The 60,948-nt window shown below is 40.1% G+C and overlaps 6 protein-coding genes across 6 annotated transcripts; 4 read left to right on the forward strand and 2 right to left on the reverse strand.

Moving 5' to 3' along the window:
* Positions 1–2,161: 2,161 nt before the first annotated feature.
* On the forward strand, positions 2,162–9,362 carry LOC135933017 (sodium-dependent neutral amino acid transporter B(0)AT1-like). The gene is made up of 12 exons (XM_065470866.1): positions 2,162–2,360; positions 4,674–4,814; positions 4,907–5,044; positions 5,136–5,317; positions 6,501–6,611; positions 6,693–6,805; positions 6,948–7,076; positions 7,688–7,844; positions 7,943–8,147; positions 8,278–8,437; positions 8,751–8,913; positions 9,165–9,362. Exons 1-12 carry the CDS (start codon positions 2,162–2,164, stop codon positions 9,360–9,362), a joined length of 1,896 nt encoding a protein of 631 aa, XP_065326938.1.
* A 9,837-nt stretch (positions 9,363–19,199) lies between these two features.
* On the forward strand, positions 19,200–25,498 carry LOC135933026 (sodium-dependent neutral amino acid transporter B(0)AT1-like). Its single transcript, XM_065470885.1, has 12 exons — positions 19,200–19,395; positions 21,058–21,198; positions 21,332–21,469; positions 21,548–21,729; positions 21,820–21,930; positions 22,029–22,141; positions 22,439–22,567; positions 23,082–23,238; positions 23,312–23,516; positions 23,603–23,762; positions 24,460–24,622; positions 25,328–25,498. Exons 1-12 carry the CDS (start codon positions 19,200–19,202, stop codon positions 25,496–25,498), a joined length of 1,866 nt encoding a protein of 621 aa, XP_065326957.1.
* Positions 25,499–27,614: 2,116 nt separating this feature from the next.
* slc6a18 (solute carrier family 6 member 18) lies at positions 27,615–33,136 on the forward strand. The gene is made up of 12 exons (XM_065469827.1): positions 27,615–27,750; positions 28,449–28,589; positions 28,887–29,024; positions 30,112–30,293; positions 30,469–30,579; positions 30,656–30,768; positions 30,853–30,981; positions 31,073–31,229; positions 31,357–31,561; positions 31,651–31,810; positions 31,900–32,062; positions 32,918–33,136. The coding sequence occupies exons 1-12, from the start codon at positions 27,615–27,617 to the stop codon at positions 33,134–33,136; spliced, it is 1,854 nt and encodes a 617-aa protein (XP_065325899.1).
* A 492-nt stretch (positions 33,137–33,628) lies between these two features.
* On the reverse strand, positions 33,629–47,206 carry tert (telomerase reverse transcriptase). Its single transcript, XM_065469819.1, has 16 exons — positions 46,991–47,206; positions 44,990–46,265; positions 44,715–44,904; positions 44,470–44,623; positions 44,212–44,379; positions 43,914–44,075; positions 42,856–42,957; positions 42,685–42,770; positions 42,487–42,603; positions 42,272–42,343; positions 41,785–41,973; positions 41,426–41,552; positions 39,976–40,037; positions 39,588–39,712; positions 35,311–35,448; positions 33,629–34,119 (listed from the first exon to the last, which is right to left on the reverse strand). The coding sequence occupies exons 1-16, from the start codon at positions 47,204–47,206 to the stop codon at positions 34,016–34,018; spliced, it is 3,288 nt and encodes a 1,095-aa protein (XP_065325891.1). The 3' UTR covers positions 33,629–34,015.
* Positions 47,207–47,876: 670 nt separating this feature from the next.
* rbbp4 (retinoblastoma binding protein 4) lies at positions 47,877–53,887 on the forward strand. Its single transcript, XM_065469839.1, has 12 exons — positions 47,877–48,147; positions 49,396–49,546; positions 49,648–49,793; positions 49,889–50,062; positions 50,310–50,425; positions 51,452–51,612; positions 51,713–51,839; positions 52,027–52,104; positions 52,890–52,966; positions 53,097–53,154; positions 53,238–53,348; positions 53,546–53,887. The coding sequence occupies exons 1-12, from the start codon at positions 48,129–48,131 to the stop codon at positions 53,606–53,608; spliced, it is 1,281 nt and encodes a 426-aa protein (XP_065325911.1). The 5' UTR covers positions 47,877–48,128; the 3' UTR covers positions 53,609–53,887.
* Positions 53,888–55,035: 1,148 nt separating this feature from the next.
* Positions 55,036–58,856, reverse strand: LOC135932381 (uncharacterized). The gene is made up of 6 exons (XM_065469855.1): positions 58,754–58,856; positions 56,189–57,780; positions 55,896–56,110; positions 55,538–55,745; positions 55,344–55,468; positions 55,036–55,271 (listed from the first exon to the last, which is right to left on the reverse strand). The coding sequence occupies exons 2-6, from the start codon at positions 57,722–57,724 to the stop codon at positions 55,223–55,225; spliced, it is 2,133 nt and encodes a 710-aa protein (XP_065325927.1). The 5' UTR covers positions 57,725–57,780; positions 58,754–58,856; the 3' UTR covers positions 55,036–55,222.
* Between the last annotated feature and the right edge of the window lie 2,092 nt (positions 58,857–60,948).

Raw genomic sequence — 60,948 nt, forward strand, 5'->3', positions numbered from 1 at the left:
AGCTCTGCATCTGAAAGGTTGTTCAGCACAGGTGGAAATGTTGTAACTTGTCAAAGGTCCTCCCTTAAGCTCGCATCTGTGAACATGTTAGTGTTTCTGACACAGAATCTTAAAACCTGAAATGTAGAAAACTTCCAGGAGCAGTAGCATAATTTATCTATGTTTTTGTTTGTTTTGTTTTTACTCAAGAGTTTGTGCAATATTATTATTTGACTTATTGATTTTGCACACTGCACTTTTGTTGCAAAGCACCTCTTAAGTTTTGTGGATATACATGGTTATGGATAACCATGTATATAACAGGATAACCACTGTTAAATTTTGTGTGGCTGTAATGCACATTAAAATAAACAGCTGTTTGTTTAAACAAAAAGAAATTGATGGGTTTTTTCCACTAATAAAGTTGTGGAGTTGTATTTTGTTTCGTGTCAATTATATCGTCAGTTATATCGTTATCGCAAATTTTCAAATCTATATCGTGATAAATGTTTTTGGCCATATTGCCCTGCCCTACTCTGTGGGAGTCAGAGTTTGCAGAACTACGAACGCAGCTGGAATCCATAGTTGTGTGTGTTCATGGAGCTTGCATTTTCACCTGCTGGACATCACTACCTGACAAGTTTTACTGTCTTCAGAACATTGCAGAGGCCTTACTGACAGTATTTGGCTCTACATATCTGTGTGAGCAGATTTTCTCTCACATGAAGAGTGTCAACGGGTAGCCGTCTGAATGCTGGACACTCGGAGACCTGTGTCTCTGAGTGGGAGACCAGAGATCACATTAACATGTGTATCTCTGTATTAACAAACATGCCATATTGGCCCAGTTTATTTTTCTTATCATTGTTGTGAGGAGACCATAAATAGCATTTGCATTTTCTGTTGTACAGTTCATTTGCTGTTATGGAGTTCTTGTTATGGATAAAAAGTGTTTTTTTGTTTCAAAATAGCTGATAACTGCAAACATCTGCAAACAAATATAATTCTATATAGTGTGTAACTGTTAATATAGAGCGTTATTAAACTTATTGCTAATGCAATCATATGGCACATTGACTTCTGAGGAGATTTTAGATGGCACTCATCATCAGAAAGGTTGCCGACCCCTGGTTTATGTTGATGTGCTCTGTTTGGTTTGGTTGCATTATGTTCAATCATCTCCCCTTTGGTCTTGTCTGCCCAAACCACAGTGGCCCTCATTTCCTTAGTTGTGACTAATTAGCGTTCACTCAAACAAAATTTAATCCCAGATACAAATTTGTCTTCAGTCACAGTTCTGCACCGGAGATGAATGCTGATTATGGGACATGATACAAACACAAAGGGAAAACGTAACATTCGTAGGGATGATGAAATGAACTTAATATACAAGCAAAGAAATTGGATTTAAAATAGACGCTCATTTAAAAACATAAATGTTAATAATTGCTATGTGTTTCACGATATCTGTCTAACATTTTGTTCAGACATATATACATACATATGCTATCCTTATGTAAGATTATTATTATTATTTTATTATTTTATTATAAGATTATTCTGTTTATCTTATGTTAGCAAAAGAAAACATCTGATAAAGGAGATTAAGCACGGTACTAAAGTCTAAAATGATTAAATACACACAACACAAATTTAAAGACTGCAGCTTTTTGTGCGTTTGTGTGTTTTGCTGATTGCCCATAATTGTGACATGGGTGCCAATCAATATAAGCTGTAGATATTAAAAAACAGTTATAGTCAGTTAAAAATCTTTGTGGTTCAGTTTAGATTGTGGTTCAAGCAATGATTTAGTGTTTCAGTGAGAAGAAACGTGCTACAAAAAGTGATTAAAATAAAACTGATGCTTAAAATAAAAAAGAGTTCTGAACATAGCAACAAGAGAAATGGCCTTTTGCTCCTATTTCTGATCTTTTAAATGTTTCTGTAGACTGTTAACTAATTTGTAATAAAACTAAGAAACTCAACGGCTATAAATGAAGCAGAAAGTACAGAGTGTGCCTGTGTCTGGTTAATCTGCCCAAAACTGCAGATAAAGTAAAAGGTCATAAATCGTTTCACGATTACCTGACAAGCATATGGGGGCGCACACAAATGCACTCCCCCCTGATAAATGCTTCACCAGAAGTAGACACAATGTGCGCTTCAGTACACAGTGGACACCATGAGACTGGTACTTCCTAACCCAGGACTGGATCTCAGAATCCCCAGGCATGAAGATCTGGAGAGGATGGAAAAACAGGAGGCTGCAGACAGACCCAAGTGGGACAACAAAGCTCAGTATATACTCACCTGTGTGGGGTTCTGTATCGGTCTGGGTAATGTTTGGAGATTCCCTTACTTATGTCAGAGTCATGGAGGAGGTAAGCTAAGACAGAAAGGGCAAGATAACATATCGGGTTATTAATCAGACAATTTAGTGATTTTAAAAAATGTGTGTTTGTGGTATACAGGAATTAATTTTAATATTAATATAATAATAATAATAATAATTAATATTCTTAATATGCTTTTCGCTAAAGAATTAAAACTTTAACTGCAACAAAATCACTGGACCTTTGTACCGACACTTAAACGGAGTTAAATTGTCACCAATTCATTAATACAAGAGAGTGCCCTTAGGTTTGCAGTCAAGCTGCACCATATTAATGATTATACACAGAGATGCCCCCTGAGTCCAGCTGGTTAAGTTAAAACACAATCTTAATTATGCAATGAGAGGTGTTGACTTTTATCCAGTTACCTTATTGCGCTCAAATATTTTAAAATATTCTTTTATTTTGTAATTTCATCATTCTTTTTAAATCGTTAACTCGAGCACAGTGTCATGAGCTATAGCAACAAGTGTCCTTTCTGTGCAATAGTGATGGTGTATACTGATTAATACAAAACAGCAATGTGACCTTTCAGGTTGCACTGACACGAAATCTTATTTTTAGCCTACAAAAAAAAAGTGCTAAATATAGCCAAACACATCTATGACTAACCATAGTGATGAACGTTGCCCATCGTATTTGTGCATAAGAGCATATCTAACTTTTATGGCCACACAGTTGTAAATGGCTAACTGCTATTAATAACTTTTATTAGTTTTAAAGCATCATAAATGTGTCGAATTTTGAACATTTTGAAGTTCCTACACGCTTCATCTTGTTTTTTTACGTTATCAGACAGAATCAGACATTTGGACACTTGTCAAAAACATAAAGCATTAAAATGTAGACTAACAGAAAACACTTCATTTAACAAACTCAGAGCCTTGTTCAAAAAACAAAAATAAACCCACACAATCTGATTTTCAGTCCACTTCTTGTGTAATTTGGAATACTTAGCCTTCATGTACATGGATAAACTGAAGGGTTAGACCAGGGGTGGGCAATCTCAGTCCACGAGGGCCGGTGTCCCTGCAGGTTTTAGATGTGTCCTCGAACCAACCAGCTGACTTAAATGGCTAAATTAGCTCCTCAACATGTCCTGAAGTTCTCCAGAGGCCTGGTAACGAACTAATCATGTGATTCAGGTGTGTTGACCCAAGGTGAGATCTAAAACCTGCAGGGACACCGGCCCTTGTGGACTGAGATTGCCCACCCCTGGGTTAGACGTATCTCTGGGGTCCTGTGTCAAGTTCTTGTTGGATCTGTTTTCTATTTATTCAGGACGTGACTTTCAGGTACTGTTCATCAACAAATCATTACTCCTCCACCACTGTGGCAGCTGGTATGAGGTCTTTGGGCTCATATGCTGTGTTAATGGCCAGACATCTGCACTTTGGGTTTTTTTCTGTCCAGCGTACAACGGCCCTCTTTTACTGATATGTCTAATATGACAAAATTACCATCAGATTTATAAAATGCGCAAAGCAGTCTGTTTTGTTCTTACATCATGCGTAAATTGAATCTGAATCATTCTGAACCAAATCCGATTTTTTTCCATTAAATAGACACACTTGCCTCTAGGTGAAGCAAAGAAAGTGGTGATGATGTAGCAAAGGGAGGAGCCTGCATCACCATGCCAAGAAAGCAGAAACTGAAACTATTCAGTCCAAAGAGGAAGCACAGCTTTCCATTGGAGTGATGAGAGCGTCAAAAAAAAAGAAAAAAAAAGAAAAAAAAAAGAGGCTCTGGCTGAAAAAATGAAAGTTCTGAATATAATTTTTCCTGAGACGATCACTGTGGCTCAAGTAAGAAAAAGATTGGACATCAAACCCGATATGTTAAAACACTAATAGACTACAAGAAAAACAAGAAAACACCTCGTGGTCGGTTAGACCGAAATGAGAAACCCACTGTGTTTAAGGAAAAAAAGCAAAGAAATTAGACTTTAAATGATGACATCCAGCAATGATAAGTAATTTTAATAAGACGATTAGTAGTAGTAACAGTATTAGTGGTGGTATTTAAATTTTCTAAGAGAGCCTGGCCGTTGTTTGTTCGCGTGAATGGTTAGAGGCAGTTTAGATTTATTCATATAGCACAGGCTAATTCGGTTAATAAAGCACTGATTTGTGAATAAAACATTCATGTGCATGACTTACACCCATGACAGACGTACACACTGTTATGTCTGTCATGGCATTAGTTGTTCCCCAGAATGCTTTGCTTTAAAACAGTTGTGAGTTACTTTCACCTGTTAACGATATACTAACAATTCTCTCACCTACTTAAATATATTTGCAGGTGCATTTTTGATTCCTTACCTAATTCTGCTGGTGCTAGAAGGAATGCCTCTCTTACTGCTAGAGTTTGCTATTGGGCAGCGCCTTAGAAAAGGCAGTGTGGGAGTGTGGCGGGCCATCAGCCCATATCTGACAGGTGTTGGTAAGTAAAATGGTCCCTGCAAAAAAACCAAAAATACCCTAGTGTATGGTTTTCAGTGATTGTGATGATAGATGATTAATGCTGTCCATCAGGTATTGGCTCCATGTTAGTGTCCTTTATGGTTGCCCTGTACTACAACACCTTAATTGCCTGGATCATGTGGTATTTCTTCAATTCCTTTCAAGACCCATTGCCTTGGACTAATTGTCCTCTCAATGAAAACAGGACAGGTATTTATACACTGATTTTCATCCCCCACACACAAATCATAGCATCTGTTTTGCATCACTGTTTAAGAGTGGATTTTTTTTCCCACTTTAGGATTTATACCAGAATGCCAGCAGAGCTCCACGGTGGACTACTACTTTTACAGAGTCACTCTGAATGCTTCTAACTCAATAGCAGACTCTGGAGGACTCCAGTGGCCCATTATAACATGTCTGTTAGCTGCCTGGACAGTTGTTTGTATCTGCTGCATACGAGGGATCAGTACTTCAGGCAAGGTTTGTAGAACCTTAAATAAAATGATCACTCTTTACTCTGCCAATTTTCCTATTTTATTCATTAACGTGAGTATCCATCCCTCCATCCATCCATCAGTTTTCTTCTGCTTATCTGGGGCCTGGTCGTAGGGACAGTACCCTAAGCAGAAAAGCCCAGATCTCCATGTCCTTAGGCATCTCCTCCTTATCTGGGGAAATGCAACACAATCCTGGTCCAGCCGAGAGATGTAACCTTTCCAACATGTCTTGGGTCTGCCCAAGGGCCTGGGTCCGGAAAGGAATGCCAGGGAAACCTCACCCAGGTGGCCCCTGGAGGCATCCTAGTCAGATGCCCGAACCTCCTCAACTGGCTCCTTTCGATGTGGAGGAGTGGCAGCTCTACTCTGTGCCCGTCTCAAATGACTGAGCTCCTCACATTATCACTAAGGGAGAGAGACCAGTCACCCTTTGGGGAAAGCTCATTTCTCCAGCTTGTACCCACAATCTCGTTCTTTCCGTCATTACCCAGAGCTCGTGACCTTAGGTGAGGGTAGGGGACGTAGATCGACCAGTAAATCGTCAGCTTCGCTTTTACATTCAGCTTTCTCTTCACCACAACAGTCCGGTGCAGCGTCCACATCACTACAGATGCCGTCAGATCCATTTGTTAATCTCTCGCTCCCCTCACTCGTGAACAAGACCCCGAGATACTTAACTTCCTCCACCTGGTGCAGTAATTCGTCCCTGCCTTCACTTTTCCAGCTGAAATCCGTGGCCTCTCATTTCAAGGTGCTGATTCTCATTCCTGCTGCTTCACATTCAGCTGTGAACTGCTCCAGAGTAAGCTGGAGGTCTTCACCTGATGAAGGCAACAGGACCACATCATCGGCAAAAAGCAGTGACGAGATTCTTAGACCACCAAAGTGGAAGACTTCCACCACAAAGCTGATTAATCTAAATGTATTTTTAAAATCTGGAATTTTAAAAAGACATTTAATATGATGCATTGATAGCATTAAGCTTAAAGCCCATCGTTGAAGCTATTTCTGAATGGTGTAAAGTCAACATCCATTACAGTACCGGAATAGGTTTCCACAAAAAAAAGAAAGAAAAAGCATTGTAAATTATGAAATTTTGTATGCTAATTGTTATAGCTACATTTCCATCCCACAAGTTATACCACTCTCATTTCTAATGTCCTCAGGCAGTCTACATCACAGCCATCTTGCCGTACATAGTGCTGGCCATCTTCCTGATCCGAGGACTGACTCTTAAAGGTGCCCTGAATGGAATAAAGTTCCTCTTCACACCAGATGTATGTTTCAAATCTTGATTCTTTTTAAAGTATGAATTTAAAGGTCAGAAATACATGTCAGTGCGTGTCTCCCTCTTGCAGGTGGAAGAGCTGATGAATCCAACTACTTGGTTGGATGCAGGTGCACAGGTCTTTTATGCTTTTGGCTTAGCATGGGGAGGGCTGATTTCCTTCTCAAGCTACAACCCTGTTCAGTAAGGAACTGCACTTTTAGCATTTCGTTCACTTTAATTTAATTTCTTTAAAAAATAGGCAAAATAAGTAATTGAAAAATGTTCCAAAAACCAAAGCCAGGCTGTTGTTTCTTTGTTCTTTTTGCACATTTAATTTCCAAAGCAACAACTGTGTGCAAGACTCTGTGATCCTGTCTGTGGTAACTGGCCTCACCTCAGTCTATGCAGCCACGGTGACCTACTCCATCATTGGCTTCAGGGCCACTGAGAAATATGACACCTGTATCAACGAGTGAGTAAAGCTTATTTTAAGGCTTTTATTTTAATTTTAAGTTTACTACTTTTTGGTAAAAGGCACTAAACTTACTGACCAGGAATTTTAGTGCCTGTCTAGGTACCCCTACCCCTTAACACCATGCTTTCAGCAAATGTAATTTGCATCTTTTGAAAAAATTTTCTCCCAAGTCTTGTAAAAAACAAACATTCTGGCTTTAGCACAACAGAACTATTAGCTTCTTTTCTGCAAAATATTGAGTTAAGGTTGTAAAGGTTTTTTATCCTCTTTGTTGACTTCACAATGTTCAGTTATAGGTACAAAGGTTTTAAAGTCTGTCTAATGAGATCTTCATCATTGCAAGCAGTCTGCCAGTAGACATGACACCAGCTGGTTTGTCAGTCAGCACACAGCACCACAACATCCTTATATATTCACATCAAGCTACGGCAAAAATATGTGTTTAATGTGACTAGAAAATGCTAACATGCTTAACTCAGTTGTGGGGATGGTAAGAATATCTGATGAACACCTGCATTTGTGCATTGCCATTATAAACATATCTAAGCATATCCTTTAAGTAGATAATAGTAACCCCGAATTACTAATCTGATGTAATTTCTCATCAGAAACATCAAGACGTTACTAAATGGATTTGAACTCCCTGAAGACAGCATCACTGCCAGCAACTACAATGCAGCCCTTCATCATCTGAACAGCTCCTATCCGGATACTGTTTTTGGACTGGACATTAAAACTTGTGACATGCAGAAACTCCTCAGTGAGGTGCCTATTTGAATGAAAATCTAATAAGTTCCCATGTTATCATTATTATTATTATTATTATTATTTTATATTCTAATCTGCATTGCATTTGCATTCAGGGAGTGGAGGGAACAGGTCTGGCCTTTATTGTCTTCACAGAGGCCATTACCAAGATGCCGGGTTCCCCAGTCTGGTCTGTCCTGTTTTTTATCATGCTTCTCTGCCTCGGACTCTCAACACTTTTCGGAAACATTGAAGGAGTCGTAGTCCCTTTGAAAGACTTGAATTTATTTCCCCAAAAATGGCCCCATGAAATATTGACTGGTAACTTAGCTTTATTTTATTTTATTTTATCTACAGTTGATGCATTCCTCAGAATTTTACATTTAAATTGAACATTTTTAGAGTTTCTCGCTGGATTTTTAACATAAGATCCATTGTTCTTATATTTTAGGAGCAACATGTTTTGTATCCTTCATCATCTGCCTCCTGTTTGCACAGCCATCAGGAATTTATTGGGTAACTCTCTTTGATAACTTTGCTGGATCTGTTCCACTGCTGACCATTGGATTGTTCGAAATGATAGCTGTTGTTTACATCTATGGCATTGACAGGTTAGTGGTGCTTCCATTAATTTCAGCTGCATATTTGGAAACTCAAGTAAAGTGTCAAGACGAGTAGCTTTACGTTTCACTACTATTAAGCTGTGTAAGCTAGCTCAGCTTTCTGCAAAGCACAAACAACAACGGGGTTAGCTTGGTGCAGGCATTTCAGCACATATCAAGCTAAAACAAACAGTTCAGGTATTAAGGGAAATACCTGAACTTAGACATTAAGATTCTTTGTCCATTTGGAAAAGCAGCATCAAAAAGTGGTAATTTTTGTATAGCATGATGTGAAGCTAACTGAAATTTTCTTGTTTGGCAGGTTCAACGAGGACATAAAGTTCATGGTTGGGCGAAAGCCCTCTATTTTCTGGCAGATTACGTGGCGATTTATCAGTCCTCTGATTGTCCTGGTTATTTTGGTTTTCTACCTGGTGACTCAAGCCCAAAAGCAGCTCAACTATCTAGTTTGGGACATAAATTCTGTAAGTTTGCAACCACCATCCTAGTTACTGAATCAACTTAAGCACCTCCTCTTTGTTTTGCTTTGTATCTTAATGTTCACTGATGCAATTATATGGCATCCCAAATTTTTATATTTATCATCATAAGTAAAGTCAAAAGACAATAAGCAAATTGGCAGCAGTCACACATAGCTTACCAGTTTGAAAAGTTATTGCATAAACTTCCATTCAATAATAGGTTGTTGGATTTTTCTCATTTTTTTTTCTTACAGGAGACATTTCCAGCTTTGACATCAATACCCTACCCCTCATGGATCTATGCTGTTATCTTCCTCTTAGCAGGAGTCCCCAGCCTGGTAGTGCCTATGTACGCGTTATGTCGGCTTATCTTTGTTTGCTACAAGAAGAAAATGTCATCCAGACTAAAAATGAATACATCAGAGAACAAAGCAAAATTCAGGATTATTTAACAGCGTGTCCTATCCAGCATCACGCCAAAACATGTAATAGGCATGTTGGTCCACGGTGTAACGCTTTGCAAGAGTGAAATGGACACACGTGCAGTAATTTGCAGTAATGGCAGAGGGAGGTATTTTATCTCAAGCCACCATGAAAATAATCATGGGAACGCATTTGAACAGACATTACTAACACATTTAAATGTAAACACACATTAGCCACCTAGCCTAATCTGGCTATTAAAGGACCCTGGTATGTACTTCATACCTTCATTGTTCACTAGCGACTTCTGCACGGTGGTCCGGCGTGTCTATTACATTGCTGCTGTGATACCGGGTTGATTATGAAATCTATTAAGTGTTTGGTAACATTTATCAATAATCATTGCCAACAAAAAAACACATTGACAGTGAATTATAGTTTGGTAAATAGATCTCATTAGTCTGTGTAATAGATATTTATTTGATAAATTATATTTTGGAGTGGGCAGCACAGCTGTGAGGTGATTAGCACTGTTGCTTCACAGCCAGAAGCTCCTGAGTTTGACTCCACCGCCTAGCTGGCATGAGACAGAAAAGTGAGACGAGATGCAGAACCTTGAAGCGAGAGAACCAGCGCAGAGAACGGGGGGCTTAAAGTTAATATTTTTATGAGACTGCTTACATGTGACGTGTAGTTGAAAGAAAAAGCACAAAATCTTTTCATTATTTTTGTTTTAATTAAGCACTTTATCTTTCTCCAATGCTCTTCATTTTACCATTGAATGCAAAAGAACATTTTTGTATTATTTTATTATTAGAGAACTCTCCAGTTTATAGTGAAGATGAATAATAAACACTGTTGAATTGTCCTTTCTTTCTTTTACTTGAGAGCCAGTTGTATTGACTGCATTTAGACACTCTTAAAACTATTAGGCTACTTTTTTTGTTTTGTTAAGGATATTCTCAAACTAGACACCTGTAACCATGTTATAGAAGAATAGTTTTTAATCTTGTTGTAGATTTGAGGAAACCTATAGAATTGATGTCTGCATGCACTTAAGCTGTTATGAAAGCCCAACACTAAGAAGCTTTTTTAAGCTGACCCATCTGTATATGTGTGTACACCGTCATGTGAAAAAGAAACAAGCATCACACAGGTCAGAGAAAAACTAGATAGCCTTCAAGGAATTGAAAGGGTATGTAGTAGCCAGGTGCTGCTGATCAAATGCACTTGATTAACTGATCATCAGCAGTCTTGATGCATGCTCAATCATCAAGACTGCTAATTAAACCCCAAAAGGTTGATTCTGTTCATCTGGACGTAACGTTTTCATTGGGAGAAACATTTCGTCACTCATCCAAGTGACTTCTTCAGTCTCAGCTGACTGCAGGTTTCCCCAACATAATAAACAGTATATTTGCATAATGACTGAAACTACCCCACTGAATGAACAATGGACGGTGCGGTCAGTCCCTTAATCATTAATATGTAAATTGTCATGACAACTGATCAACAACCACTGTCCAGGAGACAAGGAGGTCTTAGCTATGAGTTTAATTTCCAAGATCTACATTTTTTGGTTTAAACAAAAAATGTAGATGCATTGACATGCTACCAGCCTTTCTTTGCTTTGTACTATCTCTCCTTTCTTTTATGGAACCCTGTCTTTACTTTTAATGAAGTCATCCAACAGTCTCTTTCTCCTGCAGTGGTACCGCTCCAGACCAAACCATTCCTTGAAATAAAGATATGAGATACCGCTTTTTAAAACTAATGCTAAGACATGCTTTGTGAAGCAAATATTGTTTTTTGGTGATAGGCTAATAATTTTCATTTAAAAAGTGACTAATTGACAGATTCATTTCCTAAAGCACCTAGAAAATAGTAGAACAGACAACAGTTGTTAAGCAAATTCATCCTGAGGTTTGACGGTGCCGTGCACAGAGAAACTGCAACAAACCCAAGAGCTATAGACTCTACAGGCCTCAGTTAGCATGCTAAATCTTACAATTCATGACAGTGAAATTACAAGAAGACTGAACAAATATGGATTACATGTTTTTGAATGAATCACCTTCAATAGACTCATAAATTGTAATCCATATTACATGTTATCAACACCAACAAAGTAAAAAGACTTCTTGGAATAAGTCTTGAATGATATTCCACTTGTGAATAATCTTTCTCTCTGCATGAGGTTTTTGACGTATTAAGGAGAGCTATTGCTGTATATAAATGTGCAAGTTTTAATATTTGATCTGTTTATATGTCTTTTATACTATGTTGCTATATTAATCTTCAAATGTGTCCTATTAAATCAATGGTGCTGTTTTTGCTTTTATTCCTGTGGCTTTGTCTCTTCTGTTTAAAACATTTTTGTAAGCTTTGAATGAAATTTGTGTGAAATTATCACATTGAAAAACTGAATGGCTATAGACAAAAGTCAAAGGTACAAATTGTGTCCCGGTTAAACTGTATAGCAATATTGAAGTAAACTTCAGTATTACCATGTTCTCCTATTTGTATTCACTAATGTCCCAGTTTCACTAATAGTAGATGGGACTTCTGTGCTTCCGTACACTCGTGGACACCGTGAGATGGGCACTTTCTAACCCAGGTTTGGATGTCTGGATCTCGACTCATGAACATTTGGAGAGGATGTTGTACACAGAAGTTATCTTGAACGTCATAGATTTAACAGCAATGTTAATGTTTTTTCACCAACATGAGAATGACGAACTTCCTTATCATTATTCTTTCCAAAAATAATTCCTGGTCTTTGCAACAGCAGCTAAAAGAAAAGATTAATGTGTCATCCATTATTGGGTTCAAGTGACTGCCAGTGAATCTGCTAGCATGTCATATTAATAATTCTTAAGAATGACCTCATAGGCTTTTCTAAAGTCCACAAGCTTGTGGTTTGTTCAGGTGAACTCGGCAAACCTGAGCAATGCTGTCATGTACTTTGTAGAGAGAAGACGCTCTCTCCTGGTAACGTCTCCACACAAGTCATGCTCATTCGGTCTTTTTCTAATTATACTGTCAGGATTTACTTAAAGGGATTTCATCTGCTTTTCAAGCATGCTGCGGATTCACCATGTTTCATTTAGTGGATTTAATTTAATTGTTTAATTTGCACACTATACATTATATAATATTTTGCATAGAAAGGTTAATACTGTATTTCAAAGGTGCAACATCAGCTTTCTTACAAGTTCATTATTCATAGAAAGGATATGGAGATAAGGAAAACACATTGTTATTTTATTGCTGTGTAAAGCTAATTGGTTAGTTTTATAGTATGAGGAAGGCCGATTTGACCATAAAGGTTACTGCTCTTTCATTTTTACATTTATTTTTAACTTTCTTCCTCACATATGTAAACAAGTTGTCATCAAATGGCATTATAAAAAAAAATGGATTACAACATTTTAATACTTCCACTAACACTACCCTCACCAGTTATTCCACTAGCATTTATTTGTTTGCTTGTCATAACCTCGGGTAGTCTACATCACATTCAGTGATGTAGCGCCGTCGAAGAACACGACTGTCGACCTGTGCAGGGCTATGAGACCATCAGCAAGAAGCTTGGTGAGAAGGTGACATCTGTCGGTGCAATCATTCAAAAATGGAAGAAATATAAAATGATTAATCATTTGCCCTCGTTCTGGATCTCCATGCAAGACTTTGTCTGATGGGGTTAGTGTTTTCATGAAGCGTATGAAGCTGTTATGTATCAATGGAGTTATCTATCTTTTAACAGGAATTCTCAATCCTACGGAAAACAAAGTTACACAGAGAAAAAAATAAAACGGGTCTTCTAAAATGTTTAGAGATCCTGCTTTAATGTTGTAGCTTAATGGCAGATTATTAACAGATGGTGTATTATTCCATGCTTTAATCCCATTAAAGTTCATACATTTAGTTGAACCTGGACAGAGTATCATCCTGTACAGTACAACAGTACATTATCTCCACCATATTTGACAGACAATATGGTATTCCTCGAATCGCTTTCTCCATGTTTTTCCTTTCTCATCATTCTAATAGAAGTTAATCTGGGTATTTTCTCTCCAAAGACCTTTTCCTTTTCTTTTTTTCAGAACTGTTTAAGTTCCCATAAATGTTTTTTGAGTGCTTTGCATCTTGTTGTAAACTCGCTGTATTTCCATGAAATTGGTGTCTCTTCATTGTAGACTTTGATAGTGGTACACCTTCCTCCTCAAGAGTGCTCTCGACTTGGTTATATTTTGTGGAGTTGTTTTTCTTAACCATGAAAATAATTCTGTCAACATGCTGAGCAAACCAGTGCTTTCTTTCTTTTTGTACCAGATTGTTAGTTTGGTATTCTCTAATGGAGATAATAAGGAAATTGATTCCAGTGTGCTTCCCAGCTTAAGAAATTAGGAAAAAATCCAGCAAACACACGACACAGAGTCTGAGAAATGCATCTGGCTTTTCTATTGATCCATCTACTGAAGCCTCATCAGATAATGGCTGTCAAAAAGGCATTCTTAAGGAAGGGGAGAAAAGGCTGAGGCTGACTGGTGAATCATATTTGAAATTTTCATGTCACATCGTTCTCATCATGTATGGAGGAGGTCAGGAGAATACTAAATGTCTGCAAGTGTCTGTGAAACACAGCGAAAACTCTGTCATGCATTGGCCTCCACAGAGCCCGGACCTCGTGTGGGATCATGTTGACAGAGAACAAAATAAAATGCAGCCAACATCCAAAAAAGAGCTTTGAGTGTCCTTCAAGAAGCCTTTCTGAAGACTGTTTCTGAAGGACAAAAAAGTTTGCCTAAGAGAGTTCAGGCTATGTCGAATAAACATAGTCATACCAATATTGAGCTGTATTAAATCACTGCACCTATTTCCTATTTTATGGGAAACATGCTATAAACAGTTATAGCAAAATATAACTTTGTAGAGCTCTATCCATAGTTAAGTGTTAAAGGTGTTTTGTGAATAATTCACCCTCCTTAGACTCATAAATTGTAATCCAGCTGTAGTTATTTCTTTATAAGTAATTATTGGAATCATTAAGAAATGTTTTTAATTTGTCCACTAGGGGCCAGTGTTTTATCAGTAGGTTTTAGTGATGTTGTTGTTTACTCAACCATGTAGTAAGAAATTAGTATATTAGAGGGGCAGCTCAAGTTAAGCAGTTTGGATACAAAGTTAGAGAGGCAATGCTGAGATGGTTTGGACACGTGCAGAGGAGGGTTAGTAGAACACCTGCAGCAACAGATCTACAACTTCATATATAGCAGCTTCTCACTAGTTCATTATTGCTTCAGGATTACTTTAGTATTGCCTACTGTATCCATGTGCCATAAAAGTGATGCATCAGTGTCAATAGTTATTCAGTAGGCCTTTACTATCTTTACAGTTATTTCCATAAAGGTAAATCAGAGACAACAGGAATCTTAGAACATGTTTTCATCAGCATATTCAGATCAAACACACTTATATAAGTTTCATGTTTTTATTTTTGTTTTTTGTTTTTAGCAGTGTTAGAATTTAGTTTAACTTAAAGATTTGACTCAGAACCTGGCAGGAAATGCAAGAAATCCCAAACTCAAGCTACATTTATACAGGATATTAAGTGTTTATGTATGTTTTATTTATCTGATAGCTGAAACAGAAACAAAGAGAATTTCCTTTAAAAAATTTAAAAATGAACTAATAAGAAAAAATAGAATAATGTGACGTATGTTGCAGGTGAACTTTGTCTCTTGTTCTTTAGGTTTTTTAGGCACTTGGATAACTGCCAAACTTTTCCTTTAATGATTCACAAAAATAATGATTAAAGCAAGATACATTTCCACGGGACTTACTTGCCCGTAGACTAATGGCCTATATAATCACTGTACCCAAAACAGCATGGTTCAGCTTTGAAGCTTTAAATGGTGCTTAGTGAGTATGATTTGCACTCCAGGTGACACATTTCAACAGAATTGTGTGCTATATAAAGTGCTAATCAATTTTTAGTACATTGTTATGACTTTAAAATGTACAGGAAATTTTTACATACATACAAGGACTTTGCTATAAATGAACAATTAAGCCTTTGGGAAAGTCATCTAAGCATGTCAATTGAACTAATTATTATTTTCATAGAAAAAAAATCAGCAATCGTTTTTTTTGTAAACTAAGAAATTGTTGTTATCTTTTTTGGGGAAACATTATACTTTCTCCAGTTTTGAACAAAGACTTCTATACATAAAATAAGACAGATTAATTTTCCACTTATCATCAGTTGCTTTTGATGTTTTACATTAAAATTGTGATCATCATTCCAATAGAAATTTGTGCAAGTGAACTTGATGTTATCATATCAAGGACAATAAAAGATCAACTGCAGACAGTATAATTAACATTTATGATTTGAACTTTTACAAATGAGAAAGCAAATTCCACAATAATGTGTTTGAACATTACCCTAAACAAATTGTAACTTACAACACTGGTTGTTTCACGTCTTTTTCAAATGAAATGCAGACTTGGTGAAAACTGATACCTCAACAAGAACAGTAGAATAACCCTGGAGGGTAAAGTTTTGTGAATGTGTCTCGTGAAGGCATGCAAATTGGAGATCAGCTGATAGTTAGATTAGTTTTGCCTGAGTGCTGAACGTCAAAACAGCCAACCTTCTGGGCAGGAGCATTTTCAATGACTTTTTAAATGGGGACACTGCACAATGTGTCACTGTGACGCTGAAAAATGAAGCCGTGGCCAGTTGCACTTTTTCCAGACAGTATTGCACTGTGGTTCATAATCTGAGGGTACTTTTCTGTGTTCATACTGCAGTTCCAGTAATTGTGACAAGATCCCAACAACACTGGTTAAAATGAAGCTCCAAACTATGACAGTCTCCACTGTGTTTTATGGTTGTCAACACTCACTGTTGTACCTGTCAATGACCTTCTCCATAAATAATGAAATTATATGAATTGAAAATTTGATTCAATTAAGTTCTTGTATAATTTGGCATACCTCAGACTTTTCTCCCTGTTTGCTTTCTTGGGAAGCAAAACAGTTTTGCTTCTGCTCAGAACTCCCGAGTAATCTGTTTTGTTTTACTTCCTTAAGAACGGTTTCTTGACAGCCACGCTTCCAGTGATTAGGTCTTCGTGTTGCCACTTCCCTACTGTCGTCTTACTATTCTGTATCAAAGAGGCATAGGTTTTAGTTGTTTGTTCATTTTGTAAGAACAAGAAAACATCATCATTATCATCATCATTTATTTATATAGCACTTTAAAAACACACCTGGTAGACCAAAGTGCTGTACAATACAAATATAAATATAGTAATACAATAGGAAAAACCAAACATAGCAATAAAATTAATAAAAATGTCAGTTGCCCCCAGAGTTAAAAGCCAGGGAATAAAAGTAGGTTTTTAATCTGGACTTAAAAACTGGCACTGATGTAACTTGTCTAATATGGAGAGGAAGATTATTCCAAAGCATCAGAGCCGCAATAGAGAACGCTCGGTCTCTATGACGTGCACAATCTCAAGAAACTGCTTTTGGGAAGCCCTGGAATAATTACGGGGTACAATAAGTCCACAAACAGCTGGCTGCTTTATTGGGTACGTCTGTTCAACAGCTTGTTAAGGCAGATATCTAATCAGCCAATCACATGGCAGCATTTCAGTGTACAGTATTTAGGCCAGTAGACGTGGTCAAGATGACCTGCTGAGGTTCAAACTGAGCATCAGAATGGGGGAGAAAGGTCATTTAAGTGACTTTGAACATGGCATAGGTATTTCAGAAACCACCCATCTACTATGAATTTTCCCAAAAAACCATCTCTAAGGTTTACAGAGAATGGTCTGAAAAGAGAAAACATCCAGTGAACTGCAGTTCTCTGAGTGATGCCAGGGGTTAGAAGAGAAGAGACAGACTTCTTCAAGCTAACAGGAAGGTGACAGTAACTCAAACAGCCACTCGTTACAATCAAGGTATGCAAAAGAGGATCTCTGAACACAAAACACATCAAACCTTGAGCAGGTTAGCTACAGCAGTTCAAAGGGTGTCACCAACATTAGACAGCAGCAGATTGTAAAAAAATGATCTGATGGGTCTCACTTTCTGCTGTGATATTTGGAAGATAGGGTCAGAACTGAGTGTGAAATGAACTTCACAGGGTCCTTCTTTTAGAGGTTTCTCAGGTTAAAAATATGTTGGAATGATTATGCCTCTTCTTTTTTAAAAATTACTCAGGATTCTTGAGTAGAAGCCCCTGGTACTTCTATGTTCTTGTGCTTTTTCTTCCTGATGTTGCCATATGCCAGGATTGCCTCATTTATCACATCTGAGGTCTCCTGCTTCTTGTCAGGCACTACTATGTGTGGTTGGTCAGCCAGCAGCTGCTTCTCTGGCTAAAACTCAAATTCCTGTTGCTTTCAAATACTTTTCATTGATTCTCCTATCAGGACTGGGGAATTTCTTGTCCACATGCAGCACAGACGTTCATGTACACTATCCTAGCCACTTGGTTGTGCTTCTCATGTACTCAGTCGAACTTTCTCTTACATCCTGCCACTATATGTTGGACTATCTCAGGGACATCTTTGCACAGCCTGCAGCTTGGGTACCGCTGGCTGCTCTTTGGTTTCGAGATATCTGCCACTTCCTCTATCTGTTGATGGTATGTCTCAAGGAAGGGCTTGGTCTTCCATGATACTTCCTCATCACCATCTGTCTTCAGTTGATTTCTGGGGCCATCTTCCCGATGTATTTGCAGATGCTCTGTGTTTCATTCTGGATTGTGTCTCTAACCCTCACTAATCCTCACCCACTCTCTTCCTATCATTGAGCTGGCTTCTCAGCACATTACCTTCTACAGCTGTTTGGCTGTAGCTGACCTTCATGGGTCTTTATCCTGGCTCACATCAGCCGGAGGGATACGCAGGTACTTGTAGCTGTTCTTTATGTCCACTATCTCCTGTTTTTGAAAACATTCAGCCACATTATCCAGCCCAAATGGCATTCATATGTCCTCGCTCTGGAACCTTTTGAGTTGGAGCAGCAAATCGATGTCTTGCTTGTTCCTGGCATACATCTTAACGTCAGCTTTGTACAGGAGGCAGCTGATGGTCGCTCCACTCCTGAATCAGTATACACTCTTAGTGACAAGCTGGCTTAGGGGGTTGAGGCCTATGCAAAACAGCAATGGGGACACTGCATCACCTTGTTATCTTCTGCAGTTAATGGTGATTTGTACGATTGCCTTGGAGATGGCCATGGAATATCCAAAGATGATGCACTTTTTACTTTTTGTTTGTTTGTTGTTGTTTTGTTTTTTTTACCTTTTAATGTGTTTGAACCTGGTGGCATGATTCTAAGCAGGTGGGTTCTAGGAGTACTCATCTCAGTTTCCACTCTAATTTTTAACTCATTGAATAGCTGCCTTGGTTTTAGAGCCTGTTCCTACCACATGACTCCCTTTGAATTCTTCCACCATTAACTCTGAGCACTCAGTTATTATCGTCACATAATAGGCTGCATATCAAAGTTCCCTGCAAGGTTCATTTACTCCCTTATCAGCTCCTGGAAACAATATGACTTTTCCTGGGTGACTAAGTTGCAAAATGGGATTACAGGTGATCAGTAGATTCAAACACTGTGAGGATTATTGAGAGCTACCATGCCATTGTTTATGATTAATGTTTGATTAAAATTTGTGACTTATACAGTACTGACACAGAGTGCACATTTGCTTATCAGTGAATTGAACCAGATAAGGCAAAAGATCATAAACTTGTTTCAACCCAGGCTTATGCTTATAATAAGCCCTCACTTTGACTTTCCAGAACCATAGGGTAACATCTCTGTTTCACTGGGCAACCATGAGACTGGTTCTTCCCAACCCAGGGCTGGATCTCAGGATCCCAAACTATGAGGACCTGGAAAAGATGGAAAAGGAAGATGGTGACAGACCCAAATGGGATAACAAAGTTCAGTACATTTTAACATGTGTGGGCTTCTGTGTAGGGATTGGAAATGTATGGCGATTCCCTTACTTGTGTCAAACCCACGGAGGAGGTAAGGCCAGAAGAAAACAGTAAAGCATCGCATTATTTCTATCTCCAATTACAGTATTGTCATTTTTTATTGCAGTGTTATAGAGGTTTGTGGGTATGTTGCTGTTTTTGTCTTTTAAACATTTTCCTGAATTAGAAAGAATTACAAAATAGTTTTAAAAGTTACAAAATCTGTGTGTCAAGGAAACTTAGTGGAAGCTTTGGAAATTAATACTTGACATTTGGAAGTGTCTGAATCACAACAAAGCTACATTATTATATTTATTTCAAACATTGCCAATAGAAATAAGCCAGAAACAATTTGATGAATGGGACAAATTGTTGTCAAGTTACATTTGGGAAGGTAAAAGGCCCCGAATTAGATTTAAAACCATACAATTGGCTAAAGGAAAAGGGGGGTGGGGCCTTCCTTGTCTCAAGGATCGTTATTGGGCAGCAAACATAATGTTTGATAAATTAAAGCTACGTTTTAATTGAAGCAAAAATTATATATATAGTGTATTAAAGCTTTTTATTAGAGCTTTATTTTAAGCTGTGACCTTTTCCTTCAAATAAGCAATAATAATAATAATTTTTTAAATTCATGGAAAACAGAAACAAATATTAGCTTTGACTCCACCACTGATCTCCACCATGACACTGACAAAAGCTGTCAGTGTCATGTACTTGCTATGGCAATGCCATCTCAGAAATCAAGAGTTTAATCTATGATAACAGTGTTGTTGCTTGAACATTAAACAACAATTGCCCTTCTGCACATGTACAAAAGTCATGTGTGGTGGTGGCTGTCTAATTAATGCACACTCTAGCATTGTTCAGTAATGAAGAAACACATTCACTTCCCAAAAAAAAAAAAAAAAAAAACCCTGCAAAAGAAAGAGAAAAAAAGGGGGCGGGGTCATTTTTAAAAGGAATTTTAAAATATTCAAATATTAATGTCACTGATCTCCCAGCAAGCCCCTGCCAGTTTTTGTTAAACTGCTGGTTGCAGCTCACCGAATCTACACCGCTGATGAAAATATGAACCGTGCACCCACTCTCTTTGAGATATCTATCTTTGTGTATATATTTTTCATATATTTCATATATATATATATTTCATAGGTGACTATGGGATCTCATAATTATCTGGAATTTTCTGAATGGCTGTTTAGAGCCATTCCATGTATATCACATGTATATCATATCCATGTTCACACATGGAACAGCTGATAAATGGTAAATCGCCTGTATTTGTATAGCGCTTTACTTAGTCCCTAAGGACCCCAAAGCGCTTTACACTACATTCAGTCATCCACACATTGACACACTGGTGATGGCAAGCTACATTGTAGCCACAGCTGCCCTGGGGTGCTCTGACAGAGGCGAAGCTGCTGGACACTGGCTCCACCGGGCCCTCTGACCACCACCAGTAGGCACAGGTGAAGTGTCTTGCCCAAGGACACAACGACCGAGACTGTTGGAGCCGGGGCTCGAACCGGCAACCTTCCGATTACAAGACGAACTGCCAACTCTTGAGCCACGATCGCCCGCATAAACCAGCTCAGTTCAGATTTAATTGCATCTGACTTCCAAACCTTATTCCACTACGAAGTATCTAAGTATGTGAGGTATTGCAAACACCTCTGACTGTCTAATTGTGCTGCTGATCAACATGTTCCAGGTGCCTTTTTGATTCCTTACATCATCCTGCTGGTGCTAGAAGGATTGCCCCTTCTGCTGTTGGAGTTTGGCATTGGCCAGCGACTCAGGAAAGGCAGTGTGGGCGTATGGAGGGCCATCAACCCCTATCTGACTGGTGTTGGTAAGTAACGGCCTCTACAACCACATACCCAAGGAACAAATAGAAGAATTATCGGTACTACAGCAACACAAAGTTGTTAATGAAAGCTTGGTTCTGTGTAAATGTGATGTTTGTTAATGATCCTTTCCTACAGGTATTGCTTCCATGCTGGTCTCTTTATTGATTGGCCTGTACTACAACACCTTAATAGCCTGGATCATGTGGTATCTCTTTAATTCCTTTCAAGGCCCGCTGCCTTGGACCCAGTGTCCTCTCAATGACAACCGAACAGGTAGCTGAAAAGACACAAGCACATACTTAGAATCTGTAAGTCTCCAACATCTAAGTGTTGACTTTTATGCATTTTCAGGCTTTATATCCGAGTGTCAGCAGAGCTCCACAGTGGATTATTACTTTTACAGAGTCACTCTGAATGCTTCTGCCTCAATATCAGACTCTGGAGGACTCCAGTGGCCCATAGTGATCTGTCTGTTAGCTGCCTGGACAGTCATCTGTATCTGCTACATACGGGGGATCAGTACTTCAGGAAAGGTTTACTGAACTTTTTTTCAAAAACAAGTATTGCTGAATCAGTCTTATTGCTGTTATTTGACAATTTTTCATATCTTTTCATGACTTCAGGCAGTGTACGTTACAGCCCTCCTGCCTTACGTAGTGTTGGCCATCTTCCTGATTCGAGGACTGACTCTTAAAGGAGCCATGAACGGAGTGAAGTACCTGTTCACACCAGATGTGTGTATTTCAAAGTTCTATCATAAATATACATCATGTAACATTGTGTAAATATCTTAATACAAAGCTACATTACACTGTGTGTCTCACCCTTGCAGGTGGATGAGCTGATGAACCCAACAACCTGGTTGGATGCAGGTGCCCAGGTCTTTTATGCCTTTAGTTTAGCATGGGGAGGCCTGATCTCCTTCTCAAGCTACAACCCTGTCCAGTAAGACTTATAAAGAAAGGCTTATATTTTCTGATAATCTAGATCAGATCTCTAATCCCCCCCAAAAATGGCAGATTAGCTTGGGTAAAAGACCGAAAGTTGAGGCACACAGCGATGTGTGCTGCTGGTAAAGTTTCTGGGCTGCCTTTCCTCATAACTGCTACCCCTCAAGATTCTCACCATTTAAAGCAATGCATTATCAGGGACTGCAACATCTAGTCCTTTTACTGAATGTATCACTACATGACTGTTACAGTAAGATTCAACTCACTTCTGTTTTTACTTTCTTTCGCCAAGCAACAACTGCATGCAAGATGCGGTGATCCTGACTATTATAACTGGCCTCACCTCAATCTATGCTGCCACAGTCACCTACACCGTCATTGGCTTCAGGGCCACTGACAAATATGACACCTGTATCAGTGAGTGAGTAGAGCTTATTTTAAGGCTTTGAAAAAGTTTGCTACATCATTTAAGTAAATTGCACTAAACTTGCTGACTAGGACTTTAAAAAACTTTGGAAAAATTTGGAACTTTTGAAAAATTATTCTCATTTTTCTTGCAAAAAACAAACATTCGAGCTTTAGCACAACAAAAATTATTAACTGGTATATATGTATATGTATGAAAAATGGACAGCTTGTTTATGAAGAGTTGAGCGTCTTCATCATTGACATCTTGTTGGAAAAAAATGATTAAAAAAAAAAGTGCCACAGCCATCACCATCTGGTGGCTTTTTTATAGAATGCAGCGTTAAGGCCCTTCCATATTGGCTTAATTTTTCTGACCTGGATTTGTCAGTGTTTGTAATATTTAAGATTCCCAAATTAACTTTCTTTTGTTTTTCTTTTTCATCTTTAGTTAAAAATCTAAAAAAGGTTATTTGCATAAATAATGTACACTTCTGTAATTACTATTCTCATCTTTAATGTCTTCTTAGAAACATCAGGACGTTACTAAATGGATTTGAACTCCCTGAAGACAGCATCACTGCCAGCAACTACAATGCAGCCCTTCATCATCTGAACAGCTCCAATCCGGATACTGTTTTTGGACTGGACATTAAAACCTGCGACATGCAGAAACTCCTCAGTGAGGTGCCTATTTTAATGAAAATCTATCAAACTCCCATTTCCCATTTTTATTCTAATCTGCATTGTGTTTGTTCAGGGAGTGGAGGGAACAGGTCTGGCCTTTATTGTCTTCACAGAGGCCATTATCAAAATGCCGGGTTCCCCAGCCTGGTCTGTCCTGTTTTTTATCATGCTTCTCTGCCTCGGACTCTCAACACTTTTTGGCAACATCGAAGGAGTCGTAGTCCCTTTGAAAGACTTGAATTTATTTCCTAAAAAATGGCCCCAAGAGGCACTGACAGGTATTCTGTTTCAAAGACTAAACAATCAACACACTGGCCTGCAACTCCAATGTTAACACAAGCTCCCTTGTTTTCATGTCTTTCAGGAGTAACGTGTCTTGTATCCTTCATCATCTGTCTCCTGTTTGCACAGCAGTCAGGCCTTTATTGGGTAACTCTCTTTGATAACTTTGCTGGATCAATCCCACTGCTGACCATTGGCCTGACAGAGATGATAGCTGTTGTTTACATCTATGGCATTGACAGGTTAGTGCACAAAGTTTATGTTTTTTTTAGATAATATTGTATTATATAAAGCAGCCACACATCTGTAAAATCAGGAACAGAATGTCCTGTAACCTTGTACAATCAGGCTGTCATCAATCTTTATTTGATGCATTTAGCACAGTTGGATAACAATTAAATATTTAAGAGGTGTTATGCTCGTTTCCAGCTCCAACTTTTATTATTTGTAGCTTTGCACAATCCACTGTTTAAAAGCATTTAGCCAATATTTGTCTTTGGTGCAGCCCCACCCTCTTTTTATGCCCTTTAAAACAACTTCCTTCTGACTGACTGCCCCTCCTAAACATAACATTTGAACAACATGTGTGCAGAGCTTCTTTGCTCACAGCCAGAGCCGTGTGCCTGAGATGATAGTTATCCTTTCTCGCTCAACTTTTCATAAGAGCAGAAGCAGGGATCATTTGTACACATGCTGACCTCATCATTTGAAACTTTGTCCATCCACCACTGCAAACTGTAGAGGTCCCTTTAAAGCAATCACTTTGCACATTGCTTCTACAGGTTCTAACTTTACTGTTTACTGATCTTTATATTGGTTCTACTTTAATATGAGTCTATTTACTTTTTGTTCTTTCAGTTCTTTTGTTTTATTTAAATAAAGCTATAATTCCATGAATTAAGTCAAGTTTAATTTCATTAAAATCCTCTTGTGTGACAGGTTCAATGAAGACATCAAGTTCATGATTGGAAAGAAGCCTTGCATCTTCTGGCAGATTTCTCTGAGATTCACCAGCCCTCTCATTCTCCTGGTCATTTTAGTTTTCTACCTGGTGACTCAAGCCCAACAAGAACTCACCTATTTAGTCTGGGACCCCGACTACGTGAGTTCACAAAGACCACTTCTTATAAAAATCTGTGAAATCTGAAAAAAAAAGAAAAAGAAAAAAATTCAACATTATCTCCCAGAAATAGCTGTTTTTGTTTTATGTTATTTTACCAGATTTAATGAAGAAATTTCATTTTTACCTGCATAATATAAAAAAACTCTGGATTTTCATTGTCAGACAACAAGACAGGTTTACAGGTTGTTTTGATGGATTGAAGCGGGGAGTTGACAGCTATTGCAAAGCTGCAATAGCTGCAGACTCCTTCAACTCTCCTGTTGGGTTCAAAATGTTCAGGCAGCCTTGCCCTGTTGATTTCATCAACGGCAGCTGAAACGGAGACTTCACTGGTTCTGGCTGCAAGCTGTTTAATTGGCGTGTCGTTTTGGGGGGTTGAGTCAAACAAATTATATTCCCATCTAGCCTAACTTTATGGCACCAGCTGAGGTTCACAAGCTCATGATGACCAGCTGGAAACCACCTATTTTAATGATATCATGACTATCAAGGTGGCACATGGCTTTTATAAAATTTGCTTTTATTGTAGTACAAAAAAGTTAGCTGATTCTGAGGAATTCAGGTGGGGGAGGGGCCCCTCCTTGAATTTTTATATATATTTGCAATAGTTGCTTGTGTGAAGATTAAAACAGTAATGAAAACATGCCGGCTTGTTTGTTCATTGTGCTGTTTTATGGCTTGCAGGAGGAGTTTCCAACTCTGGCATCAGTACCTTACCCTTCATGGATCAACGTGGTCATCTTTGTTTTGGCAGGAATTCCCAGTCTGGTGGTGCCTGTCTATGCCTTGTGCAGGCTGGTTTTTGTACGCTGCGAGAAAAAGATGAAGCCAGAGAAAGACATTAATCAGATATAAACAATTGCCTAAACAAGTCAGAATACAGTAAGAGGCAAAAATATTTTATTTTGTCTAATAAAGGAAAAGTTATTTAAATTCAGTGTTTTGCTGAAGCATCAGAAGCATCATGTCTCTTTCATCAGAGCACTTTTGTCATGGTGGGGATAAAATGTAACATATTTTGACATATGAGTACATATTTAAGTAAGCTTTGCCGTTAGATTATTGTTGAGTTATTGGAGGATTAGTTCATTTAACTGCTCAGTAGAGGTGTTTGGATGGATGGATGGATGGATGGATGGATGGATGGATGGCGAATGCATTGCAGAAGCATATTCATACCAGCAGGTGGCAGAAACCAGCCATGTGGAACTGTATCAATTTGAAGACAAGGGAATAAAAGATGGTCACCAAATGTTTGAAAAAGACTTGATCCTTATTTTTAAATACTCAGACATCAAAGATCCGATGATTGTAAGATTTATTAACTATAACTGAGAATTATGAACTAAATTTACTGACCTATGAACATGTCTATGGTTGACAGGTGGTGATGTCACTTCTCCCGGGAAAAGAGAAGCAGTTTGGATATATCCACTAATTAACCATAACTTAAATTAGTGAATATATAATAATTAAGGTGTTTCAGGTGCAAACTGCACTTGTTATCAAGCACATTATTATCTTACCGCCACATCATAATTGCACCTCCAGCTCATGGACTAAATATGGCACTACATGTTATGTATTGGACACTCCCCTTTATGATCCAAAGGACCAGCAAATTACTGTAAGTTCACATCGACTGGCTTCAATTTTCCACTCTGCGCTTTGCCTATTAAAAATGTTCTCAGCAATCTATTTTTATGATGACCCCTGATGAAGGCGTGATGTGGAAATGCGCAGGTCAGGCAGTAAAATAGTTCTATGTTCTTTGTTAGTGCTTCAGTTGCTCCTTCAGACTTTATTCTGTCCTCCTTGCACCCTGGAAATAGGCCAGAAACCTCTATTTGGCTCCTACAATAGGGCCGACACATGAATATATATAACACTGATAGGAGCAGTTTAGTAACGCCTAACTTGTTTGACTTTTGACCGGAGCACATGAAGGAAAACCGGCGCAGAGTCAGCCAGTGAAGGAAACTTCACACATAATATCTGAGACACGGTTGGCTGGAAGATTTGTTTTTTATTTTTTGCTCTTTTCAATGCATAAGCGGACATCACTGCTTAATATGACCATAATATAGGAAATGGGATAACTTTGGTGTGCTTGATTAGAAATTAATGTTAGCAATGTCAGAGAGAGCTAGAGACAGCAATCAAGCCTGTATCTAAGAATAAAAATCTGCAACATAAGGATTCATGAAGTGACGACGGAAATGTCAACTGGCCAGGAAAAAGAAAACACTTCACAAAATCATATTTGAGGAAGGAAGAGTGTGGATTTGCAGTTTATATCTCAACCTGAGTTCACAGGTAAAGGTAAGAAATGTGGACACAAATTATTATTGACTTTTATGTGTGAAAAAAAATGCCCTTAATGGTAAAATGTATCAAAAACATAATTTGGTTAGATCGATTTTCATTCCTTCAGATTTAGGTTTGTGTACATCTGTTCTCAAACTAGAGCAAAGAAAAGAGCCGGTAACTTTTTCACTCATTTCGCATGAAGATTATATGCAAGAACAATGTTTGATTAGCTGTTCAGCACAACTCTCCTGATGTCTCTTTCACCCTGTATCTTATTGCTCTGATGTAGGTCAGTGTAGCAGAGAAAAGCATCACCAGGTTATCCATTAATTCAAGTTTCAGCGCACTCCCATTCTACAGGAGGAGGGAGGTAAAACCACTAAATCACCCTGGCAAGTGTTTTCACCAAACTTCCTGCAGGTTGGATGTCTCATAAAGAACAGAATCTGCACCTCTGACTCAGAGACGTGAGGGTCGCACAGAGGATGAAAGAGGAGTGCTGAACATCACGAAGACCGAACCACTCAGGAGTGTAATTCATCTAAAATACGGATCAGGAGGAGAATTCTGGACTAATTTGATCAGACTGCATGCTAAAATTCCATTAGGTGTATTTTTGTAACACAACTGGGATTGCACTGAGTCTTTTTTCCAGTTGAGGATGGGAAAAGACGCTGGGCCGGAGGAGAGACCCAAGTGGGACAACAAGGCTCAGTATCTGCTGACATGTATTGGCTTTGCAGTGGGAATTGGAAATGTGTGGCGATTCCCTTACCTATGCCAAATCTACGGAGGAGGTGAGATGCTGCCTTTGCATTACAGTCTCCCTTTTCTTCACTTTACACCATCGCTCCTACAGTCCTGTTTAATCAATCCAGCGCAGAGATGCTTTAATTTGTTTGCTTTTCCCTTTTGTTTCAGTTTAATTAGGTATTAAAGAACAAACCGGCTCGGTCCCTGAACCTGTCTGGAAATGAATAACTTTATGTATACCTGATTAACCTTGGAAAGCATTACATACTGTTTGTGAGGAATAGATCCACCTTTGTTTGCTTCCTCATACTTACCCAGAGAGATACACCGAGTCCTCATGCCACAGAGTTCTATAGGAGCCTGCTCTGGGTCAGGCTGTGTAAACAGCCAGTCCAGAAAATGTGTGTGGGCTCTATCACCTTCACATATTGACTTCCCAAAACGCTGTTTCTCAAATCTGCTGAGCGTCTGTTTGACTTTGGCTTAGTCTGTTTAATTTAGTCACGTTTTTCTATTCTTACTCTGCCCTCAGATTTGTTTTGTTTGGAGCTCATACGGTGAAGCAGCGAGGTGACACGAGAAGTTAATAATTTTTTAAAATTTATATAAATATAGTGGGTTTTTCTCAAAAAAAGAAGTCAGCCCGATTCCCACCAACCCAGTGTGTTTTCATTAGTAGAGCTTTGCATTGTAATCCTAATAATGCCTAACTGTAAGATAAATATTTACTTCATGTCTTCAGGTGCATTCCTCATCCCTTACCTGATAGCGCTGGTGTTTGAGGGCCTCCCCCTGCTCTTCCTTGAGCTGGCTGTAGGACAGAGGCTCCGGAAGGGCAGCGTGGGTGTTTGGAAGACCATCAATCCCGTAATCGGTGGAGTAGGTGGGTAACCCAAAAAGTATTAGTAAATGTTTTTATGTACTCTACAGTTATACTATTCGAGTGTGTTGCTATAATTTAACGACAAAGTCTAAGATTAGTTAGTCTAAGATTTTGAGTTGTTTTTCAACCCTTTAGAGTCGACCGTATCATATCTCATAAAGTAGAAAGTAAAATAGAATGACCAAAAAATAAATAAATGTTTATTTTGTTGAAATTGACACCAGTCAAAGATTCCTCATTCTTAAATTTAAAAAATAAAATTAATACCTAAAAAAAAAAACCCTTTCTTATGTGCAGGCATCGGCTGTTTGATTGTATCGTTTCTGGTGGGCGTTTTCTACAACACCATTCTGGCCTGGGTGCTGTGGTACTTCTTCCACTCTTTTCAGGAACCCCTGCCGTGGAGCACCTGCCCACTAAATGAAAGCCGCATAGGTGAGACAGGAGCACACCTCGCTATTATTCTTGCTTGATAGATTTATGGCCGTACGCCGTGATTGTGCTGCTGCGCCACTGTTTGCGGATTTAATAACAAAGATAAAGTTAAAGATTATCAGTAAAGATTTATGGCTGCCTGCCAGGCTCTTGGTAGCATTTCAAGAGAGATTCAGTAAAAAAAAAAAAAAATACTGGACTGCTTTATGGCACAAAGTGAACATTGCACCACAACATAAAATAAAAAAAGACCATGCTTGTTTAAAGATTGGTGCAACTAAGACATGAGATGAACAAGTAAATAGCAATGAGGATACAGTGTTGGGACTAATTATTTGACCCTCTGTTGAATTTGTAAGTTTGCTCACTTTTAAAGAAATTAACAGTCTCTCATTTTTATGTTATTTTAATGGAGAGAGACAGAAAAACATCCAAAGAAACAGAAAAAAACCCTACATAAGTTATAAGTTGATTTTGCACGAGTGGAATAAGTATTTGATCCCCGAGTAAATAATGATTTAGAGAAATCCTTGCTGGCAATCACAGCGGTGAGGCGTTTCCTGTAGTTGGTCACCAGGTTTGCAAACTTCTCAGGAGGATTTTAGTTCACTTCTATTTACAGAAACTCTCCAAATCTTTTAGGTTTCGTGGCTGCTGCTTGGCAACTCAAAGCTTCACTCCACAGTTTTTCTATAGGACTGAGGTCTGAAGACTAGCAAGACCACTCCATGACCTTAATGTGCTTCTTCTTTAGCCACTGTTTTGTTGCCATAGAGATCTGTTTTGCGTCATTGCCACACTGGAAGACCCATTTGTGACCAATGTTCAGTGTTCTGGCTGAGGGCGGGAGTCTCTCATCCAAGATATTTCAGTACGTGGGCCCATACATTGGCACCCTTTACAGAAGAATAGTCCCAAAGCATAATGCTTCCAACTCCGTGCTTGAGGCAATTGTAATTTTATACTTGTTCTATTTACAAATAGTTGCACCAGCAGTCGTCATCTTCTCACCAACCTTCTTGTTGATGGTGCTTTGGCCCATTCCAGCCTTATGCAGGTCTACTTTTGCGTATGTGTGTCCATGTAGACTACAATTTGGAGTGTAAGAAAAGCACTCCAGTAAATTACTTCTGGTACCGTGAAACCCTCAACATCACACCTGACATCGAGATCAGCGGCTCCGTGGAGTGGGGGATGGTGATCTGTCTAGCCAGCGCCTGGTGCATCGTCTACATCTGCTTCATCAAAGGCATCGACTCCATGGGAAAGGTCAGTGTAACTGCCAAAAACATTAATATTTAATGATAGGCTGCAGCAAACTGGAGGCCTAACCGTATGCTATCACTATATGTGGTTTCTGTCTTCCAAAACTGTTCTCCCAAGTCATTACATCTATCCTTTCCCCCCAGAAATATGTTATTTTAATGTTTTTATATCTTTTCAGGCTGTGTATGTGACATCTACCTTCCCTTACCTGGTGCTGACTATTTTCCTGATCCGTGCCCTCACTCTGCCTGGAGCTACTGATGGACTGTTGTACCTCTTCACCCCTGACGTGAGTTGGAGTGAAATCTTTAATCTTCAGTCCCACAAATAGCTGATTTCCTAATCAGATGTTATGCTCGTGACAGTGGCAAACCCTGAAGAACCCACGGGTGTGGTTGGACGCCGCCACGCAGATCTTCTTCTCTCTTTCTGTGGCGTTTGGAGGTCTCATATCTTTCTCCAGTTACAATGAAGAGAAGTAAGGACCGACACTTCTTAACCTCCCCTGGTGAACACTGGGTGATTAGTAAGCTCGTCTTTCTCTCACTCTTTGTGTTGTTAGAAACAACTGCGAGAGAGACGCTGTTCTTGTGGGAGTAATAAACAGCGCCACGTCTCTCTACGCCTCCATTCCAGTTTTCTCCATCCTGGGGTTTAAAGCCACGACCGCCTTTAACGCCTGTAAAGACGAGTACGTAAGCATGCCTATTTTAGGTGGGGTTTTGCAACTATGTCTTTGCCTTTAAGATCCTGAGTACTTACTCTTCAAATCTTATCTGCAGGAACATCCTGGCTCTGACCAATCACTTTGAGTTCTCAGACCAGAACATAACCCTGCAGAACTACGATTACTGGTATGAATATCTAAATACGACATATCCAGTGGAATTCAAGAGTCTGTCCCTGAGGGAGTGTGATCTACAAAAATTACTTAAGCAGGTACTCACTCCATCTTATAGTCATTCTTCTATCCTCGAGCCCCCCCATCCACAAACACTGGTCATTTTCAGATATTGCCATTTCAAGTATCCTCATTAGCCTCTTGTTTTTTATCCTCTCCCTTCAGAGTGTTTCAGGTACTGGCCTGGCTTTTATCGTGTTCACTGAAGCGGTGATATCAATGCCGGGCTCGCAGGTATGGGCCGTACTGTTCTTTGTCATGCTCTTTAGTTTAGGTCTCTCCTCCATGTTTGGTAACATAGAGGGTGTCCTCTCGCCCCTCAATGAACTCAAAGTATTGCCCAGGTGGATGCCCAAGGAACTCACATCAGGTACTTGCACATCAGCTTGTGCTTTTTAAGTTAAAACCAATTTCCTTTGAATTCCCTCTTATAAACTTTCCCCTTCTTCACTTCTGCAGCAATCATCTGTTTGATATCCTTCTTGGTGGCACTCCTCTTCACCTTGAGCTCAGGCAACTACTGGGTGGAGGTGTTTAATGGTTACGTGGGATCTGTACCTCTGCTCGTCATTGCTTTATTTGAGATTATTGGAGTTATTTACTTCCGTGGAATGAAAACGTAACTTTTTCTCCTCTTCTTCCTGAACATGACACTGTAAACTTCATTAACAATCATAATTCCTATCCGTTTTACGTCTCCTCTGCCAGTTTCAGTGACGACATCTATATCATGACTGGGAGGAGGCCAAACATCTTTTGGAAGGCGTGCTGGATGGTGATCAGTCCTTTACTGCTCCTGGTGGTGTTTGTTGCCTATGTGATTGTCCAGGCACAGACACGTCCCACCTATCAAGCATGGAACCCAGATTATGTAAGCAGGAAAGCCAAGAATTGAAGAATGAATCTACTCATGATTCAAGATTTTATTAGGTCCAGTTTGTTTGGTCCTCTATTTATCTTCAGAACTGCTCTAATTCCCCATGGCGTAGATTTAATAAGACGCTCAAAACGTTCTTTAGAGATTTTAAGTTCATGCTGACACGACGGCATCGCACAATTGCTGCAGATTTGTTTTTCTGTTCCATCACATCCCAAAGGTACATTATTGGATTGAGATCTTTTAATTGTGGAGACAATTTGAGTACAGTGAACTCATTGTTATGATCAATAAACCACTTTGAAATGATCTGAGCTGTGAGTCATAGCGAGTTATCCTGAAGGAAGATGCTATTAAAAATCAAACTGACTTCTGAAATGAATCCAGCAGCCAGGCTTTTACCTGAGAAGCGACTATGTGTAATGTCTGTTAACAAACAAGCAAGAGTTTAAAAGTGTCTATCAAAACCTACATTTTAACAAATATGTCGATGAATAAATACAGACCGGCGGGTTAAAATGAGAGCTCAGTCCTTTATGGGATTTTATGAGCCCGAAATATCTCTTGGTTGGTTTCGACAACCTTAAGTTAGTCAAGCCAACTTTATTCATAAAGCACTAAAACAGCAACCACTGACCAAAGTGCTGGACACAGCAATAAAAAATAGAATTTAAATAAATAAAGTAAATCAATATAAAAAATGAATTGAATTAGTCAAGCTAAGCTAATTGCCTGCTTGCTGGTTGTTGCTCTCTATTTAACCCAAAGAAAGAAAATTAGCGCATTTTACCAATTTTAAACCATATTTAATAACTAAATAAATAAATGTCCTTCATCTTTCTTTTTTAGGAAAAATTCCCTGAAACTGAACAGAAGCTTTATCCAGACTGGGTCTTTGCCATAATCATCCTCCTCTGTGTGGTGCCTGTGATTTCCATTCCTCTGGTGGCCCTCTACCAGCTGCTTCGTGGCAGATTCAGAAAGTCCTCGGTTGGGATGGAGTTAAATCCCTACGACAACGACGCCTTCGTGACTGACACACAGGAACAGAAGACTCAAAGGGCTTAAGGACTTGTGGAGAGTAAAAATACTGCCATACAGCAAAAATCCAGATGTTTATCACTGCTTTTCATCAAAATTCACTAGATTTTCATATAGATTCTGATGTTTACTTGACATATGAAACCTTACATTACTTCTCTTGAAAATAAAACAGGATTTATTTAACAGTGACATTCTTAATTTTCATTTTACATATTTTTACATCATATCAGTATATCCAATATAACATTATATCCATTACACATCTTTAACTCCAAATATACGAATCTGCACAGTTGAACATAGTAAAAAAACAAAACAAAAAAGGAACACAGAACCCTTCAGGTTTGTTCATTTCTGAACAACTTTAGCATTATCTAAAGAACTGAGCATATGTGATGTAACACAAAAGTAAAAAATCCTTTGACGAATGGCTCACAACTTCTGTGGCGCATGTCCTCACATGTTCTTTATGGAAAACTACTACAAAGTGTAAATCAAAGTCCACAAAGACACACAGCTATGGGATGAGGCCTGCTTTATTACAGTAGCTGCATGACTTTCAATTACCAATCTTGACAGGTTGCTGTTTGATTGTGTGCGTTTATGACTGAGGTTTAGCACTTAAGTGTTTTACAGCACACGACTAAGTACTGTTTTTTTCCAGACATGTTTCCTGACACTCTAGATCCGAAAGATGTCATGTATTGGTTTGGGGGTTTTTTGGTGATATATATTGTTAAAACACTTACAACTTAAGAATTAAACAAAGCAAAAGAAAAAAAAAAGGCTTTTAATATGTTTTTAACAAAAAAGGGGAGGGAATCTAGATTAAATAAATCCATACCTTTAATCTCTGAGTATTGTTCTGCGGTCATGTTGGAAACTGGGACTAGGAATAGTAATTTACGTCTGAATGGCCAAGAAGTCGACTGGAGTCTTGGGGTTAGCGGCCTGCCGCACCCTGGCCAGCCTCAGCTCCCCCAGACGCCGCTCCAGACTGCGCTTTCCTGTAAAAAGATAAAGATAAGAAGATAAGACGCTTTTTCTTTCCTTCTTTGGTGACAAACTGTAAAATCAAATGACAGGTGCCAATAAACTGCAGATTATACATGTAAAATGATACGTGTATATTGGCTAAATTAGTTGCACCTCTTACAAAGTCCACATTTAAAAAGAGTCAGCCTTCCTGGAAAGCTACAGGAAGGACAGTCTTTCGTAATGAAATCGAAACGCTTCATTTTTCCAAACTGTAGTACTTTTATTTTGTTTTTAATTATTCTTGCCTAATTAAGCATCCACACACACATACACACAGGCAGCGGTTATTTTATCCTGCTGTAGTCCTCAAAGGTTCACCACAGCAAACAGATCTGCATGTTTGATATGGGACTTTACACCAGATGCCCTTCTGGATGCCCCTCCTAGAAGTGCACAAACTCGTGACCCCTTCAGGCTGTCTCTTCGTGTCTCCTCCTTTTGCACGTAGGGAGGAAACACAAAGAGACTCCTACTGATAGTATGCACATGCACTTCTTTGGATGTTATTTGTGACTCTGCAGCAAATTATTTTTGATATCCAAATACAGCTTATTATGTGAGCAGAACAAGAGTCTGCAACTGACAAAAGTGTCAGTGGTGTTGGGGATCTTCAAAATTGCTGGGCTCATGAAAAAAAGAAATGTACAGTCAGATTTTATCCACAATGAAAGATCATCTGGAAAGCATCCAACTGGCCTCAGCCTCATTTTTCAGCAACAAAATGATTCCAGACAGACTGCTAATGCAGTAAAAGCAATGGATAGAAAAAAAACACACAGTGCAGCACTATCAGTCTTGGATTGGCCTCCCCAGAGCCCAGACCTCAAAGAGAAACAGCCAAGATCCAAAGAAGAGCTGTGAATGTGCTTCAAGAAGCCTGGAGAACTATTCCTGAAGCCTCCTTAAAGAAATTACAAGAAAACGTAAAAGAAAAAGGTAATCATACCAAATTCCAACTGTTTTAGAATTGCACTTTGTTTTGTCTTGTATTTCCATGTATTTTTGCACACGTTTTAATTAATCACTGTGCCCATTTTCCATTTTAACAACAAAATCTAAAGGAAAACCGAGATGCTCAGACTTCTGCAGGGTACTTTGCGTAACATTTTAATTGCATTTTTTGGAAGAAGAATCTGAACATCACTTTTGAGACTACATACGTTTGTGCAGGTGTGCGAGCAGATCTTTATAGAGAAGACGGTGTTGTGACAGCACCAGCAAGAAGCACAGACAGAAAAGCAGCTCCACTGCTTCGTACTGCACAATCCCCGTCTGGGCCTTATCACCTAAAATCAGTCCTAGAGAGGCAAAGAGAGAAGAAATTAAGTTATTAATGTGTTTGCTCAGGTGGCTGAAGGAAAATGGGTTGAATTTTACATCACAGCTCAGTAATACTGTAGTACTTGTGGGTTACAATCCAGTACTACCCAGTGAATAGTTTAGCTTTGCGAACAAGCATCTTATAATATCATATGTTAATGAAATTAACATATGATAAGTTATTCAAGTTATTCAGCGTTTACTCATTTTAGTAATACTATAGCAACCTGCTAAAATAAATGGTTATTATCAATGCAGTACGTATGCTGACAACAACAGGATAATAAAGGCTCATATTGTGATATTACAGGATACCAATTCAATTCAATTCAATTTTATTTATATAGCGCCAAATCACAACAAAAGTCGCCTCAAGGCGCTTTATATTGTACAGTAGATAGCACAATATTAAATACAGAGAAAAACCCAACAATCATATCATATGACCCCCTATGAGCAAGCACTTTGGCAACAGTGGGAAGGAAAAACTCCCTTTTAACAGGAAGAAACCTCCGGCAGAACCAGGCTCAGGGAGGGGCGGCCATCTGCTGCGACCGGTTGGGGTGAAAGAAGGAAAACAGGATAAAGACATGCTGTGGAAGAGAGACAGAGATTAATAACAGATATGATTCGATGCAGAGAGGTCTATTAACACATAGTGAGTGAGAAGGTGACTGGAAAGGAAAAACTCGATGCATCATGGGAATCCCCGGCAGCCTACGTCTATTGCAGCATAACTAAGGGAGGATTCAGGGTCACCTGGTCCAGCCCTAACTATATGCTTTAGCAAAAAGGAAAGTTTTAAGCCTAATCTTGAAAGTAGAGATAGTGTCTGTCTCCCGAATCCAAACTGGAAGCTGGTTCCACAGAAGAGGGGCCTGAAAACTGAAGGCTCTCCCTCCCATTCTACTTTTAAATACCCTAGGGACAACAAGTAAGCCTGCAGTGCGAGAGCGAAGTGCTCTAATAGGGTGATATGGTACTACAAGGTCATTAAGATAAGATGGGGCCTGATTATTTAAGACCTTGTAAGTGAGGAGCAGGATTTTGAATTCAATTCTGGATTTAACAGGAAGCCAATGAAGGGAAGCCAAAACAGGAGAAATATGCTCTCTCTTCCTAGTCCCTGTCAGGACTCTTGCTGCAGCATTTTGGATCAGCTGAAGGCTTTTCAGGGAGTTTTTAGGACATCCTGATAATAAAGAATTACAGTAGTCCAGCCTGGAAGTAATGAAGGCATGAACTAGTTTTTCAGCATCACTCTGAGACAGGATATTTCTAATTTTAGAGATGTTGCGCAAATGGAAGAAAGCGGTCTTACATATTTGTTTAATATGTGCCTTGAAGGACATGTCCTGGTCAAAAATGACTCCAAGGTTCCTCACAGCATTACTGGAGGCCAAGGTAATGCCATCCAGAGTAAGAATCTGGTTAGATACCATATTTCTAAGATTTCAGGGCCGAGTACAATAACCTCAGTTTTATCTGAATTAAGAAGCAGAAAGTTAGCGGCCATCCAGGTCTTTATGTCTTTAAGACATTCCTGCAGTTTAACTAATTGGTGTGTGTTACCTGGCTTCATGGATAGATAGAGCTGCGTATCATCTGCATAGCAGTGAAAATTTATGCTATGTCTTCTAATGATGCTGCCTAGGGGAAGCATGTATAATGTAAATAGAATTGGTCCTAGCACTGAACCCTGAGGAACACCATAATAGACCTTAGTGTGTGAAGAGGACTCTCCATTTACTTGAACAAATTGGAGTCTATTATATACCATCAGCCTAATATCCTCAAAATCACATTGAAACTGTTTAAACTATCATGCCCAGCAATTTGTGCGCTGTAAATAATGTTTATATTTATTTAAACATTCAAAAGACTAGGGTTAATTAGGCGCGCACAACACCGCTGCAAACTAGGAATTTACTATGTGGTTTAGTCTAATGTTTAACTTTCCAGGCTGAATGAGGTTATAAATCTCCTGATTCTCCTAAACGTACCATGAATACACAGAATAAACTATAATGGAAAACAAACGCAAATTATTACCATACACTCTGAACACATGCCAAAATAACTGACAGCAGTAGAAGAACTTCTACTTCTAGAACATCAGAAATTATCTGGCTGTGCAAAAGTCTTGAGCCACCCTTCATATTTTTCTTAGCTGGACATTTTAAGTAGTCTTGAGCAGCAGTTCTCCGGGCTTTATGAAGATCTTTTAAAGTTTTTCTTTGGACATCATCTGCTTTTTCACTCATTTTCACTTCAGTCCTGACCAGTTTCACAGGACTGTTTCTTTGTTAAGCCACTTAACACTGGCCTGAATCGTTCAACATAAAAAGGGCAGCTAATCCAAATGCCAAATTACACAAGAACTCAACTGTAAATTACCGGAAACGGGTTTTACAGAGTGATGAATCCAAATTTGCAATTTGCTGTTCAAATTACTGAAGCATTGTGGGAGCACCTTGATAGAAAGTATACTTCAGTTACTGGAATTCCCACTGCCTGACCCGACGAAGCCTCGAACCATGTTAACCATTTGCCACACAGTCACACCTGATGCCACTATAATCCTCGCTCCTTTTTTTTTTTTTTCTCTCTTTTGTCTGTCCCATTTGGTTCTTTAGCCGTCAGAATTGTTGTCTGAAGACCAACAAGGATACCAAATGGATTTATTTTGCCAAATGGATCATCATGGCATTGCCGTATTGGTCCATTTGATCAACCTTTGTTGTTATTATTTATTTTATTTTCAGTTGTTACAGATGGGACAGACATGACTGGGGGATAGGAAAGGGAGAAAGAAAGAGAGGAAGGAAAAGAAAAACAGAAGGGAAGAGGGACAGTGAGAAAGGGCACTTACAAAGACAAAGAAAAAAAAAATCTCCTGGATCACCTGTTGAGAGAAAAAGAAGAGAAAACAAGCAAAAAAAAAAAACAACAAAAAAAAAAAACAAAGCAACATACTAAACACAACACCATCACGTTAATCTAGCTAAGTGTGAACAGCAGTAAATACTAAATATTGAATGTTGTTGTGCAGCACGCAGGACAGACAGCGCACAATGTGCTTTGAAGTAGCAGCTAAGAAAGGTGTAGTTTATGTCTACGAACAGTAAATCCTCCCTCGTTTAAACTGTTTGCACAAGAATAATTAGCACCCCTGCGGAGACCACACTCCGCAGGGGTGCTAATAAAAAAATTAAGTATGCATTAAATACAATACCGTCTATATAATTTAAAAATAAGTGACATTAAACTGGCACGCAGTGATTAAGAAGATGTAGATAACTGAAAATGAAAAAGGATAAAATATAACAGCTCTGAAAGCGTCCAACTCGCAAGTATGTGGGACACATTAACTCGCACAAGCACATTAACTTGGCTCTGCTGTTATTTGCCAACATTCAGAGGAGTAAGTTTAACTGCTGTAACTGATCCTGAGTCTGCCGTTTCATGTAATGAAATACGTTTTTGTATCCTCTCCTGTTTTCATCTGCTCGTTTAACTGGGAGCACTGACATCTCAGGGTGTTAGCGACACAGTTATCACACTCTGACTGAGCTTTGACAAGTGACATCACTCAAAAAGGGCGCCCTCTGCTGGCCATGAGCCTGATGCCACTTCTGTTTGCTGTTCGGCTTAAACAAATCTATGGTAAACAGGACACCACAGCAGTACTCTGAGTGCATCTCTACCTCTAAAATCCAGCTTGTGTGGCTGCTATCTTAAGTAAATATTAAATCTATAAGGAAAATGAGAGGGAAGCATCCCTGTCACCAAAATGGATCAAACCATAAAATTCCCAGACTGAAGAGCAACCGAGTAAAACTTGAGGAGCAAAAAAGGCACAAAGTAAAATGTGCTAAGGTCCAAAACATTAAGCACATCATAGCAGTGCTGGATATTTTGCCCTGGTTGTGAGTCTTCTTATACCCGAGCATCTTGTTTTTTTCCTACTACCCACATTACTCTTTAAAACTGCAGGATCTTACTTCACAATACAACTTGCAGAGATACTATTACTTGATTTGAACGTGTTGCTATCAAACTACTGCCCACTATTACCAATCAGTAACAAAGTGCTGCTGTGAAATGCAAAAGTTGCCTTTGTTGCTGCGTCTGATGAGCTTGTTGCAGTACTGGGCCATCTCCCATATCAGCTGCAGAAAGAAGACGGGGTTCTTGGAAACGATCTGACCAAAGGGCAAACTTTGGGCACAGACGTGAAATCTGAAGAGGAAAAAAAAAAAAAAAAAAACAGGAAGACACACACAAAAATTGTAAATGAGGACAGGTTCAGTTAGACATTTACATTTAGAGATAAACAACGGGACAATTATTTCTAAGCTCGGTGCAAGTACTGATTAATATAAACCCAGATTTTTACCCAACTGGAAGCGATTCATGTTGAAGGTTCCCATTTTGTGTTTATTATCCATGTATTTTGATATTACAGGTGGGTAAATGCACCAATCTGACACTGACAACAGTACCTGTACGCATGCAGCAGCACCAGCTTGTACATGTTCTTGTAGACCGCTTCAAGAGAATTAGTCTAAGGAGAAAAATATATAGATTAATGTAACGGAAAGCAAGTAGTTTACTAACATACTGATACAAGATTTATTCAATGATTGCTCAGGTCGGATTTTGCTGTTAGTGAAAACAGAAAGCAGCTCCAAACCCTGCTGCTCCCTCTGCCATGCTTTACAGCTGGGAACTGAGTTTTGATTGCTTTATGTTCGCTTTGGTTTTTCCTCAAAAGTAAAATTGTATAAAAAGATGGACATCGCCTCAGTGATATCACACATTGGTTTTAGGCTGTGCATTTTGAAGGCCCAGTATTACAGCTTTGACCAGTGCCGTCCTGTTCTGAGCCAAGTGTGACCAAATTTAAGTAAGAGGGAAGGGAGAAAAAACAAAACAAAACACAAAAAACCACAAAAAAAACATGGCAGCACAGCTTAGCTTGACAAAATTGCATTCGAACAAACCACAAGTCTTCTGGAACAATGTGCTTTAGACAGATGAGACCAAACTGGAGATTATTTCTTTTCAAAATAATCTCCAGTGTGTTTGGGTACTTTGCAGTCATTGAGACGATAAACTCCCATGTATTACAAAGTATGCTAGGATCAAATGTGAGGGCATCTGCCTGAAAGCCAAAGCTTGGCTGAAACTGAGCCATGAAACAAGACAATGATCTCCAAGATGCCAGCTAATGTGCAACAGAATGGTCCAGTCGAACATCCAAGTCTTAAAAAAAAGCTTTCTACCCTTTCATATCTGTGCAACACTTCTTCTGACATCCTGGCAAAGTTGCCAGATCAATAACATTGCTCTCACCAGCTAGTCTTTCTTTCCAGTAGCCGACTTTGTGAGCAACCAGGCTTTTATTTTCAGTCAAAGCTGTACTACTCAAACTCTGAATATCATGTCATTAGTTTGAACACCTAAACCTGGCAGTATTACAACCTGTCAAATGTATCTAATAAGTACATGAAAAGTTCAACTAATTCTTTGCCATTAGTATAATTATATTGCATTTGTAGAAATTCCTTTTTTAAAATCACCAGTCGGTCATTTTATTGGATATTTTATTCAAGGACTCATTTACCTTGATTGGTATCTTTCTAGCTTGTACTTTAACTTTTGACACAGACATTGGACATAGCATGCTGGTAATGCTTCAGTGTCTGTATAACATTAACATATACATTTCGTAGAAAGAATATATAGTTTAAAAATAACTGATCAAAATATCTTAAGAAAATTGAGAAATGAGTCCAAGTTTCTCTTAACAGCATGTTTTGATCTGTGTACTCAGCTTTTGCCAAACTGCACCTTCCCATAATCGTCCACAATCATCAGATCTAAAAGAATGTGTCAATGTTTAACAGTTACGGCATTCTGAAAGGTCTTAAAAATATTTTTGTTCCCGACCTTCAAGTCGAAGAACAGGGCATGACACTTGAGCCTGAGGATAGCCATTAGTTTCCTTTTCATCTGCTGTCCTGCAGAGTGGGATGAACCCAGAGTAAGGCTGTAGCGCAGAGACAGTCCAGCATAGCTGTGAAACAAGAAAAAAAGCAAGAAAATTTAAAAACAACAAAACATTCAGAACTACAAAGAGATTTTTGTTTGACCAGAGGATCATTCGTCTATGCCAGAATTGGCTCACGTTTATGAGTAGGAACAAAGTTCAGCCATAAACTATAAAGCCTTGACAACAGGCCCAAGGAGACACCACAATATAACACAATAACTGTGCAGTATAATTGCAGCTGGAATGGACCTTTCACCTGGAATAGTCTTTATAGACGTCCAGAGAGTGGGTGTCCAGCAGCAGTCCACACCAGGGGAAGAGGCAGCGAGGGGGCAGTATGCGAATGTCGGGACAGGAGGCCGCGCTTCCCGATACCTGAAAGTTCAAAACCACCTTCTGCGGGTTGACCGCCAGACCATACTGTGGCACTCCAGCCAGCAAGATCCTACACACAAAGAGCAAGCGGCATTATAAATGCACTAAAATAAGTAGCTTTGAATGATTCGCAATTTAAAAAATAAATAAATACATGTAAAAACTCTCTATTTCTCTTATACTGAGACTTTGTGCAGCTCACCAGGTCATCCACTGTCTCAAGCAAGCTGTTCAGAATAACTATATATGTGGATGCATTTATTTGAGGTTCTACAGAAAACTGCAAATCCCATTCCAGTCCCCTACTCCAAAATATCTTGTGCATTTCCAGTAACACAGAACATTTAAAAGTGAACTGAAAGTAATACTTGAGAAAAGCTTGTGCTTCATGTTGGTCTGGTGTAATCAGAAGGAAGTCATCCACCAGTCTCATCAAACACCTGCAGGGCACAAGGAGAGCAAAATAACAGCCACAGTGAACCAAATCAAGAGCTACAGCACAGAAAGAGTGCCCTCTTCTGCCCATGATGGGTAATATGTATACAAGCTGGAGCTGACTGAAATACAGCGAGGTCTGATGTACCCTTTGTGTCCAGGAATATCTTTAAACAGGAGATTCTCCATGTGGCCGTAGCAAAGGCAGCAGAGCAGACTAGACACAACCGATCCCTGAGGAATCCCCCGGAACTGACGGTACGTCCTGAAACATAAAGGGACAAAATAGACGTAACTGCCTTGATGACATCAAAATGTTTTAGAAAACGGTGTTCGAGAAGCTTACTTTTTCCCATACTGAACAACACTCCCAGTTAGCATTTGGGTAAAGAACTGCAATGCCTCTCTGCCATGAAGATCTGAGCAAAAGTGCTGCAGCAAGGAAAAGTAATGCGTTCAGGACTTAAGCACACAATTTGCCCAGCCACAGCAAACCACACGATGAAGCCAGAGTCACCTGCTCAACCAGGATGGCGTGATGAACTTTGCCTTTTCTCTGCAGTGATGTCAAAAAGCCCTTCATGTTGGTGGATCCTATGTTATCCTCCAGGAAATCTGCCTGTGTTAACCAAAACAAAAAAAGACAGACTTTCACTCATAAATAATGTTTATAAATGGTGGTTTTCACAGATTCTTCAGATGTTTTTAAATTGAGTTTAACTTAGTTTGATGGCCATGTCAGCCAAAGGGTTCAGCGACGTGTTTGTTGACCTGTGCACTTAGATAAGGGTCTGGCACACATTAATTTCCATCGGGAAAATTAACTGCCCACTGCTGATCTAGATGGTTGTGCTGGGTTATTTGTTGGTCATAATGTCAGTATAGCTGGAGTGACTTGGTTTAACCAGACATCTAACTATATTTATGATAGTGTATGTATGCCTGTTCCCTAACTCCTCCTAGATGCACGGATCAATCTGGATGAAACCCATTATATAAACTTGGTAAGGTACCAGGATTATCAACATCTACATCGCTTATAACGCTCTAATTCTTACAAATTACATATAATATGTCTAGTAGCTGATCTACAGCAACATTACATGTATGCTGCAGGCATGTTGTTGTTCATAAATACATTTTGTTAAATAATTTTAGTACAGTGGCACTTTGAGAGTCACTGGAATGTGTTGTCAAGCATAACTGTGCCTGTGTTCATCTAACGGTGACACTGACAGCAAGTTACAGTGTCTAATAATCAGTCCGACTGACTAGTTTATATAATAAATATGTAGTTTGCACAGAAGAAGAAAAATATGGGTTTTTTTATTGATTTGATTGGTGCTTATGAGCAGCCCTTTTTGCAGTCTCACTGTACGCAGTGATATAATAAAAATAAGGAATAACATGTAAATTAAAATGTATGCGTTTTAATCCAACAAATACACCAGGCTACCAGGTATAACACTAGTTTAAGTAATGTGATGTTAACTAATATTACCATAAATGTCATTTTTGGACTAATTAATACTATGTATGCCCTCAGATAAGCATGTTTGCAGATCGGATGGCTACCTGTCTGACAAAGGCCTTTTTCAGGCCTTCGTGTGAGTCTGCCCAGATCTTGGCATAGCGGCGGATGGTAAAGAGTTCATCGTGGACAGGTGACAGGGCTTGGCCAATCACCTCTATGAGTTTGTCATGCGGCAAACTCTCATAGGCTCCACTCACGTCCACCTTAAACGAAGAGGAAAAAGCTAAATTATACATTACCTACACAATATGTCCATATTAGTGTGCTGAAATTTACAGCTGTATTATCCTTAAAATAAATAGAAAGTTCTCTGCCAAACTATTAAATGTAACAACTCACCTTAACAAAATAGAGGGGTTGTGGTTTTTCTTTCTGCGCTGGTGCCAAAGAGCACAAAACTTTGTGGATGTCAGTCATCCCCCACACTGTGGATCCCAGTAGTGATGGAGTGGCACGCACACAGGCCCGCAGCATATCCAGCAAGTCCCTGACACGACCTCGGTAGAGCTGTAGGGAGGACCAAAGAAAAGTTGAAAAACCAGCCCATGGACACAGGATGTAATAACAGACAAGTCTGAGGTAACTGTTGGTGCGCACCCTTGTTTTGGCATCTGCTCCTATGACTCGTGTGATGGGCCTCATGCCATCAGTCTTGGGAATGAAGCGAAGGCGGGAGATGACGATGCCTTTGGGCAGGGATGCCACCTGAGCTGGAGTCAGCTCCTCCATCTGGCCTTTGGAAAGGTGACCTCTACATGAAAAGAAAATTTTGTTCCTTTTTTTTGGACGCATGCCTCATGTCTGTATGTATGCTGGCTACTGTAGTAATGTTGTGTGTGTACCTGAAGGCCAAGTCTTGCAGTTTGGTCCAGACTTCCTGCCTGTAGAACCTGATGGCGTTCTTCTGCCCAATACTCTCTGTTGCATAGAAACAGGCTCTCACAAGGCCTGTAACATATCCATCCAGAAGCCAAGCCAAGAACTGACCCAGGACCTGTGTCCGATACGCAAGCTCGCTGGGTGGAAAACGACCTGCAGATGAGTTACGTTGGTTAGGTCGGGCATGAAACACGAAGCCATGAAAAAGAAAAAAAAAGACCATTGGTGCTAACCTCACCTGTTTTACTCCTCTTCAACCAATCACAGTCATTCACCTTTATCTTCCACATCAGTTCAGCCAGTGAGAGCCTCTCAAACTTGCCACTTTGCAAGAAAGTCCTGACCCTGGCAAAGAAATGCAGCCGGTTTTGATCAGAGCCCCACAGTTCTTGTGGGATCACAGAAGAGAGGCATTCCCGGACAAACAGGTAAACCCTGTGCGGTGCACAGTGCTGAGGTAAGAGTGAGTTTAGTTCTCCCTGTCCTGCATTGCTCTCCTCCATTGATGGACATAACCTCTGTAGTATTCTGGTGTAGGGACATCTCCTGTGTTGTTGTAAGAGCTGCCTAAACAGGGGGACCATGCCAAAGAACCGCTGGGGGAGTTTTTTAGGCTTCCTCTCTACTCCATTCAAATGCGCTAGTCCCTCGAAGAAGACTATTCTAACCAGATCTTGTCCTTGAAGCCTTCTGGATCCATGAGCGGTCTTCTTCCTCCTGTTAAGAAGAAAGCCACGCATGCCCCTGCCCCCATACAGGATTCCCAGGGTACGGATAAAACATTGCGAGGGTGGTAAAGGGGGGAAAATCCCTGTTCTCCAACTAGGACCGCCCTCCAAGGGAAGTACAAATGTTGGCATTTCAACAGGCTGTTTGAAAGCTGCAGGTGGTGCTGATTCCACAGCCACGGCCTGTCCTTCCTTTTCAGAGCCAACTTGTTGGATCGCCTGTTGATGTTCTATAGATGCTACTCGCCTCCTCTTTCTTGAACAAACCGCCACCTCCTCCTCTTCTCCAGTTTCCTGTTTTCTTTTCCCTTTTGTCCCTCCTTTATTCCTTCTTTTCATCTTCTCGCTTGCAGGAGTCACAACTGTGCGTTTCTGTTTCAAACTCACTGACCCTCGACAGCTCTCAGTCTTGGTACGATTATGTTTCCTGACTCGCGGCTGGAGAAAAAACCCACTAGAGGCCGTGGTCATGGACACCCTGTCATAGACTGGAGGGCCGCACACCTGGAAAACACACGAAGGAGGAACTGCCACAAACACAGAGCAGCTCTCCAGAAGATACTGCGTGATGTCTGTGCCCAGACGCATTGTGACTTTTTTCCACATGTCACTGCCGTGGATGTAGGCAGCACTCTGTGTTACATCGCCTTGGAATTTGAGGAAGTCTGCATCCCGATCCTCCTGAGCCAGTGTCTGAAAATTATACCCATGTGCCAAGACATTCCTTTTTCTTTTTCTTTTTAGAGTGTTGAGAACAAACGCCAGTAGTTCAGGCAGACTGCAGATCTGTGGAAAGTATGAATACATAAGAAGAGGCCATCTGCCATTAAGCTGTTAAATCCTGACAAAGGCAAAACTTCAGACTCTCTCATAAACCTGTCAGCCTACTGATGTGTGGATCTATACCACAAGTCTCATTTAAATATAATATAACTCTTTGCTACATTAGCCCAGAGACTGCTACAAAACAATAATCTGAGTTCTTTATTCTTCTATGTGATTAAAATTACTTTAAAGTTACCACTTTCCTTACCAACTAAAACCAGAGCCATTAAATCAAAGAGTCATGGCACTCGAAAGATCCTGAAATGAAATATTCCACGTATAACTTAGCACAGTGAAAACCCTTTTAGAATATTATTCTGAGGCCCGCCCCGTGTCCTAGTGTAGAGCCGGACGAATATATCGGGCGATATTAACTATCTGTCATTATAACTGGATACATTTAAACATGTCTAATAAAGGAGAAATGGGGGGTGCCCCAGAAGAAAAAAAGAGGACCTTGCTGAAGCTGAAATATCCTCCAGCAGCGCACATTTTTCTCCCATCTTAGTTTCAATAAGAAAAAAAAATATAGGAGTGTAACATGGTTTCCTGGCTTTAACATTACAACAGCATGGCAGGCAGAGTTAGCTACACCGCTTCAAACGTCCACAGAGGAGTGCGTGTCAACTCCTCAGGGCTAACCTGGGAAATGTACATGTATATTTTTCAATCCGGCGAAACGTTACCTGTTTGCAGCTCGCTACCTGCTGTAGCTCCTTGTCAAAGCACACAAAAACACTCCTAACGAACGATTTGAAACGGTTTGTATCTGTCTGCTCAATGAGAGCTGCTTTCTGTCCCTCTCTGAACACGATGCTGTCCGAAAACTCCTCCAGTGTCTGCGTGTGCCGGTACAATAACCGAAGGATATCCAGCACACCGGACATATCAGTCGCAGACATACCGACTGTGTTCGGAGCACTTGGACAGAGGTTAGCTACTTTACACTGGGATTTAGCTATGTTTCACGTTTTAAGGGCCCGCGTCATGCTTAGCCTATGGGAAAGCGGTTTATTGAAGCTGGCCTATCAAAAGTTCTCATACTAAAGGGGGAAATTTACTGTTGACCAATGACAAACAGGTAAAGGCTTGTTGTCTTTTGGCACGAGTATAGTGAAAAAGTGACAGTATCACGTGCTATCTGAACCAATAAATTAAAATGAGAACTGCTCACCAGAGATCATTCATTCTGTCACAAGCATTATATGGGCACCACAGGCGGTTAAAGCGACATATTTTTATGAACTTAAAATTGCATTTTAATTTAAAAAAAAAACGCAAACAGAAACATTCAGAAGAACAACAACGATAAAATTTTCTACCTGGTGTGCCTCTGCCAAAGTCCAGACAAATGCCAAGAAACACAATAAGCACACGGGTGGTGTTTACCTTCATAATGTCCAGTTTGTAACAGTATGTTTTAGTAAGGATACCAATACATTAGTTTTCTCAGTATTCGTGTCTGGTGTGCGTGCTTTGACGTAAAAATAGTGTCATTGTTCCTATTTGCTATAGCTGGTGCTCTACGTAGCCATCGAAATTACTTGCAGCTGCACCGGAGTCTGCGATAGCCACGCGCACAGGTGCTGCGCCGTAATTGGTGGGAAGACGCCCCTCTTTGTACTGAGCGCGCGAATGCACCCACGTCTCTCACAGTCGGCTGCTCGGTTAGCTAGTTCTTAGCGTGCCGTTGTACCTCCGGTGGTTTAAACGGTACCGGGGGTCTGCAGGCACACCGGAGGACCAGCTTGGACGAGGCTCAAGGGGCTCTACACCTTAACCACACTTCAGCTTTCAGTTTTCTGTCAGCTACGTGGGAGAAACATGATGTCAGACAAGGAAGGTAGAGTGAGTATTTTAGTTGTCAGCAAAAAGAAACGATTCTGTTTGATGCCCCTCAGCTAGTTGCCAGGTTAGCTTAGGTGGCAGCTAGGGCAAGCTGCCCCTAGCGCTTGTGTTTTACTCTATAACAGTCAACACAAGCGGGGGTAATTTAAGAGTGTGAAGGTGAACTTTACTGATGTCAAAGCTCAGTTATTGTTTGGGCACGGTCTCTGAAAAGTTGGGGTAATGATTTGTGTGTGAGTACCGGGCAGAGGTGAAGAAATGAATTCATGTCTTATGGTTATGCTAACGCTGTAGCAAGGTGCGGGAACAATGAGAAGTTTCTCATAACACTGATAAATACCTAGGCCTTGTCAGGTTAACAGTCAAATCATTTGATAGCGAAATTTGTCGACTGTAAAGACCAACTTTTAAAGGTTGTTGCTGATTCATCTGAATAATAAGCTAGACTGGAGCCACAACACCGATGCTCTTTATAGGAAGGGTCAGAGCAGACTCGACCTGCTGAGGCGGCTGAGGTCATTTGGAGTCCAGGGAGCGCTTTTAAAGACCTTCTATGACACTGTGGTGGCATCCGTCATTTTTTACAGTGTTGTATGTTGGAGCAGCAGTTTATCGGCAGCTGAGAGGAAGAGGCTGGATAAACTCATTAGGAAGGTCAGCTCTGTTCTGGGATGCACCCTGGACCCAGTGCAGGTGGTGGGAGACAGAAGGACTCTGGCCAAAATAACATCTCTGATGGACAGAGTCTCCCACCCCACGCATGTAAATGTTGCTGAACTGCAGAGCTCCTTCAGTGACAGACTGCTGCATCCTCGATGCATGAAGGAGCGTTTCCGCAGGTTCTTCCTCCCTGCAGCTGTCAGACTGTACAATCAAAACTGCTCCCAACAAACATAGAAGTTTACATCAGTGCTGTCACTTGCACTATTTTATCAACCGATTCACACTATAACCAGGGTTTGCCTCTTAACTTCATTTAATTTTATTTAATTTAATAAATGAATAATTCTTTCTTGCTGCTGTTACACCCAAATTTCCCCTTGTGGGACAATTAAAGGATTATTCTATTCGATTAACTGTAACAGAAATAAATCTAGTAACGTCAACAATTAATATTAAACTAACAGCTTGAGTTAGTGAAAGCTATGGACATATCTGACGGGTGTTTGTGCTTTTTATTTAGTTACAGTATTACTGTGTGGCCAATTATCAATACTGGTTCTGTGACCACTTTGTCTTCCAGCTGGTGCTTTTGATGATGCGGTGGAGGAGAGGGTCATCAATGAAGAGTACAAGATCTGGAAGAAAAACACCCCCTTTCTTTACGACCTGGTTATGACCCATGCCTTAGAGTGGCCCAGCCTGACTGTTCAGTGGTTACCTGACGTCTCAAGGTGGAAGCGTTTACACATTTGACCAGTAATATATCTCAAACATGCAAGAAAGTGGCATTAATGCATTAAAAACCTTTTTTTTTTTTTTTTCTCCCTACCAGGCCCGAGGGAAAGGATTACAGCGTACACAGGCTCGTTTTGGGCACTCACACATCTGATGAGCAGAATCACCTGGTTATTGCTAGCGTGCAGCTGCCCAATGATGATGCCCAGTTTGACGCCTCGCAGTACGACAGTGACAAAGGAGGTGGGTATATCGATAAAGAGAGAATGTATAATGCATTCACTTCATATTTTATATACTTATAGCTTGCAAACATATTTCTCTATATTTCCCTGAAGAGTTTGGAGGCTTTGGCTCAGTAAACGGCAAGATTGAGATTGAAATCAAGATCAATCATGAAGGAGAGGTGAACCGTGCCCGCTATATGCCCCAGAACCCCTGCATCATTGCCACTAAGACCCCCACCTCAGATGTGCTGGTGTTTGATTACACCAAGCATCCCTCAAAGCCAGGTGCAACAATCACACAAAGCACAACACACCGCTGAAGATGGTATGTTCTTGAGTACATTATGAAAAACTGGATTGTGATTGGTAGCTTGCTGGTATTAAAACAATTATACAACTTCACCAAAACATAAATACTGGGCATACAGAATCGCTAGTCAAAAACAAACTTGTCTGTTCACAGTTCTTTTAGACCCACATTTCTCTTCCAGTGTCTCTGAATTGACAGTTGATTTTATTATGTTGTCTTTAGATACTTCAGGAGTGTGTCACCCTGATCTGCGTCTCAGAGGCCACCAGAAAGAAGGCTATGGTCTATCCTGGAATTCAAATCTGTCAGGAGCTCTTCTTAGTGCGTCAGATGATCACGTAAGAGGAAGTAGTTCTTGTTTTATGAAGAAATGGTGCTAAATATTTTTCTGTTTTTCATTTTTAGCAGCAGATATTTCCAACTAGGGCTATTTTACAGATTTGTTATATTAGTTTCAATCACTATATTTCCAGTACCATAAATAAAAGTAGACTGCTTTGCCAAAAAAGTCACACACACACAGATATTTTGGTGGGCCGACTTCAGCCTTCATGACCGCTTGCATTCACTGTTTGGTTCCAATCCCTCGAGTTGTCTGTGTGACGTGCACATGGAAATGCTCGTAATTTAACTATTAAACTGCTCTCAGCTTTGTTCATTTGCAGCTTCTATTACTGTAGTTATCACAGAGCATTATTTCTACAGTTAGGTTATTGAACTAGCATTTCTGATGCCAGCTGGTGAATTAAATCATTTACTCAGCTGATCCTTTACATCAGGGGTCTCAAACTCCAGTCCTCAAGGGCCGGTGTCCTGCAACTTTTCCACATGTCTCTGTTGCAACACACCTGAATACAATTAGTAGGTCATTAGCAAGACTATACAACTTTTAGACTGCATGCTGAGGTGGCAATTCAGCCATTTGATTCATGTTACAGCAGCTCATGAGTGAATGAACACGGTGCAATAAAAGTACTTTTAGAAGTACATTTTTCCAAACACTTACATTTACTTAAATTTACTTGAGTAGGGTTAGGGGTTGCCACTTTAGCATGCAGGTGAGTTCTATATTCTCGCTAATGAGCTACTAATTTTATCCAGGTGTGTTTGCAACAGGGACACCGGCCCTCGAGGACTGGAGTTTGAGACCCATGCTTTACATTCATAGCTACAATGACTTCTGTCTAAATGTTTTTCCACACAAATGCTGTCATAAACTGACCTCAATGAAATGTCAGGAAGGTATGAAAAAATGTGCACTGCCAAAAACCTGCTGTTAACAATCATTTTCCAATTTTACTACGTTTTTACAAAATTGAAGTGCAAACATGAGGTTTGACGTGTTTGTGGTTTTTGTCCCTTAGACAATCTGTCTGTGGGACATCAGTGCTGTTCCCAAGGAGGGCAGGATAGTAAATGCAAAGACGGTCTTCACCGGTCACAGTTCTGTGGTTGAAGACGTCTCTTGGCATCTGCTTCACGAGTCGCTCTTTGGATCTGTAGCAGACGACCAGAAGCTTATGATGTAAGGCTCTCGGTCAAATACCACGCGCAGGTGAAGCACACTTACAGTTTTTTCAAATGCAGCAAAAGGATGAGCATCACCCTGTGTCTTGTCCTTTAAGCTGGGACACTCGTTCAAACAATACCTCCAACGCCAGCCATGCAGTGGAGGCCCACACAGCAGAGGTCAACTGTTTGTCATTTAACCCTTTCAGCGAGTTCATCGTTGCCACCGGCTCAGCAGACAAGGTGATATAATATTCCACCACTTTTTAATTGGTACTGTTTTATTAACAGCAGGACTTTTAACTGAGTGCATTTTGTAACTGTTGACTAAATAATCCTCATGGTATTGTTAGTTTTGTAACTGCAGTGTTGTTGCAGAGATCAGAAAATGTTGCAGGCATGTTGTAATATATATCTGTGCCGCCCACAGACCGTGGCTCTTTGGGACTTGAGAAACCTGAAGCTAAAGCTACATTCCTTTGAGTCTCACAAAGATGAGATCTTTCAGGTAAGATGTTTCTTTATATGAATGAAATTGTACTGAAATAAGGACAGTATCTAGTGGTGCAGTGATATAATTTTGTATATTTTATATTGATTTAAATTTTAAGATTTATTTCAGTGCTTTATTTTATGTAGTACATGCCTCTTTTGACTCAACCTGCTGCCTTCAGCCTGCAGCAGGTTGTTAAATTTAAATATTATATTAAAGTAAGTTAGCAGTCTGTCTAAATAATATATTAACTTCTGCAGCTTTTTTTTTTGTTTTTTTTATCCTACAAACAAACTTCAGTGGCTGGGAGAAACTGGAAAAATGCTTTTTCTTCACATCTGAGCTCGTTGAGCAAACATGTTGGTTTGATCAAGTACTGCTGCTAGTCCTCCTACCTGTGAAGCTTTTAATCTCGATTACAATAAGACGCGTTGCTGTTGTGGACTGTAGAAAAACTCCACCCAAACTCCCCGTCTTGGTCAGAGCACCGCTTCTTTGCTGTTTGCTGTGTGTAACGGCTCAGCTCGGCGTTAAACTACGACGACAATGACTTTGCTGCTGATATCAGTGTTCTTGTTGAGAAAAATAGTGGCTGTGTGGGCTTCAACATACACTTCCGCATTTTGATTATTATTATTATTATTAATATTCCTGATGATCATTCCGATGCAGATGCCAAGACGTTCTCGTAATTCCAAAGCAGTGAATCACACACAGTAACTCAAAGATTTACTTTTATGATGAATGAATGAGCTGCGTTAATTGCTTTTCACCTTCAGAGCCTTAAATTCTGTTTTTAGGTTCAGTGGTCACCTCATAATGAAACCATATTAGCATCTAGTGGAACAGATCGCCGCCTCAATGTCTGGGATCTCAGGTACACACATTATTTGATAAGGCCTTCTTAAAACAGATGGCTTTAAAGACTTAGTTGACCCCTGAAATGTGTGGCACAGTGTAGTGACATTGCCTTGTATAAAGTTTAACTCTCATTTCTTCTTCTGTAGTAAAATTGGCGAGGAGCAGTCTCCAGAAGATGCAGAGGACGGCCCGCCTGAGCTTCTGGTGAGACTCGCTGAAGTCTGTAGAAGTGTCGCCATCTTGCATTGATGTATGCCGAAACTTGAAACTTCTCTTCTCTTTACTAGTTTGTCCACGGAGGCCACACAGCCAAGATCTCTGACTTTTCCTGGAACCCCAATGAACCCTGGGTCATCTGTTCTGTGTCTGAGGACAACATTATGCAAGTGTGGCAAATGGTAAGACAGCTGTGACCACATGTTAGCTTTCAATCCCTCTGCCTTGTATCATACGATTTTTAGATTTTTTAATGCTTTTTGTGAGTGTGTTGTTCCATCTGCCAATTATTTTATTTATTTAGACATATTTTTACTAAAGGTTTTCTCACAGCTAATATTTTTGAGTCTGAATGACTGACACTGATTTGTCCGTGTAGGCTGAGAACATCTACAATGATGAAGAACCTGAGGGTACAATGGACAGTGAAGCTACCGCGTAACACCTCCACGTGTCGTGTGCATTCACCTACAAGCCTGATCACAAATAGTTCCACTCAGCTACTCCGCCATCCTGCTCTGCTTCCATCGGGACACTAAATGCTAAAAACACAGTGTGACTAAATGTAGCAGTGGCTTGTTTTGGAACACTGAAAGTGACTCTCGTTTTAGTAACTTACTGCCTCAAGAATTTCACTTTTTTCACATTTTTATTTCTTTACTTTTGTTTTTTCAATGCACTTATGTATAATCTGTATTTTTGTAATCTAACTGGCTCTTCCTTGTACAATGCTACAATATTTTAAATGATGCTTTCTTTCCCTAATAAAGTGTTATTGAACAATTTAAAGTGATTATGTTACAATGTTAAGTAAAATCCCAGCTAGAATTTGACGCAGTCCACAGGACAGTGGCATTGAATGTGACTTTCTTGAAGTAACATTCCTGAAATCTTGTTGCTCTGGTTTTTGTGGACCACAGATGATTATAGAAGAGAGATTTAGAAGGTACTGTTGTCATTTTCATCCTGTTTTGTTTTTTGTTTTTGTTTTGTTTTTTTACTGGAAATGACAAGCAATGACTTGTGATAGACAGGTTGTTGGTCCATGAGCACTGACTGCACTGGACACTCCTTTCTGACCCTTACAGTCACCCTAATTTACTAACAAAATGAACTCAGTGTTTGATTGTGTATGACCTCAAAATAGTAACTGAGTGTTAGCAGACTGTTTATCTGGATCATAAAGCAAAGTAGTAGAGGCCTAATTCCACACAGATAAAGCCAGAAGTCTTCAGAGTCATCGCCCTCTGCTGGCCATTTAAAGAAATGCAGGTTTTTACTTTTCAGGGTGGAAAGTTACCTTATGGAGGGCCACAAGTGCCAAAATGAATGAAATAAATCCTTCATTAAACAAACATGTCATTGATTAGTTTTTTTAAATGAAATGCCATTAATTAAAATAACATTTTAAAGTGACATGAATAGATATTTAAATTGATTTAAGCCATACATTTAATGACACAATTATTCATTGATATATTATTTGATTCATTTTGGCACTCATGGCAGACCACAGTTTATTCTCCTTCAGCCGCATGTTTAATATTTTGCATGTTTAACATGTCCACTATGCCTGTAATTCTGTGAAAATGAGGATCGTCTCCTTGCCGAACGCGAGCATTTTAGTCACAGTTTTTAATCATTTTAGTGAAAGAGTTGATGCTTCGTCACACTTTGCTCAGGCCTCTTTTGTGTTGTGATGTTTTGGTACTTTTTCCCGTCTCTGAGGCTTACTCACTCTGTTCGTCGGTGTCCCAGTGTTTAGTTCTTCAGGCAGGTTGGCCTTATAAGTACAAGAAATCCAGTCTGCTCTTCAGAGACAGACATTAACTCATCAGTGGCACTTAGATTACAAAGAACACACTGCGTTTATTCATAACAAAAACATTCCTACAGGCTGCAGTCTAGTTTATCTTTACAAAGTCTTCTAAAAAAAGATCGGTCTTGGTTTTGTCCTGTAACAGCATGTATGTTTATATGTGTTAAAGTGCACTGATCAAACCTTTAGAGTTTACTATGTTTCCTAAAACACAAGCTCCTTTTGTGTGAAGAACAGTCATGTTTCCTCCTCATTGTCACCCTTGTTATGGTCCTGAATGGCATTTCTGTAAAGAAAAACAATCTAGTTACAGGCTTAAAGGTTTGAAGGTGTGGTGCAGACTTGATGAACGGATTACCTGTAAAGTAGGAGCTGCTCGTTAAGGCTGTCTCTCAACTCCTTGATCTCTTTGGTTTTTCGCTTCTGAATCTGTAACTCAGTCTTCAGTTCTCTGCTGCTCTCCTCCAGACAGTGCACCGTCTCCTGAGAGGCAGGCATAATGTCAGTGTTTTTGTCGTCATGCCCTACTTTCTCCTCAGTCACCTTGGTTACCTTGTACTGCCCCACGTTTTCTCTTCTTTGCATGTGGATTAGATTGAGTTTCTCCTCCAAACAAGCCCTCTGAAGCTTCAGTTTTTCTATCTCCTCCGTCAGAGGTCTCAGCTGGGCTCTCAGCTCCTGGGCCTGCTCTTTGGCTTTAACGATTGCGCCAGCTGTTGCCTCTCTTCTCTTCAACAGTGCAAGCAAAATGGGCTCATACCTGGACAAGCAAACCAGAGAAAGCTTTAGTGTTTTATAACTGTAACACTGTGTCAGTGGGTTTTTATGCCTAAAAACTACGGCACTACCAAAGGTCTGTGTGTGTCAAAAGGAAGAAAAACACATGTTTTGGCGATTCCACTGACTGCACCTGTCCTCCAATGCTTTCAGGCCACCCTCCACATACTGCTGTATGTCCCCACATGAATGCCTCCTGCATTCAGTCAGCTCCTCTGCAGTGTTGGTAGTCTGACTGGAGCTCTGTTCCTGGAGCTTCGCTCTTAGTACTGAGAGCTGTTGTTGTTGGGCCAGCCTGAGCTGGCAGCCCTCTTCTATCAGCTGGAGCACCAAGGACTTCAGCTTCTCCTGGAAGAAATCCATTTAGAAGAAGATGAATGAATGGTTGGAAATGCATGATGGATGGAAATGTAATTATGTTCTTACCTCTTCTCTCTTTAGTAGCTCCACTTCACGGCGCTGGTTGTTCAGAGCTGCCTGGCTGTGGGCGCAGCCCCTCGCCATTGCAAATAGCCTCCTCTTCAGCTTTCTAAGCTCATCTTGTAGCCCCTGTCTCTCCAGGTTCACCTTCCACATCCTTCTTTCCTCCTCTGCCCTCTCCTCCCTGAGGATCTCTCTCTCCCTCTTTCTTTCTTCCCTTCTGCCTTCTTGTTCTTTTTTGAGCACATTCATCAGGTCTGCCACTTTGTTATCAATCCACTCCTCTTTCTCCTCCTCCTCCTCCTCCTCACTTGCCCCTTGGCCTTTTTCCCCTCTCAGCTGCAGCACCTCTACCAGCAGCTCCTTCCTCCTCTTCTGTAATCGCTGTACCCCTTCAATGCAGTCCTCCATCTGAGTCCCCAAGGCCCCTAATTCTGTCATGCTAGATCCCAGATCTAAGGTGTCTCTCTTGAGTTCTTCTGTCTTCTCAGACAGGAGTTCATTGGCATCTACATCAATCTCAATCACATCTCCTGTTGTTTCTGTGCTTTCATCAAATATATCTCCAGGCTTCATTCCCTCGCAGTACATTGTGTTCTCTTCTGTAGTATCTATGGGTGTCTCTGAAAAGCCGAACACCTTGTCTGTTTTTAGATGACCTGGGCTTTCTGATCGGTCCACAGACAGCTCACCCATCATGTCATGGCCAGACAAATCTTTGTGCTGGCTGCCATTTGTTGTTGAACCTGCTGTCATTCTTTTCCCGGTGTCCTTGGAAACTTGACCTTCTTCCCAGGAGTCCAATTGCATTGGCTGGCTCTCCGTCTTTAATGGCCTCTCATGCTGAATGGGCACCAGTGTTGTGCCTCTATAAAGCTGAGGGTTCTTGTTGATGTGTACATATTCTTGGCTTTCATCTGTAACCCACTCTTGGGGTTCAAAGTCCATGCCAGTTTCTTCCATACAGCTCTCCAGCATGGCTAGCATCCCCAGCAGCTGGCCTTCATACTCCACCATGGTTTTGCTCAGTTTGTTACCTGCTGATGTCAGAGGCATTTCTGCCTGGCGACAGCGTTCTGTGGTCACACCACACCTGTCGATGACAGTTCCCATGCTTTGCGATTGGCCCTGGGCAGGCTTTTCTTCGGCACCTGTCCCATCTATGTGTGTGTCAATGTAGCTAGTTGAAAGATAGGCTTGGGGGTGTTTCCACGCTTCTCCACACTTTTCCACTGTTACTTCCTCTTTTGCCTGACCGTGACTGGATTCATTCAGATTTGTTTCAGTATAATTTGCTGAGTACTGAGAGCCAAAGGAAATACCGGTGAGCTCTTCGCAGCTCTTCAGTAAGTCATCCATCTCCTGTAGGTATGGCTTTATCAAAGCTGATTGCTTTAGCTGTGCTCCTGTGAAGGTGAGGTCATGGAGGTTTGTGTTGCATTCTCCTTGTTCCATGAGGGATCTCTCTGGATCCCCCTCCTCTTCCTTAATGAAGAGTGGCTCGAAACCAGAGGATGAAATGTTATCATCTAGGTCATCCATCTGTTTGGCCTAATTCCCGTTACCCGTTTTGATGTAGAAGTCCCCTTCAGAAAGGCCTGTTAAACCAGATGAATACGTTAGGCAGTCTCAGGCCTCTTAGCTATATATTAGGCCTGGCTTAAAATGATAACATGTGAGCATACAATAGAGGCTGGGTTAATGTTTTGGCTGGACTTGCAAGCTATGCTGATGTCATTAGCACATGTGGGCATGTGGAGGCATGGTTTAGCAGGGTATGTTTTTGACAGCTGCTCCCTTAGGCTAGGTGCCACGGGCACCAATTCAGTGCATGGCCACGGTCAAACACACCTCAGGCAAGTATGCATTCAATGAACACAAAACCTCTAGTGGTATAAACACACACAGACAGTTTTCATCTGAAGTTCCAGCAAGTGGCATTACAGAGATTACACCAGCAAGCAGATTATCATAACATGTCATTGTCCCTGTCGATGGATGGGCACTTGGAGTCTCCCCTGGTGAATAATGCAGATGTAATTGTACCCTTTGAGGTGTTTGCCAAGACTAGCCAGATACTCCCCAAGGGTAAATTGATCAAATTGACCCAATAATGTCATCGGATAGAGATTTGAGAAAAGAGAGACAAGATTCATGTGATAGATGCTGTTTCTTGGTTTGAAACCAACTAAGAAAAAGAAAAAAATCAAGCTAGAACTCTTGTGCTTGTATTTAACTAGGTCATTTCATGTAATTAATGAGCACATTTTAGAAGCTACATTTTGTTGTTCTTTCTTTGACATGTTTGACTGCTAACAGAACAAAGCTCAGTAGAAGATATGACAGGGACCAGCTGTCTCACTGCAGGACAGGTGCTGGAATAAGGCACAACACCCAGAGACAGCACCAGCATACGCCTGATGTCCATCTTACACAAAAACATTTCCTTATCAGTTAAGCAAAAGGCCACAATAAAAATAAAAAACTACATTGTGAACAACAACAGAAAGTTCATGAACGTATAATTAATTTAAACCATCACATGTAAACATCACAAGCAACTGAACTTACCTCTCAACATATGATTCCTTTTTTTCTGCCTTCCTGCTGTATCCCGATGATGAATCTGCTGAGCAAGAATAAAATCAAGGCGCTCTGGTTCAACCGACGAAAGTAAAGTGAGTGTTAAAGAATGAGCGGGAGCAGCGAGTACAGATGAACCGAGAGAGGAGGGGGGATGAAGACAGTTGACCCAGCCTCCTCTCACTCAGTCACTGTGCTGCTATGCGTGACCATGACTACCCCGGGTCTGTTTATGTCTATTAATAAACACTGTGCAGGGAGAAAGAAAAGGCACAGCAGGCTGCCTGTTTCACCCCGAGAGTATGAGGTTCCATTTGTGTCAAAAGTTTGCTCACGTGCACGATTTTTACATTGACTGGAAATGTGACAAAACTTTTGTCTTTGAGCTCTGAACTGTTTTTCAGATACTACGAAACTCTTTAACAAACACACCTGCCAAAGCAATTGTTTGTACCAGGAGCTGTAAAATCAAGCAAATGCTGAAGTGCTGAAAACTGCAGTTGTGTGCTGCACTCTGAAGCCCATTCTTTTCTGTGGCTTGCAATAATGTGTTTGCACTGCATTAAGTAAAGTGCAGCATAAGTGCGCCGGCTAAAGAGCATTTATGTGTGCTGCAGCTGAACTTTGACTGTGGCCATGTTTGACTTGTACGTGATATGCATCCAAGTAGACGTGAAGGCCATGAGCGAGAGATTTAATTATGTTGTACAGGCAGGGCTTGGTGACCAGCGACCACAACATGCCATGTTATAAAAAATTAAGAGGCAGGTAACAACAGTGAATAAGACATCAATTTGATGTGAACTTTGCCATTTGTGAGGAACCGCACGATGAGTATAAAATCCTAATAGTCATCGCAGCACATGCCACTTCCTGTCTGAAAGATCCTTTAATGTGCTGATCTTTACAGCATGATAAGGCATGTTTTCTGGCTTGTATAAAAAACATTACTGGCCTCTATGAAAAGGCAGGTGCCAACTGTTGACCATCATTATTTCCCAACCGCACCCCCTGTAAATGGTGTCATTGAATTGTACTGCTGAGGTGCGTTTGTGGTGTTGATGCCTTTTGGAGCTTTATTGTGAAATTATCTGAAAGTCATATGTCTTACGGTGTGGTATTGTTTGTGCTTCAGTTTTGGTGAATGAAATTTAGGGATTTTAGTCTCATCTTAATGAATACTATGGTGTCTGTGTTGTGCTCATAAAGCTTATAAATCTTGGTTAGCTAGCTTTTAACCAAGCTAGCTAACCATGCTTGCTAATAGCTGATAGCTTGCTAAGCAGTTTGCTGAAAACAGCGTCCAACCTCTTGATGTTAGCTGTGTCCCAATTCCTAGGCTGCATCCTTCGGTGGCCCCATTTGAAGGCTGATTAATTCACAGCCAGGCGACGAAGGCTGTCCCAATTCGAAGGCTGCTCCAACCTGTCCCAGAATTCATAGCGCGGCCCAGCGAATTCCAGTTTCCAACAATGGCGGCAGCTACTTAGTTTTAATATTACTCTTTCTGGGTCACAAAATAAACTTTTAAGATATTTTTAGGCGAGAATGTAGCTGTGTAAACTTCAAATATCTGCTTGATTTATAAAGACATCACATATTTGCAAAAGTGCTCTGACGTTTTCAGAGACGTTTGTTACCCACCAGCTCGAAGCTGACCGAGAGGTCGAGGCTCACTAGAGCTGGTGAGAACACTGGACTCCCTGCACATCACTTTAGACCCCCTGCGGGCTTTCGCTACTCAGGTTAAACATGATATGTAAGTCAATTAGACAACTTAAAAACTTCTGGCTTCAAAAAGCTAACATGATGGTGGAAAAATTGCTAAAATTGAGCCCAAAGCCAATGAGCTAACTCACAGGGCTACATTTATTTCTTTTTTAAAACCATCTGTGGTATTAATGCAGCTTTTCTCATTTGGTGTGCTTCCTTTCTTTTGTCTGTGCTGTCCAGCATTTTTTCTCGATGTATTGTCTGACTGTGTTGTTACGAATGTTACCTTGACGTTGTACTGATTTTGAACAAAGAAGAAGAAGAAGATGAATAACTGGAATTTTATACAGTAATAGCCAGAGTCAGTTCCAAACAATGCAAAACCCAGTTTCAAACAAAGTGCAAAAAATCAAGCATCATTTGTTAGCAGTCAACAACAAACAGCATGTCAGGGAATTATTCTCAACATC

This window comes from Pelmatolapia mariae, linkage group LG22 (assembly GCF_036321145.2).
Source record: "Pelmatolapia mariae isolate MD_Pm_ZW linkage group LG22, Pm_UMD_F_2, whole genome shotgun sequence".
Taxonomy (NCBI): domain Eukaryota; kingdom Metazoa; phylum Chordata; class Actinopteri; order Cichliformes; family Cichlidae; genus Pelmatolapia; species Pelmatolapia mariae.

Coding starts and splice junctions, on each gene's coding strand:
- LOC135933017 (XM_065470866.1), top strand. CDS start 2,162: ATGAGACTGGTACTTCCTAACCCAGGACTGGATCTCAGAATCCCCAGG. Junction 5,045..5,135: donor TCTCAATGAAAACAGGACAG/GTATTTATACAC, acceptor TTCCCACTTTAG/GATTTATACCAGAATGCCAG. Junction 7,845..7,942: donor TGCAGAAACTCCTCAGTGAG/GTGCCTATTTGA, acceptor ATTTGCATTCAG/GGAGTGGAGGGAACAGGTCT.
- LOC135933026 (XM_065470885.1), top strand. CDS start 19,200: ATGAGACTGGTTCTTCCCAACCCAGGGCTGGATCTCAGGATCCCAAAC. Junction 19,396..21,057: donor GTGTCAAACCCACGGAGGAG/GTAAGGCCAGAA, acceptor AACATGTTCCAG/GTGCCTTTTTGATTCCTTAC. Junction 23,239..23,311: donor TGCAGAAACTCCTCAGTGAG/GTGCCTATTTTA, acceptor GTGTTTGTTCAG/GGAGTGGAGGGAACAGGTCT.
- slc6a18 (XM_065469827.1), top strand. CDS start 27,615: ATGGGAAAAGACGCTGGGCCGGAGGAGAGACCCAAGTGGGACAACAAG. Junction 29,025..30,111: donor ACTAAATGAAAGCCGCATAG/GTGAGACAGGAG, acceptor GTGTCCATGTAG/ACTACAATTTGGAGTGTAAG. Junction 30,580..30,655: donor TGTACCTCTTCACCCCTGAC/GTGAGTTGGAGT, acceptor TGCTCGTGACAG/TGGCAAACCCTGAAGAACCC.
- tert (XM_065469819.1), bottom strand. CDS start 47,206: ATGTCTGCGACTGATATGTCCGGTGTGCTGGATATCCTTCGGTTATTG. Junction 39,713..39,975: donor GTGCTGCTGCATGCGTACAG/GTACTGTTGTCA, acceptor TTTCCTCTTCAG/ATTTCACGTCTGTGCCCAAA. Junction 35,449..39,587: donor CATCAGACGCAGCAACAAAG/GCAACTTTTGCA, acceptor TTGCCTCTCTAG/GACTGATTTTAGGTGATAAG.
- rbbp4 (XM_065469839.1), top strand. Junction 51,613..51,712: donor GACGACCAGAAGCTTATGAT/GTAAGGCTCTCG, acceptor TTGTCCTTTAAG/CTGGGACACTCGTTCAAACA. Junction 51,840..52,026: donor CCACCGGCTCAGCAGACAAG/GTGATATAATAT, acceptor TGCCGCCCACAG/ACCGTGGCTCTTTGGGACTT.
- LOC135932381 (XM_065469855.1), bottom strand. CDS start 57,724: ATGGATGACCTAGATGATAACATTTCATCCTCTGGTTTCGAGCCACTC. Junction 55,746..55,895: donor CTGAAAGCATTGGAGGACAG/GTGCAGTCAGTG, acceptor TTGCTTGTCCAG/GTATGAGCCCATTTTGCTTG. Junction 55,469..55,537: donor AAAACGTGGGGCAGTACAAG/GTAACCAAGGTG, acceptor CCTGCCTCTCAG/GAGACGGTGCACTGTCTGGA.